General features: G+C 42.2%; 3 pseudogenes; 2 read left to right on the top strand and 1 right to left on the bottom strand.

The window, feature by feature from the left end:
* The first annotated feature begins 21015 nt into the window (after positions 1-21015).
* Positions 21016-21112, top strand: LOC130034814 (uncharacterized; annotated as a pseudogene).
* A 22664-nt stretch (positions 21113-43776) lies between these two features.
* Positions 43777-43873, top strand: LOC130034820 (uncharacterized; annotated as a pseudogene).
* Positions 43874-67673: 23800 nt separating this feature from the next.
* Positions 67674-67770, bottom strand: LOC130034829 (uncharacterized; annotated as a pseudogene).
* Positions 67771-72089: the final 4319 nt, after the last annotated feature.

Below are 72089 nucleotides of genomic sequence, written 5' to 3' on the forward strand. Positions count from 1 at the left end.
CAACAAAGCTGAACGGCTCCAATTCCAACAGGTACAGCCCGCCCCCAAGGGCCTGGGTTCCTCTCTGGGCACGCGCAGCTAGAAACAGCCCCGAGACAGCCGGTTTTCAACCCCTGAGCCGCGTGGGACGGGCACAGAGGCCCAGCTCTGGGCAACAAAGCTGAACGGCTCCAATTCCAACAGGTACAGCCCGCCCCCAAGGGCCTGGGTTCCTCTCTGGGCACGCGCAGCTAGAAACAGCCCCGAGACAGCCGGTTTTCAACCCCTGAGCCGCGTGGGACGGGCACAGAGGCCCAGCTCTGGGCAACAAAGCTGAACGGCTCCAATTCCAACAGGTACAGCCCGCCCCCAAGGGCCTGGGTTCCTCTCTGGGCACGCGCAGCTAGAAACAGCCCCGAGACAGCCGGTTTTCAACCCCTGAGCCGCGTGGGACGGGCACAGAGGCCCAGCTCTGGGCAACAAAGCTGAACGGCTCCAATTCCAACAGGTACAGCCCGCCCCCAAGGGCCTGGGTTCCTCTCTGGGCACGCGCAGCTAGAAACAGCCCCGAGACAGCCGGTTTTCAACCCCTGAGCCGCGTGGGACGGGCACAGAGGCCCAGCTCTGGGCAACAAAGCTGAACGGCTCCAATTCCAACAGGTACAGCCCGCCCCCAAGGGCCTGGGTTCCTCTCTGGGCACGCGCAGCTAGAAACAGCCCCGAGACAGCCGGTTTTCAACCCCTGAGCCGCGTGGGACGGGCACAGAGGCCCAGCTCTGGGCAACAAAGCTGAACGGCTCCAATTCCAACAGGTACAGCCCGCCCCCAAGGGCCTGGGTTCCTCTCTGGGCACGCGCAGCTAGAAACAGCCCCGAGACAGCCGGTTTTCAACCCCTGAGCCGCGTGGGACGGGCACAGAGGCCCAGCTCTGGGCAACAAAGCTGAACGGCTCCAATTCCAACAGGTACAGCCCGCCCCCAAGGGCCTGGGTTCCTCTCTGGGCACGCGCAGCTAGAAACAGCCCCGAGACAGCCGGTTTTCAACCCCTGAGCCGCGTGGGACGGGCACAGAGGCCCAGCTCTGGGCAACAAAGCTGAACGGCTCCAATTCCAACAGGTACAGCCCGCCCCCAAGGGCCTGGGTTCCTCTCTGGGCACGCGCAGCTAGAAACAGCCCCGAGACAGCCGGTTTTCAACCCCTGAGCCGCGTGGGACGGGCACAGAGGCCCAGCTCTGGGCAACAAAGCTGAACGGCTCCAATTCCAACAGGTACAGCCCGCCCCCAAGGGCCTGGGTTCCTCTCTGGGCACGCGCAGCTAGAAACAGCCCCGAGACAGCCGGTTTTCAACCCCTGAGCCGCGTGGGACGGGCACAGAGGCCCAGCTCTGGGCAACAAAGCTGAACGGCTCCAATTCCAACAGGTACAGCCCGCCCCCAAGGGCCTGGGTTCCTCTCTGGGCACGCGCAGCTAGAAACAGCCCCGAGACAGCCGGTTTTCAACCCCTGAGCCGCGTGGGACGGGCACAGAGGCCCAGCTCTGGGCAACAAAGCTGAACGGCTCCAATTCCAACAGGTACAGCCCGCCCCCAAGGGCCTGGGTTCCTCTCTGGGCACGCGCAGCTAGAAACAGCCCCGAGACAGCCGGTTTTCAACCCCTGAGCCGCGTGGGACGGGCACAGAGGCCCAGCTCTGGGCAACAAAGCTGAACGGCTCCAATTCCAACAGGTACAGCCCGCCCCCAAGGGCCTGGGTTCCTCTCTGGGCACGCGCAGCTAGAAACAGCCCCGAGACAGCCGGTTTTCAACCCCTGAGCCGCGTGGGACGGGCACAGAGGCCCAGCTCTGGGCAACAAAGCTGAACGGCTCCAATTCCAACAGGTACAGCCCGCCCCCAAGGGCCTGGGTTCCTCTCTGGGCACGCGCAGCTAGAAACAGCCCCGAGACAGCCGGTTTTCAACCCCTGAGCCGCGTGGGACGGGCACAGAGGCCCAGCTCTGGGCAACAAAGCTGAACGGCTCCAATTCCAACAGGTACAGCCCGCCCCCAAGGGCCTGGGTTCCTCTCTGGGCACGCGCAGCTAGAAACAGCCCCGAGACAGCCGGTTTTCAACCCCTGAGCCGCGTGGGACGGGCACAGAGGCCCAGCTCTGGGCAACAAAGCTGAACGGCTCCAATTCCAACAGGTACAGCCCGCCCCCAAGGGCCTGGGTTCCTCTCTGGGCACGCGCAGCTAGAAACAGCCCCGAGACAGCCGGTTTTCAACCCCTGAGCCGCGTGGGACGGGCACAGAGGCCCAGCTCTGGGCAACAAAGCTGAACGGCTCCAATTCCAACAGGTACAGCCCGCCCCCAAGGGCCTGGGTTCCTCTCTGGGCACGCGCAGCTAGAAACAGCCCCGAGACAGCCGGTTTTCAACCCCTGAGCCGCGTGGGACGGGCACAGAGGCCCAGCTCTGGGCAACAAAGCTGAACGGCTCCAATTCCAACAGGTACAGCCCGCCCCCAAGGGCCTGGGTTCCTCTCTGGGCACGCGCAGCTAGAAACAGCCCCGAGACAGCCGGTTTTCAACCCCTGAGCCGCGTGGGACGGGCACAGAGGCCCAGCTCTGGGCAACAAAGCTGAACGGCTCCAATTCCAACAGGTACAGCCCGCCCCCAAGGGCCTGGGTTCCTCTCTGGGCACGCGCAGCTAGAAACAGCCCCGAGACAGCCGGTTTTCAACCCCTGAGCCGCGTGGGACGGGCACAGAGGCCCAGCTCTGGGCAACAAAGCTGAACGGCTCCAATTCCAACAGGTACAGCCCGCCCCCAAGGGCCTGGGTTCCTCTCTGGGCACGCGCAGCTAGAAACAGCCCCGAGACAGCCGGTTTTCAACCCCTGAGCCGCGTGGGACGGGCACAGAGGCCCAGCTCTGGGCAACAAAGCTGAACGGCTCCAATTCCAACAGGTACAGCCCGCCCCCAAGGGCCTGGGTTCCTCTCTGGGCACGCGCAGCTAGAAACAGCCCCGAGACAGCCGGTTTTCAACCCCTGAGCCGCGTGGGACGGGCACAGAGGCCCAGCTCTGGGCAACAAAGCTGAACGGCTCCAATTCCAACAGGTACAGCCCGCCCCCAAGGGCCTGGGTTCCTCTCTGGGCACGCGCAGCTAGAAACAGCCCCGAGACAGCCGGTTTTCAACCCCTGAGCCGCGTGGGACGGGCACAGAGGCCCAGCTCTGGGCAACAAAGCTGAACGGCTCCAATTCCAACAGGTACAGCCCGCCCCCAAGGGCCTGGGTTCCTCTCTGGGCACGCGCAGCTAGAAACAGCCCCGAGACAGCCGGTTTTCAACCCCTGAGCCGCGTGGGACGGGCACAGAGGCCCAGCTCTGGGCAACAAAGCTGAACGGCTCCAATTCCAACAGGTACAGCCCGCCCCCAAGGGCCTGGGTTCCTCTCTGGGCACGCGCAGCTAGAAACAGCCCCGAGACAGCCGGTTTTCAACCCCTGAGCCGCGTGGGACGGGCACAGAGGCCCAGCTCTGGGCAACAAAGCTGAACGGCTCCAATTCCAACAGGTACAGCCCGCCCCCAAGGGCCTGGGTTCCTCTCTGGGCACGCGCAGCTAGAAACAGCCCCGAGACAGCCGGTTTTCAACCCCTGAGCCGCGTGGGACGGGCACAGAGGCCCAGCTCTGGGCAACAAAGCTGAACGGCTCCAATTCCAACAGGTACAGCCCGCCCCCAAGGGCCTGGGTTCCTCTCTGGGCACGCGCAGCTAGAAACAGCCCCGAGACAGCCGGTTTTCAACCCCTGAGCCGCGTGGGACGGGCACAGAGGCCCAGCTCTGGGCAACAAAGCTGAACGGCTCCAATTCCAACAGGTACAGCCCGCCCCCAAGGGCCTGGGTTCCTCTCTGGGCACGCGCAGCTAGAAACAGCCCCGAGACAGCCGGTTTTCAACCCCTGAGCCGCGTGGGACGGGCACAGAGGCCCAGCTCTGGGCAACAAAGCTGAACGGCTCCAATTCCAACAGGTACAGCCCGCCCCCAAGGGCCTGGGTTCCTCTCTGGGCACGCGCAGCTAGAAACAGCCCCGAGACAGCCGGTTTTCAACCCCTGAGCCGCGTGGGACGGGCACAGAGGCCCAGCTCTGGGCAACAAAGCTGAACGGCTCCAATTCCAACAGGTACAGCCCGCCCCCAAGGGCCTGGGTTCCTCTCTGGGCACGCGCAGCTAGAAACAGCCCCGAGACAGCCGGTTTTCAACCCCTGAGCCGCGTGGGACGGGCACAGAGGCCCAGCTCTGGGCAACAAAGCTGAACGGCTCCAATTCCAACAGGTACAGCCCGCCCCCAAGGGCCTGGGTTCCTCTCTGGGCACGCGCAGCTAGAAACAGCCCCGAGACAGCCGGTTTTCAACCCCTGAGCCGCGTGGGACGGGCACAGAGGCCCAGCTCTGGGCAACAAAGCTGAACGGCTCCAATTCCAACAGGTACAGCCCGCCCCCAAGGGCCTGGGTTCCTCTCTGGGCACGCGCAGCTAGAAACAGCCCCGAGACAGCCGGTTTTCAACCCCTGAGCCGCGTGGGACGGGCACAGAGGCCCAGCTCTGGGCAACAAAGCTGAACGGCTCCAATTCCAACAGGTACAGCCCGCCCCCAAGGGCCTGGGTTCCTCTCTGGGCACGCGCAGCTAGAAACAGCCCCGAGACAGCCGGTTTTCAACCCCTGAGCCGCGTGGGACGGGCACAGAGGCCCAGCTCTGGGCAACAAAGCTGAACGGCTCCAATTCCAACAGGTACAGCCCGCCCCCAAGGGCCTGGGTTCCTCTCTGGGCACGCGCAGCTAGAAACAGCCCCGAGACAGCCGGTTTTCAACCCCTGAGCCGCGTGGGACGGGCACAGAGGCCCAGCTCTGGGCAACAAAGCTGAACGGCTCCAATTCCAACAGGTACAGCCCGCCCCCAAGGGCCTGGGTTCCTCTCTGGGCACGCGCAGCTAGAAACAGCCCCGAGACAGCCGGTTTTCAACCCCTGAGCCGCGTGGGACGGGCACAGAGGCCCAGCTCTGGGCAACAAAGCTGAACGGCTCCAATTCCAACAGGTACAGCCCGCCCCCAAGGGCCTGGGTTCCTCTCTGGGCACGCGCAGCTAGAAACAGCCCCGAGACAGCCGGTTTTCAACCCCTGAGCCGCGTGGGACGGGCACAGAGGCCCAGCTCTGGGCAACAAAGCTGAACGGCTCCAATTCCAACAGGTACAGCCCGCCCCCAAGGGCCTGGGTTCCTCTCTGGGCACGCGCAGCTAGAAACAGCCCCGAGACAGCCGGTTTTCAACCCCTGAGCCGCGTGGGACGGGCACAGAGGCCCAGCTCTGGGCAACAAAGCTGAACGGCTCCAATTCCAACAGGTACAGCCCGCCCCCAAGGGCCTGGGTTCCTCTCTGGGCACGCGCAGCTAGAAACAGCCCCGAGACAGCCGGTTTTCAACCCCTGAGCCGCGTGGGACGGGCACAGAGGCCCAGCTCTGGGCAACAAAGCTGAACGGCTCCAATTCCAACAGGTACAGCCCGCCCCCAAGGGCCTGGGTTCCTCTCTGGGCACGCGCAGCTAGAAACAGCCCCGAGACAGCCGGTTTTCAACCCCTGAGCCGCGTGGGACGGGCACAGAGGCCCAGCTCTGGGCAACAAAGCTGAACGGCTCCAATTCCAACAGGTACAGCCCGCCCCCAAGGGCCTGGGTTCCTCTCTGGGCACGCGCAGCTAGAAACAGCCCCGAGACAGCCGGTTTTCAACCCCTGAGCCGCGTGGGACGGGCACAGAGGCCCAGCTCTGGGCAACAAAGCTGAACGGCTCCAATTCCAACAGGTACAGCCCGCCCCCAAGGGCCTGGGTTCCTCTCTGGGCACGCGCAGCTAGAAACAGCCCCGAGACAGCCGGTTTTCAACCCCTGAGCCGCGTGGGACGGGCACAGAGGCCCAGCTCTGGGCAACAAAGCTGAACGGCTCCAATTCCAACAGGTACAGCCCGCCCCCAAGGGCCTGGGTTCCTCTCTGGGCACGCGCAGCTAGAAACAGCCCCGAGACAGCCGGTTTTCAACCCCTGAGCCGCGTGGGACGGGCACAGAGGCCCAGCTCTGGGCAACAAAGCTGAACGGCTCCAATTCCAACAGGTACAGCCCGCCCCCAAGGGCCTGGGTTCCTCTCTGGGCACGCGCAGCTAGAAACAGCCCCGAGACAGCCGGTTTTCAACCCCTGAGCCGCGTGGGACGGGCACAGAGGCCCAGCTCTGGGCAACAAAGCTGAACGGCTCCAATTCCAACAGGTACAGCCCGCCCCCAAGGGCCTGGGTTCCTCTCTGGGCACGCGCAGCTAGAAACAGCCCCGAGACAGCCGGTTTTCAACCCCTGAGCCGCGTGGGACGGGCACAGAGGCCCAGCTCTGGGCAACAAAGCTGAACGGCTCCAATTCCAACAGGTACAGCCCGCCCCCAAGGGCCTGGGTTCCTCTCTGGGCACGCGCAGCTAGAAACAGCCCCGAGACAGCCGGTTTTCAACCCCTGAGCCGCGTGGGACGGGCACAGAGGCCCAGCTCTGGGCAACAAAGCTGAACGGCTCCAATTCCAACAGGTACAGCCCGCCCCCAAGGGCCTGGGTTCCTCTCTGGGCACGCGCAGCTAGAAACAGCCCCGAGACAGCCGGTTTTCAACCCCTGAGCCGCGTGGGACGGGCACAGAGGCCCAGCTCTGGGCAACAAAGCTGAACGGCTCCAATTCCAACAGGTACAGCCCGCCCCCAAGGGCCTGGGTTCCTCTCTGGGCACGCGCAGCTAGAAACAGCCCCGAGACAGCCGGTTTTCAACCCCTGAGCCGCGTGGGACGGGCACAGAGGCCCAGCTCTGGGCAACAAAGCTGAACGGCTCCAATTCCAACAGGTACAGCCCGCCCCCAAGGGCCTGGGTTCCTCTCTGGGCACGCGCAGCTAGAAACAGCCCCGAGACAGCCGGTTTTCAACCCCTGAGCCGCGTGGGACGGGCACAGAGGCCCAGCTCTGGGCAACAAAGCTGAACGGCTCCAATTCCAACAGGTACAGCCCGCCCCCAAGGGCCTGGGTTCCTCTCTGGGCACGCGCAGCTAGAAACAGCCCCGAGACAGCCGGTTTTCAACCCCTGAGCCGCGTGGGACGGGCACAGAGGCCCAGCTCTGGGCAACAAAGCTGAACGGCTCCAATTCCAACAGGTACAGCCCGCCCCCAAGGGCCTGGGTTCCTCTCTGGGCACGCGCAGCTAGAAACAGCCCCGAGACAGCCGGTTTTCAACCCCTGAGCCGCGTGGGACGGGCACAGAGGCCCAGCTCTGGGCAACAAAGCTGAACGGCTCCAATTCCAACAGGTACAGCCCGCCCCCAAGGGCCTGGGTTCCTCTCTGGGCACGCGCAGCTAGAAACAGCCCCGAGACAGCCGGTTTTCAACCCCTGAGCCGCGTGGGACGGGCACAGAGGCCCAGCTCTGGGCAACAAAGCTGAACGGCTCCAATTCCAACAGGTACAGCCCGCCCCCAAGGGCCTGGGTTCCTCTCTGGGCACGCGCAGCTAGAAACAGCCCCGAGACAGCCGGTTTTCAACCCCTGAGCCGCGTGGGACGGGCACAGAGGCCCAGCTCTGGGCAACAAAGCTGAACGGCTCCAATTCCAACAGGTACAGCCCGCCCCCAAGGGCCTGGGTTCCTCTCTGGGCACGCGCAGCTAGAAACAGCCCCGAGACAGCCGGTTTTCAACCCCTGAGCCGCGTGGGACGGGCACAGAGGCCCAGCTCTGGGCAACAAAGCTGAACGGCTCCAATTCCAACAGGTACAGCCCGCCCCCAAGGGCCTGGGTTCCTCTCTGGGCACGCGCAGCTAGAAACAGCCCCGAGACAGCCGGTTTTCAACCCCTGAGCCGCGTGGGACGGGCACAGAGGCCCAGCTCTGGGCAACAAAGCTGAACGGCTCCAATTCCAACAGGTACAGCCCGCCCCCAAGGGCCTGGGTTCCTCTCTGGGCACGCGCAGCTAGAAACAGCCCCGAGACAGCCGGTTTTCAACCCCTGAGCCGCGTGGGACGGGCACAGAGGCCCAGCTCTGGGCAACAAAGCTGAACGGCTCCAATTCCAACAGGTACAGCCCGCCCCCAAGGGCCTGGGTTCCTCTCTGGGCACGCGCAGCTAGAAACAGCCCCGAGACAGCCGGTTTTCAACCCCTGAGCCGCGTGGGACGGGCACAGAGGCCCAGCTCTGGGCAACAAAGCTGAACGGCTCCAATTCCAACAGGTACAGCCCGCCCCCAAGGGCCTGGGTTCCTCTCTGGGCACGCGCAGCTAGAAACAGCCCCGAGACAGCCGGTTTTCAACCCCTGAGCCGCGTGGGACGGGCACAGAGGCCCAGCTCTGGGCAACAAAGCTGAACGGCTCCAATTCCAAACAGGAGACATTCCCAACTCCTCGCCCAGTGCCAGGGTCTCTTTCCGGAGCCGCGGCCGCTAACGCGGCCGCGAAATATTTTCCCACTGCATATACCATAGGAACCATAAGCTAACTTCTTAGATGGAAACTTCTCTATTTTAGCTCAGCCACTAGAAATACAGTTGCCAATAACTCATAAGCCTATCTTAACTCACACTGCATATCAAGCAGAATAGTAACACTGAATGTGAAGGACTAAACCACACCTCTCACAATGGTAAAGCAACGCAAAAGCCCACCAAACATTCATATTGAAGAGTCTAGCCCAGATGACACCAACAGTACTGTAGTGTTAGACAACCTCTCTGACAAGGAATTCAGAAGGGAGCTACTTAGGATGCTTAGGGAATTAAAAGAAACAATGGAAAGCAATGCCAATAGAAGACAAGAGGATCTAAAGGCAGAAATGAGGAAAATGCAATCAGAAATGTCAGACCTGAAAAATCTCGTAGGCGAATTGAAAAGCTCAGTGGAAGGCCTCAGCAGCAGAGTAACAGCGGTTGAGAACAGAATCAGTGAGCTCGAAGATGAAGTTCAGAGACTCTCCCGAAAAGAGCAGAAAATGGAAAAGAGACTCACAATTCGGGAACAGATGGCAAGAGAAGATCGTGATGAAGCCAAGAGGGGAAACATAAGAATTATTGGAGTCCCAGAGGGACAGGAAGAAAACCTCGATGAAGAAGAAACTGTCAAAGACATCATTGCTACAACATTTCCAGAGCTGAAGAAAACTTGTGACCACATTCAGGAGGCCCGAAGGGTACCAGCTAGAAGAAATCCGAATAAAAATACCCCAAGACACATTCTGATCAAAATGACCAAAACCTTAGACAGAGACAAAATTCTGAAAGCAGCAAGATCGAAGAAAGAAATCTCTTACAAAGGAGCATCCTTAAAATTCACAGCTGATTTTTCTGATGAAACCCTCATGGCCCGAAAACAGTGGTGGGACATAGTAAAAAAACTCAATGAAATAAATGCCTCCCCCAAAATACTTTTCCCAGCAAGACTCTCATTCATAATAGAAGGAACAACACACAGTTTCACAGACAAACAACAGCTCAGGAACTTCATAGACTCAAAACCATGGTTACAAGAACAACTAAATGGGCTATTTTAAGGCAAGAAAGGCCCCTCAAATACACCCAATTTTAACATAACAATGGGACAAAATCCCATAACAATAATCTCTCTCAATGTCAATGGGCTAAACGCACCAATTAAAAGACATAGAGTGGCAGGATGGATTAGAAAATTGAACCCAACATTCTGCTGCCTGCAAGAAACGCATCTCAATAGTCAAAGCAAACACAGACTCAGAGTCAAAGGCTGGAAAACAATCCTACAGGCAAACAGCTCCCATAAAAAAGCTGGGGTAGCCATCCTTATATCAGACCACATTGATTTCAGAGTGAGGAAGGTCATAAGAGACAGTGAAGGCCATTACTTATTGATCAGAGGATCTGTACAACAGGAAGAACTTACAATAATAAATGTATATGCACCTAATGAGAGACCAGCAAAGTACTTAAAACAACTACTCATAGATTTGGAAAAAGACATCAATAGCAACACAATACTAGTGGGAGACTTCAACACTGCTTTGTCACCTCTTGATAGATCAACCAGACTCAAGCTTAGCAAGGACATACTTCATTTGAGGGAAACAATGGAAGAAAGGGACTTAGTAGATATATACAGGACACTTCATCCACAAAAAGCTGAATACACATTCTTCTCAAGCGTACATGGAACATTCTCCAAGATAGACCACATGCTGAGCCACAAAACATGCCTCCATAAAATTAAGAAGGTAGAGATTGTATCAACAATCTTCTCAGACCATAATGCGCTGAAATTAGAAGTAAATCACACACAAAAACAGAAAACTAAATCAAACACCTGGAAATTAAACAGTGCACTATTGAACAACGAGTGGATTAGGCAGGAAATCAAAGAGGAAATCAAAAGATTCCTAGAAACGAATGAAAATGAGAACACGAGTTACCAAAACTTATGGGACACAGCAAAGGCTGTGTTAAGAGGAAAGTTTATAGCTCTACAAGCATTCCTCAGGAAGGAGGAGCGAGCACACATAAGTAACCTAACCTCACAGCTTAAGAGCTTGGAGAAGGACCAAAAAAAGGAGCACAACCCGAACAGGAGAAAGGAAATAATAAAACTCAGAGCAGAGATTAACGAGATGGAAACCCAAAAAACAATCCGAAAGATCAATGAAACCAAGAGCTGGTTCTTTGAGAAAATTAACAAGATCGATAAGCCTCTAGCAAAACTCACAAAGAAAGGGAGAGAGAAAACCCTAATAAACCGAATCAGAAATGAAAAGGGGGTCATTACAACAGAAACCACAGAAATTCAGAGGATCCTCAGGGAGTACTTTGAGAAGCTTTATGCCACGGAACATCAAAACCTCGAGGAAATGGATAAATTCCTAGACTCCTACAGACTCCCAAGGCTGAACCAAGAAGACCTGGAATACCTGAACAGACCTATCACCATCAAGGAAATTGAAATGGTAATAAAAAGTCTCCCCAAACACAAAAGTCCTGGCCCGGATGGATTCACTAGTGAATTCTTCCAAATCTTTAAAGAGGACTTACTCCCAATACTCTTTAAGCTTTTCCACGAAATTGAAATATCAAAAACACTTCCAAACAGTTTCTACGAAGCAAATATCACACTGATACCAAAAGCAGACAGAGATACCACAAAGAAAGAGAATTACAGGCCGATATCCCTGATGAACACAGATGCAAAGATCCTCAACAAACTACTAGCAAATAGAATCCAACTACTCATCAAAAAGATCATACACCATGACCAAGTAGGATTCATCCCAGGGATGCAAGGATGGTTCAACATTCGGAAATCAATCAACATAATCCACCATATCAACAAAAGAAAAGATAAAAAGCATATGATCATATCAATAGATGCAGGGAAAGCATTTGATAAGATCCAGCACCCCTTTATGATGAAAACCCTAGCCAAAATGGGTATAGAGGGGACCTTCCTCAACATAATTAAAGCCATCTACCACAAGCCTACAGCAAGCATCATCCTCAATGGGGAAAAACTGAGAGCCTTCCCTCTAAGATCAGGGACGAGACAGGGATGCCCACTCTCTCCACTGCTGTTCAATATAGTACTGGAAGTACTTGCAATAGCGATTAGGCAGGAAAAAGATATTAAGGGCATTCAGGTAGGAAAGGAAGAAATCAAGCTCTCACTATTCGCAGATGATATGATACTCTACTTAGAGAACCCAATAACTTCCACCAAAAAACTCCTAGAAACAATAGACTCGGATAGTAAAGTTGCAGGTTATAAAATCAATACCCAAAAGTCCATGGCTTTCCTATACGCAAACAGTGAGAGAGAAGAAAGCAACATGAAAAAAACAATCCCATTCACAATTGTGCCCCAGAAAATCAAGTACCTAGGAATCAGCTTAACTAAGGAAGTAAAGGACCTGTACAAAGAAAACTACAAAACGCTACTTCAGGAAATAAAAGAGGACATGAGGAAATGGAAAGATATCCCCTGCTCATGGGTCGGGAGACTTAACATTGTCAAAATGGCAATACTACCGAAAGCATTGTATAAATTCAATGCAATCCCTATAAGGATACCCATGACATTCTTCAAAGAAATGGAGCAAACACTCTTGAAATTTATATGGAACAATAAGCCCCCACGAATAGCTAAAGCAATTCTTGGGAAAAAGAAAATGGGAGGAATCAACCTCCCGAACTTCAAACTGTACTACAAAGCAGTAATAATTAAAACAGCATGGTACTGGAACAAAGGCAGATCTGCAGACCAATGGAACAGGGTTGAATACACTGACATCTCTCCTCAATCATATGCTCATCTAATCTTTGATAAAGGTGCAAGTAATGTGAAGTGGAGTAAGGAAAGCCTCTTTAATAAATTGTGTTGGCATCACTGGACGGCTACATGCAAAAAAATAGGCTCAGAACTCTGCCTAACACCATGTACAAAAGTAAGATCAAAATGGATTAAAGCCCTCAACATCAGACCAGAAACCATAAGGTACATTGAAGATAAAGTTGGCAAAACCCTCCATGACATTGAAGCTAATGGTATCTTCAAAGATGCCACGCCACTGGCCGAGCAAGTGAAAAGAGAGATAGATAAATGGGACTATCTTAAACTAAGAAGCTTCTGCACCTCCAAAGAAACAGTGACCAAAATACAAAGACAGTCTACAGAATGGGAAAGGATATTCACCGAATACACATCTGACAAGGGGTTGATATCCAGGATATACAAAATACTGGTTAAACTCCACAAGAAGAAAACATCCAACCCCATCCAAAAATGGGGCAATGAAATGAACAGAAACTTTCTCAAAGAAGAAATCCGAATGGCAAAAAAGCACATGAGAAAAGGCTCTACATCATTAATCATCAGGGAGATGCAGATCAAAACCACAATGAGATACCATCTCACACCTCAGAGACTGGCCCAAATTCAAAAGAACAAAAGCAACCGATGCTGGCGTGGATGTGGCGAGAAAGGGACACTCCTTCACTGTTGGTGGGAATGTCCACTGGTTCAGCCCTTCTGGAAAACCGTATGGACGATTCTCAAAAAATTAGAAATTGAGCTCCCATTTGACCCAGCAATACCACTCCTGGGAATATATCCCAGAGAGGCAAAAATGTATAGTCGAAATGACATCTGCACTTGTTTGTTCATTGCAGCCCTCTTTACAATAGACAGAAACTGGAAGAAACCTGAATGCCCAAGAACAGATGACTGGTTAAAGAAACTTTGGTACATCTACACAATGGAGTACTATGTAGCTCTTAGAAAAGATGAAGTCATGAAATTTACATACAAGTGGTACAATATGGAAAGTATCATGCTAAGCGAAATGAGTCAGAAAGAGAGGGATAGACATAGAAAGATTGCATTCATCTGGGGGATATAAAGTAACAAAGTATGAGATTAATACCCAAGAATAGCTGATATCAGCACCAGGAGGATTACTCCATAACTTAGAGGCCAGCCGGGTATCCTAGAGGAAAGGGCTATTCAGATAGAGAAGGGAGCACCAAATAAAGGATGTTTGGAGGATCCTCCCAGGAGGGGAGATGCATGTCGAAAGTAGACTATGGACTGAACATGTTTGCCACTCAATGCCTCTTTTGCAGACCACAACACCCAAAAGGAGAGAGAGAACACAGGGGATTGCCCTGCCACAGAGACAGGGGGGATGGGGGGATGGGGGTGGGAGGGATATTATCCATGGTGGTGGAAAATGGGCACTGGTGGAGGGATGGGTATCTGATCATTGTATAATTGAAACCAAAGCACAAAAAATTGTAAATCTACAACTTTAAAAAAAATAAAAGGAAAAAAAAAAAAAAAAAAAAAAGAATAAGAGTATGAATGAAGCACTAATTCAGCATGATATTTGTGCTGAGGTACAGATTCTAGGTTTCATGATTTGAGTCAGAATCTCTGAACCACAAGTGTATTCAGAACCTTGCTGTTCATTTATGGAACGGAAAGTTAAAGTGGTACCATTACAATTAGAGTTCTGAAACTTCTTAAGAAAATAACAAAATACTACTTTAAGACATGTATTTTACTTTTACTGTGGTAATTCTTGAGGCCTGCTGACATAGAACAGTGAAAAATGTAGCATTTCCTGCCACAAAGGCTGAGTGGGATGGGGGGTATGGGTGGTGGGAGGAATACTGGGAACCGTGGTGCTGGGGAATGGGCACTGGTGAAGGGATAGGTACTCCATCATTGTATAAATGAAATTGAATCACAATAATTTGTAAGTCTACAACTGTCCCTCATGACGTTTAACTAATAAAAATTAAAAAAATAAAATAACAAGGGAAAAAATGTGGCATTCTTTTCTCTGCTCCTGACTTTTCATTATAAGAAACTTAGATGTCCATTATACTATCATAACTTCCAATCTCCATTAGGAGCTCTTATATTGAGTGTGAAAATAACATGCTGTAAAATGAGTGAGGGGAGTAAACATGAACTGAGTTTTTTTTTTAATTTAAAAATCTCAGTGTATACGAATACCACCTCTCTACGGACAGTTTTCCTCTTATTTGACCCCAATTTTTGAATTTTCTTTCTCTTCTCTCCGTTTTACTCACCTTGATAACTCGATTCTGTGATAGGTTGAGCAGACAGAAAGAAGTCGATTCCAGAGTAGGAGTCTGGTATTTGGTTATTTGCGGGCTGGACCTCCTTGAGAACCATAACCATTTCTCGCGATGAGTTGCTGTAAGCTTGGGAGCAGAGCCATTTAGCCCTGTGTATGAAATGGAGTCATAGAACTGCAGACCGGAAAAGAGAGTTCCCAGAGTGCCTGGATGATAGTAATACACCTGGCTTCCTTCCTGGTAGGGAAGTGACAGGCTTTGACTCTGATGTGGAACCAGAAATGGTGTTCTCTCCACAAGACTGGCAGAAAGTGATGGGTACACAGACACCGTGTTGTTGGTATCTAGGATTTTCTCATAGCGAGCTGCCATAGATATGGAAGAGACAGCGGTGTCTTGGTCAAGAATAGTCACAAAAAAGTCTCAAAAGGAAGACATCTCTTCAGCACTTCCTGCAATATCCCATTCCAAAACACTCGGGTAGGAAGCAGCTGAGGTGGATATATGACTCTGGTGAAACACACCAGACAGCATTGCTGTGCTGAAATGTTGGTAAAGATAGACACTACCCATCAGTGGTTGGAAAGAGGTGCCAGAGGCTGAGGGCAGGAGCCAAGCAGAACTACCAGCTGGAGCAGATACTCTGGAGTAGTTGCAGACACTTCCTGTTCGGGAAGCTGCATTGTTCACCACGGGAAGGGAAAGCTGCAGAGTATGTGCAGTTCTCAATACAGATGGATTTTGAAAATTTTCTGTAAGGAACAAGAGGGTGATAAAAAAATCTGTGAGACTAATAATCTCCTTCAACACTGAGAGGAACAATATGAACTTAAAATTTAAGCCATCCAGATGCTTCTAGTACCAACAGTCAACTGAGTTTCCAAAATTCCAACAATTTGGGGTGATTCAAAGCCTGGAACTTTTTGGCACTTTGTGCATTTGGTATCGTGCTCCCAAAGTGAACACAGAACTGTAGAAGAGCCAGGTGATCATGTCTGTACCTAGATTTCTTGCTTACAGATAGTTCTCCTTACCCTAGAAATTCCTGTAGCTTGCCTCCTACTGAGTCCTATGCTATTTCCTAGAATGGAAGCTTTTTCAAATTAGGAAGTCTAAGAGAAAGGAAAACATTAAGTGGACAAGAATAAACCTGAGGCCCAGAGATGGCAAAGATATTTCCTATATTCCAATAATATTTATTGGGCGGGTCGTGGGGTGGTGTAGAGTTTGGACCAATAACTGACAGTGATCTTGGGTTCTTCCTGGCTCTACACTCTGGAGTGACCCCTTAGAACATTCGGGAGAGTGTATGCCGTGACAGAGATTCAACTGGATTGGCTGTGTACAAGGCAAGTGCCTTATCCCCTCCAGTACTGTCTCTCTCTGTCCCTTATGAATTTCCAGGTGACACATCCTAAAGCATGTGGACTTTTGGCCAGGACCCTCTATGATCACTATAAGTCCAGAAAGAAGAAGGAAGATACCTTACATTAATTTAGGCATTTGGGGTCTTTACAACTATTACCATTGTAATCATCAGGTTTCCATTTGACTTGTGCCATGAGTACCTGTTACTGACTGTTCACAGAGGACTTACACTTGCGGATGCATTGAAGTTTACCCTCATTTTTGATCCACTTCAAAAATGACAACTTGATTTTTTTCAAAGAAATGTTTTTGGAAGGAAAACTTTATTTAAACTCTGTGTCTTAAATTGTTAATCTAAAATGTAGTTACTAATAATTCTAAGAATAATAATGCATACATGAATATAATTTTTCTATTTCATGTGATTTACATAGGAGGAAGGGTAAAGAAAACATCATGAAAAATATGTATCACATAACTGAAAATGAATATAGATATTAATGAAATCTGGGCTCTGTAGCAAGCAGCATAGTACAGTAAGTTATGGAGAGCAGACCCAAGGGTCGTCCTTGAATAACAGTGGATGTGATCCCAAACAAAACCAAATAAAACAGTACAATAAGTTTATTAATAAATTTTTCCACATATGCAATATGTAGACAGTATTCTATTTTACAAAAAACTGCTAGCCAAAAAATGGAATAGAAGGTGATTTTTGACTGCACACTTTACCAGTACATTAAAGAGAAAGCATTTACCAGTAACTACATAACAAAAAGAAAATAGGAGTAAGCGTGATTGTATTTCATTGAAAGGAAATGTTTTAAATGAGTAAAATACAGAAAAGAAATTTCGAAAGCACAAAAAATTATTCTCATCAGTACCTTTGAATATTAACCAGCAAACAACACGTGTTAAACATAGCATAGGATTTCTCTTGATCACACAAGACACAGAAAAGACCATTTAAAAAGTGATCACAAAACTTGCAAATTTACTTTCAACCCCTAGGCATTTAATCTAGATAGGAATTATATCTATCAACCAGGAAAACGTTCTTCTCAATGTTTAATAAATGAGCACCAAAATCCAATAAAATATCTTTAATGTAGGAAAAATCTTAATTCACAAATATGACAAAAATGTGCAATTTGACCTGTGAGAGTTGATTTTGTCTTTTTCCTCTTAGAATTTAAAACAGAAGTTGACTATTATCAAAATACTTTCATGTTAGGAAGAAAAAATCACATGAAATAATATTTGTAAAGATGAGAAGCCGCTTTAACCTGGAACCTACTTACCACACAAATGAATCAAATCTCCTTATTCAAGTTAGAATATACCAATTTTTAATTTTAACAGGCAGCGCGTACATGTACTTAAAACCATAACGTAATAAAAACATTGAAGATTATGTGTCTTCCACCGCCCTAGATAAGCACTATTAGCTATTTATGGGAAGCATCATTTCTGAAGCGTGTTTATACTCAAATTGTCAAGAACCAAGTACTGTGTTCTAAAAGATAATAAGGAAAAATGCCAGCAAGGATGGCTTTCTGATAATCTGCTTTTCCTACTGGTACATTTCTTTTTTGATTTTAAATCTTTGGTTCTCTTCAACATTCTGAACAAACGTTTTCGCCTTCCTTGATAATCGAAGTCCCTATCCTTTCTTTCTTTCTTTCTTTCTTTCTTTCTTTCTTTCTATCCTTCTTTCTTTCTTTCTTTCCTATTTTTTTCTCCCTCATATTGTCTTGGTGTCGATTGGTCAAAGTTTGATGAAAGTGATCCCAAACTTGCTTACCTTAGAGGGCTTGCCTCCCTAATGCTCAGCACTCCACACCTTCCCCATGCCCCATAATTTCTTATTACCTGGTTTAAATAGAAAACTCAAAGATCAATGATTATTACTTTGTAATATCACTATATTCAAAATATTGAAGTATAAATACAAGTGGAGAGACCATTACAGAGAACATATGCTAGTATATATTAACAATTTTTCACAGCATCTATATTTTCTGTTTCTGTAAAAATACTGTCTCTGATTTACATGTTTTCAGTGAATATCATGTAAAATTCACTATTAAAAGGCAAAAGAAACACAGAGAATCAACCCTCATATATATATATATATATATATATATATATACACATATATATGTGCGTGTGTGTGTATGTGTGTGTGTATTTGAGCTCCTAAGTATGTCTAAAATATAATGTAACCAATGAGGAAAAACACTTTGTATGTGAGAGAAAGTAAGCCAGTGTCTAAAATCACACAGCAAATGTCAAAGTCAAGTTAAAATGAGGCTTATAAAATTCTACTTGAATACTTTCTTTCATTACTACGTGCTGTTTTTACTTGACTGCTAAGTTTAGGAATGATAAATCTAATGACAAGCTTTGAAAAGTATTATTCCTTACCTGACATGGTCAGAGAAGAGGAAATACCGATGAAAGGTAGACGAGAAGAGGAGACTGTACGAGATTACGTCTGAACACTGAAGCGGCTTAAGACCGCAAGTGTTCAGTACAGACGACTGCTCACTGGTGATTGGTCATTGGTCACTCGTCACTTGCCATGATGGTTCAAATTTGTTTACAAACAACTACATGGGACCCCCAAGATTCTACCAGTTGGTGGTTGGTTTGGTGGGAGAATGATGTCATAAAGTAAGTAGTTGAAAGATAGAGGCTAGCCAATCAGGAGGTCAGAATCCCAAGAAGAGGACCGGATTGGATAGAGAGTGGGGTAGAATGAAGCAGGCTAGGGAGATGAAATTCTACAAGACGGTTATAACTGTTTCACCTTCGTCAGACTCTTGTGTTAGAAAAATACTCCCATGATACTCAAGAGCTTAGCTATTTCATTAACAAATCAAGAAAATTACTAAATAATTGTTTATATTGCACTGTTAATGAAACAACATTTGTTATTACTAGTATATTTTAGATAACGTTTACAGCACAGTGGGTTGGGCATTTGCCTTGCAGGAGGCCAACCCTGATTCCGATTCCTCTGCCCGGCAAGCTACCAAGAATAACTCGTCCACATAGCAAGAGCCTGGCAAGCTACCCATGACGTATTCGATAGGCCAAAGCCAGTGACAACAAATCTCACAATTTGTTGTAAGATGTTACTGGTTCCTGCTCGAGCAAATGGATGAACCGCGGGAGGACAGTGCTACAGTGCTATGATTGAAAAAATTGGTGGTTTCTTTCATTATGACAACACTTACTAGGATAAGTTGTAGATGAATCGGGATGTGTTAAAATGTAAATAAAATGAGAAGAAATAGTAAATGCACAGGTATCTTATTTGTACAAAAGAAACAGTTGTACTCCGTTTAAAACTGTAGAAGATAAAGGTAAGGCCCTCCCGTTGATCGTCGATTTGCTCGAGCAGGCCCAGTAACGTCTCCATTGGAGACTTTGTTGTTACTGTGTCTGGCATATCGAATACTCTCGGTAGCTTGCCGGGCTCTCCGAGAGGGGCGGAGGAATCGAACTCGGGTCGGCTATGTTGGCTGCCTGTAATGCGAACGCCCTACCCGCTCTGCTATTGCTCCCACCCTGTAGAAGATAAAGAAAAACATATACTTATTTGTGTCAAAATTTTTCAACCTGAAAGTAAAGGACCAAAATCAATTTAAGTAATCACAAAACAAGCAAAACCAACAAATACTGGCAATTAATATGATAGGCCAAGGATGAATGTTTTTAATAAATTAGTGCTGTGAAATAATTCAGTATTTAGCTATTATACTTCAATAGTAAAAATAAGCATAAACCATGATCATATATTCTGTATTGAAAGAAGTGTAAATGACTGGTAAACACAAGGGCAAGTTACTCGCAGATGCCTACCAGGTTCTCTCAGAGTGAGAACTGGACAATAATTGTTGTTGTCTTATCAAAAAAATCCAGTCTCTGTATCTTGGCCATTGATGGGATTACATGGCTCCAGGGGCAGTTCGTCGTTGTAACACTTAGCTACTAGGAGATGGGGGAACTGGTTGGAGTGGGCCCAGTCTTGATCTGAGCAGCCATGGAGATCTCATCCCCCGGTTGCGCACACCTGGGATCCTCTGTCAGATTCGTTCATGCATGAGGCTCCTTCAAGCTTGGGGAGAGTGGTTTAAAGCGTACCTATGGCTGGTTGCAGAGGTCTTCAGGTGCCAGAGCTCTGCTTGGCATGGTGAGGGAAACTCAACACACCCCCTCCAAGGGACCCCGGTGAAGAAAGCCAGGTGCGGGGTCAGGAGACTGTCATTTTAGACATATTTGGAATTAATTTTAGATCAAAAAGTACACATCATTCAAACTACGTATGTGCTTAATAATAAATTACTACACACTTGTTCAATCACCTAAGAAACCCCACTCTGCTCAGAGAACTAGATTTTTAATTATAGGTCTGTTTTGCCCGTGTGTCATGACTGAGAATCACTATCATTAGATATGAAACACACTCAAAGATGCACACAGGCTGCTTTGAGTCATCTGTGTTGTTAATGTGTGTTGGCCATTAAACTTCACTGAGACCATTTTTTCTGTCCTTTACAGGAGCCTCATGAGTCTCAACTTCCGTTCAAGTTGAACTTATAATAATGTGGAATGAAATCATTAATATGCTCCTTACCTCTTCCTTCAGGAGAAAAATCCTACTTACATTCAAGGTGGTCAAAGTGCAGACAACACCATCCACCTTTTCCTGGAGATGTACACGGGACTGAGGTGAGAACAGCAAAAGGCTCTAGTTTAATGGTCTTAATGAAGGTTTCAGGGAAGGGCATTAAACAGGACTCATATAACATCTTCCAAAAGAATTATTTTGTAAAACTGATGCCTTGATTATGGTAAAAGATAATATGGTAAAAACCATATTTTTCTTTCTGGGACATTAAAGTTCTAAATCTATCAAGCTGCTTTGAAATACTTTCCTTGATTCGGTACCACAGTCTGCCATAGGGTAAGTAAGGACAACACTCAAAGTAATCAGAAGAGAATAACTAACTCCTACTAGGTTTGGTTACACATATACTAAAATTGAAATGATACAGAGATTATCATGGTCCTTGCACAGAGATGACATGCAAACTTGTAAAGAGTTCCATATTTTTGTTGCAAGAAGAACTAACACGGCTACTTTAAGCTAAGGCAATCCCCACAAGTACAAAAATTCTACATAAAGATAGCACAAATCCCCATCACAACAATCTCTCTCAATGTCAATGGACTAAATGTGCCAATTCAGAGGCACAGAATAGGAAGATGAATTAGAAAACTGAACCCAACATTCTGATGCCTGCAAGAAACACATCTGAGCAATCAAAGCAACCATGGGCTAAAAGTAAAAGGCTGGAAAACAAGTCTTCAAGAAAAGAACACCTCCACAAAGCTGGAGTAGTCATACTAGTATCAGACCACATGGACTTCAGGCTAAAGGTTATAAGAGACAGTGAATGTCATTTCTTCATGATCATGGGATCTGTACATCAGAAAGAACTCACCCTCCTCAATGTAGATGCTCAATGACAGACCAGAAAAAACTTAAAAACAACTTCTAATAGACTTATAAAAAAACATTGATAGCAAAACAGTACTAGGTGGAGATTTCAACACTACTTTGTCACTTCTCAATAGATCAAACTGACTAAATCTCAGCAAGGAAATATTTTATTTAAGGGAAGTAATGAACAACCGTTGGCTTAGAGAAGAAATCAAAGAGGAAATAAAAAGGTTACAGAAACAAATGAGAATGAGGACGCGAGCTACCAGAACTTGTGGGACACAGCAAAAGCAGTGTTAAGAGGAAAGATTATAGCTCTGCCAGAATTCATCAGGAAGAAAGAAAGGGCCTACATGAATAAATTAGAGCTCAAGATTTTGGAAAATGACCAACAAAAGGAGTGCAAACTAGGCTGGAGCAAGGAAATAATAAAATTTGTAGTATAAATCAATGAGCTAGAAACCCAAAATACAATCCAGAAGACCAATAAAAGAAAAAGCTGGTTCTTAAAAGCTAATAAACAAGATAAGTAAACCTCTAGAAGCCTCTCAAAGAAGCACAAAGAATTCTAATAAATCGAATCAGAAATGCAAAGGGGATTATCCTAATAGAAAGTACAGAAATCCATAGGATCATCAGAGATTATATTGAGAATCTTTGTAGCAGGAAATGAGAGAATCTTGAATAAATTGATAAATTAATGGATTCCAATTACCTCCCAAGGCTGATCCAAGAAGATTTAGAATACTTGAACCTATCACTACCAAAGAAATTGAAATGATGGTCAAAAGTATCCCCCCAAACAGAATCCCTGGCCCAGATGGATTCAATTGCGAAATATTTCAAACCTTTAAAGAGGAAATGCTGCCAACATTTTTCAAGATTTTCCAGGAAATTGAAGAATCATAAATGCTCCCAAATAGTTTCTATGAAGCAAAGATCACCCTAATACTCAAATCAGACAGAGACACCACAAAAAAGAAAATTACAGACCTATTTCCTTGATGAATACAGATACACAGATTCTCAAGAAAATACCAGCAAAGAGAATCCAGAAACTCAACAAAAGATCACACACTATGACCAAGTAGATTTATCTTGGGATGCGAGGATGGCTTAACATTCTCTAGTCAATCAACAGAATACACCATCTCAATAAAATAAAGATAAAAGTCATATCATCATATCGATAGATGTAGATAAAGTATTTGATGAGATCCAGCACCCATTCATGATGAAAAACTCTCAAGAAAACGGGAGTTGAAAGTACTTTCTTCAATCTAGTCAAAGCAAACTACCACAAACCCACAGCAACCATTATTCCAAACGGGGAGAAAACTAAAGGCTTGGAGCAGAAATCAATGAGCTAGAATCCCAGAATACAATTAGGCACAAAACAAGTTACCCACTGTAACCACACCTATTCAACATAGTACTTGAAGTACTTGCCATAGGATTTCGGTAAAAAGAAAGGATATCAAGGGTATCCATATAAAAAAGTAAGAACTCAAGCTTTTACTATTTGGAGATAACATGATACTATATTTGAAAAATCCCAAAGAATCTACAAAAAAGCTCCTGGGAACAATAGATTTGTTTAGTAAAGTAGCATATTACAAAATCAATATCCGGTAGTCCATGGCTTTCCCATATATTTCAAATGAAAGAGAAAAAAAGAGATAGAGAAAAACAATCCCATTCACAATAATACCTCAGAAAATCGAGTATATTAGAATCAACTAAAATGTTAAGGAACTATACTTTGGTACTATTGCGGCAACATGGGAAGATGCCATTGTTGACAACATTGACGAGGAATACGATCCACTGGTTCAGCACCTCCATGAATGTGCGAGGAACGCCAAGAGAGATAGCCACAAAAAATCGCCTATCTTCGAAAACTCTCGAGCTAATTTGGCAGCGTGGTTTGGCACATGCCTCAGGTAACCGCAAGCTAACGTCCGAGCTCGCAAAGCAGTGCAGAGATGCAATCAAGGAAGACCTCAAAGAGAGAAGAGCAGAAGTACTGGTAGATGCGGCAGAAGCCAGGAAAAGTATTCGTAACGCCTGCCTGTCCTTCGCCAACTATAAGACCAAGATGACTGCCCTCCGACGTCCTGATGGATCCATCACATCCTCCAGAACGGCAATGGAGAAGATTACCATGACTTCTACTCAAATCTCTTCGATAACCATGTCCATTTGCCGACATACCAAATTCCACAGGATGAATATGTTGTTCCCAACGTTCTCCCTTCTGAAATCCGACACACCATTTCGTTGGTAAAGGAACAAACAGCACCCAGCCCAGACAAGGTCAGACCTGAACACCTGAAGAACCTGCAGTCAGTACTCATCAACACACTGGCTCGACTCTTCACTCGCTACCTGTCTGAATGCAAGTTTCCATCCCAATGGAAAACCAGCAGGACCGTACTACTGTTCAAGAAGGGAGACATCCATGACATTGGCAACTATCGCCCGATCTGCCGATTGTCTGTCATCTACAAGTTGTTCACTCCAGTCATCCTAAATAGGATTGGCAGAACACTAGATGAAGGACAACCATGCGAGCAAGCAGGGTTCCGCAAAGGATTCAGCAACATCGACCTTATCCACACGATAACCAAGCTCATTGAGGTTTCTCGGGAGTTCAAGATGCTGCTGTTTAACGTTCATTGATTCAAAGAAGGTCTTTGATACTGTTGAGATGGAAGTGGTCACTGAAGCCCTAGCCAATCAGGGCATTCAAGCCCAGAACATCAGGATCCTCCGTGAGCTGTATTACAGATTCACTAGCAGGATCTCACCATTCTACAAAGAAGTGATCGTTGATGTCAAGAGTGGGGTGCGGCAGGGTGATACCCTTTCACCGAAACTCTTCAGTGCCACCCTCGAGAACATCATGCGACGACTGGAATGGGAAGGAATGGGAGTGAAGATAGATGGTCGGCAACTACACCACCTCCGCTTTGCTGATGACATTGTTTTAATAACACCAAACATCAGCCAAGCAGCACAAATGCTGGCCGACTTTGACCGTGAGTGTGGAAAGGTAGGACTACAGCTGTATCTTACGAAGACAATGTTTATACGAAACAGCCTTGTTCCTGATGCCCCATTCGCTCTCAATGGAATGAGTATCTCCGAATGCAACAGCTATGTGTACCTAGGTTGAGAGGTCAACATGACAAATGACCTGGCACCCGAGCTGTGCAGGAGGAAGAGAGCGGCTTGGAATGCCTTCAAGTAAGTCGAATAAATAGCTAAGAGGAAGAAGAACCTCTGGCTCCGGGCACATCTCTTTGATTCCACTGTTCTTCCTGCATTAACATATGCCTCAGAGACCTGGGCCCTACGCAACCAAGATGAGAACAGTATTCAGGTCTCCCAAAGAAGAATAGAAAGAGCTATGCTTGGAATATCACGTTTCACTCAAATGAGAGAGATAATCCGGAGTTCTGACATCCGTCGCTGATCAAGAATCAGGGACGCTGTCTCTTATGCCAAGGTGTCGAAAATCAGATGGGCTGGTCACGTAATGAGATTTAGAGACGACCGCAGGACTAGAGCTGTTACCGACTGGATTCCACGGGATGTCAAAAGACTGCGTGGCCGCCCACCTTCCAGATGGTCAGACTTCTTCGTCAACATCATGAACGATCGGTTTGAGGCCCTTCATCTTCCCGGATCGAACAGGTGCCATTGGGCTACACTAGCACGCGACAGGGACAAATGGAGATGTTACTGGCGCCCACTCGAGCAAATCGACGACTAAGGGGAAGTTAAGTGATAAATGATAAAATGTTAAGGAACTATACAAAAAAAAACCCTACAAACTCTACTTCACGAAATAAGAGAGTATATGAGGAAATGGAATCACATCCCATGCTCATGGATTGAGAGGATTAACACTGTGAAAAAGGCAATACACCCCAAAGCTCTATAAAGATTTACTGCACTTCCTATAAGGAAACCCATAACATTTTTCAAAGAAACAGATTAAACACTCTTGAAACTCATACACAAGAATAAACTCCCATGAAGAGCTAAAGCAATCTTTGGTAAAAAGAAGAATGGAACAGCTTCCCCAACTTGCAACCCTACTACAAAGTCGTAGTAATCAAAATATCATGATATTCAGATAAAGACAGGGCTCACATCAATGGAATATAGTCAAATATCCTGACGCTGGCCCTCAGATTATTATTACCTAATCTTTCATAAAAGCTCAAGAAATATGAAGTTGAGCAAGGAAGTCTCTTCAACAAGTGGTGCTGGGAAACCTGGACAGCAACATGCAAAAAAAAAAAAAAATTGAACTCAGACCTCTTTATAGTGCCAGGCACAAAGTCAGATCAAATGTATTAAAAACCTCAATATCATACCTGAATTCTTAAGATATATGGAGAAAAATGTGGGACGATCCCTCCATGACATTAAAGCTAAGGGAAATTTCTAGAATGAAACACCACTAACCAAGGAAGAGGAAATGAAGATAAACAAATGAGACTACATTAAACTAAGACGTTTCTACAACTTAGAAAAACTGGTGACCATCATAAAAAGACAGCGCACATAATGGGGAAAAATTATTTATGCACTACCCATAAAATTAACCTCAAAATTCTGACTGCTGTATCATTAAGTATACTAAATAGTTCCCGTGAATTTTATTCTTCTTCACATATATTTACTCTAAAATATTTTAGATTTCATTTTAAACCCCATGTAAAAAATAAAAATTATAATTTTTTTTAAAATTAAAAATAACCCCTATGCATAGCCAGGTGCGACCCAAAAAAAAAAACAAGAAAAACAAGCAAGCAAATAAGCAAGAAAGAAAGAAATTAAAAATTAAAAAATAATGCTGTTTGCAATGCTAAAGATCAATCCCAGATCATCATACAATGGAAGGCAAATGCTCTATCCCTGAGTTATATCCCTGTTCTTAAATATTTAAAAAGGTCTTTTTTGATGTCTCATTGCATTTTATTTTTTAAAAAATGCTTTTCTTAGTATACCTGGTCGCCATCATACCGCCTACTTCTTGACCTTTTCTTCACTTGTATATTTTACCTCTAAGATTCAGTTGTCATCTTATCCTTCCTATAGTCATGCTTTCCTTTGACAGACTTTCCAAGATCATGTCTGTCTTGCTTTAACATGGCATAAAATGGAAACGTTATTTTCTCTATGCTCTCACGCCAGAGGTGATGTTGTTTTCGACCCAGGAGAACTCTTTTCTGGTGAGCTTCCTGGCTGTTTCTACTTGACTTCAAAATATCTAAAGGTATTCATCATCTTTTTTTTTTTTTTGCGTTTTTGGGTCACACCTGACGATGCACAGGGGTTACTCCTGGCTCTGCAGTCAGGAATTACTCCTCACGGTGCTTGGGGGGACCATACAGGATGCTGGGAATCTAACCTGGGTAGGCCGTGTGCAAGGCAAATGCGCTCCCTGCTGTACTATAGCTCCAGCTCCACCCCCCTCCCCATAATTCATCATCTTGAGGGCCTCAGATTTTTACCTTTGATTTAGAAACTTCATCTTTACATTGACACAGTAAATTGAAATCACAGAATCATTGAATGGCATGTTATAATGGTAGCAGCCATGAGCAAATATTGATAACCCATAAGTTGGCATGAATGAATTCTGTCTCAGAGGCTTCACTTCTGAGGATACCTGTCACTACCTCCTTTCTGTTACATATCCCAGGATCAGAATCTACATCAGGCCAGCAGTAGAAATTGTCCACTCAAAAGCTAGCCTTCCACTGGGATCAGAATCCTTGATCCATGTAACTTGTAATTTTTCAGTCATGATTTGTTGACCTTGTTTCAGGCAGAGGCATCCAGAGCATAAACTCAGCTTTCCAGTAGTTTACACAGGAAATCCAAATACCTAAGAATGTTATCATTTCTGACGCCACTGTGAAAGATTTTTTTGGAATCCCACGGTAAGATACTATCATTAATGTTATAATATTACTGTTCTCCATAGTCCAGATCTCCCCAAAGAACTCTCTACCCTCCTCACTCCAAGTATAGACTCCAGTTTTTCATTCTCCTGAACGTACTTCTATTTGTTTCACTCAGGTTCTCCCCTAAAGTGTACAAGTTAAGTTCATACCACTCCAAGTTCTTATTCCTAAACTACCAGAGTGGGCTTGGTCCTCAAGTCTTCCTTAAAGAAATACCGTGCTTCCTTTCTGTATGTCATTCTTTGCTTGCTTTGTAAAATGAGTGTTCTCTCTTGAACATATATTCCATTCCACCCTATGCCTGTTTCACAAGTTTCTAAGTGTTGTTCAATAAAATCTATTTTTCTTCACAGCGGTAGGTCGTTCGCCTTACAAGCGGCCAACATGACCGACCCGAGTTCGATTCCTCTGCCACTCTCGGAGAGCCCGGCAAGCTACCGAGAGTATTCGATATGCCAAACACAGTAACAACAAAGTCTCCAATGGAGACGTTACTGGGCCCGCTCGAGCAAATCGACGATCAACGGGAGGGCCTTTACCTTTTCTTCACTGAACTAAAAATTTTCAAACACCAGAGCATTGTTAAAATCAATATTTGTATTTTTTAAACCCCAAATTTTGAAAATGAAAGGGTATAAAGCAATGGAATCCTACTCAGTTGTATGAAGTGAAATCTTCTTATTATTTGTATAAAAAAGCATAACATGAGGATATTATGTTTAGTGACATAAGCCAGGCAGAGAAAGATAGGCATCATGCAAGTTCATGCATATGTGGCATATGGAGAAAACAAATTAAAAGAATAAAATGAGACAGACAAACATCTAAAACCATATTAATATTCTATGATTTATAATTCAATTAACAATGGTTACTCATACACAATATTCCAACATGACACTCTCATTCTCTCAAAAAATAAACCCTCCCTCTCCTCGAAACCCCCAGAATCCCTCAGTCCCAATCCCCTGACTCAATTGTGTGGATCAGTTCTCCCCTTACATTGCCCTTGAACCTTTGTTGCTACCTTGCTGTTTGTCTTTACATCCCACATATGAGAAAAATCTCTCTGTATCTGTTCCTTTCCTTAAGGCTAACTTTACATGCATTATATCCTTTAGTTTCATCCAGTGTTAAAACAGCATGGTACTGGAACAAAGGGAGAATTGCAGACCAGTGGAACAGGGTTGAATACAATGACATTTCCCCTCAATCATATGATCATCTAATCTTTGGTAAAGGTGCAAGTAATGTGAAATGAAGTAAGGAAAGTCTCTTTAACAAATTGTGCTGGCATCACTGGATGGCTACGTGCAAAAAAGAGGGCTCAGAACTCTGCCTAACACCATGTACAAAAGTAAGATCAAAATGGATTAAAGACCTCAACATCAGACCAGATACCCTAAGGTGCATTGAAGACAAAGTTGGCAAAACCCTCCATGACATTGAAGCTAATGATATCTTCAAAGATGCCACGTGACTCGCCGAGCAAGTGAAAACAGAGATAGATAAATGGGATTATCTTAAAATACGATGCTTCTGCACCTCAAAAGAAACAGTGACCAAAATATTAAGACAGTCTACAGAATTGGAAAGGATATTCGCCCATCACACATCTGACAAGGGGTTGATATCAAGGATATATAAAATACTGGTTGAACTCTACAAGAAGAAAACATACAACCCCATCAACAAATGGGGCAATGAAATGAACAGAAACTTTCTCAAAGAAGAAATCCAAATGGCAAAAAAGCACATGAGAAAATGTTCTACATCATTAATTATCAAGGAGATGCAGATAAAAACCACAATGAGATACCATCTCACACCTCAGAGACTGGCCCACATTCAAAACAACAAAGAAACTGATGCTGGCGCGGATGTGGCGAGAAAGGGACACTCCTTCACTGTTGGTGGGAATGTCGACTCGTTCAGCCTTTCTGGAAAACAGTATGGACGATTCTCAAAAAATTAGAAATTGAGCTCCCATTTGACCCAGCAATACCACTCCTGGATATATATCCCAGAGAGGCAAAAATGTATAGTCGAAATGATATCTGCAGTTGTTTGTTCATTGCAGCACTCTTTACAATAGCCAGAACCTGGAAGAAACCTGAATGCCCAAGAACAGATGACTGGTTAAAGAAACTTTGGTAAATCTACACAATGGAGTACTATGTAGCTGTTAGAAAAGATGCACTCATGAAATTTATATACAAGTGGTACAACATGGAAAGTATCATGCTAAGCGAAATGAGTCAGAAAGAGAGGGATAGACATACAAAGATTGCATTCATCTGGGGAATATAAAGAAACAAAATTTGAGATTAATACCCATGAATAGCTGAGATCAACACCAGAGGGTTACTCCATAGCTTAGAGGCCAGCCAGGCATTCTAGGGGAATGGGCAGCTCAGATAGAGAAGGGAGCACCAAATAAAGTGTGTTTGGAGGATCCTCCCAGGAGGGGATGTGCATGTTGAAAGTAGAGTATGGACTGAACATGTTTGCCACTCAAAGCCTCTTTTGCACACCACAACACTCAAAAGGAGAGAGAGAACAGAAGGGATTGCCCTGCAACAGAGGCAGGGTGAGATGGGAGGGATGGGTGTGGGAGGATTGTTATCCATGGTGGTGGAAAATGGGCACTGGTGGAGGGATGGGTATTTGATCATTGTATAATCGAAACCCAAGCACAAAAAATTATAAATCTACAACTGTACCTCATGCTGTTTCACTAAAATTTTAAAAAAATAAATAATAAAAAACTCTTCCATATGTGACTACTCTGTGAGAAATATTTCATCATTAAAAAAAAGCATAGTAAACAGGAAAAAAATGACATGTTATTAAAACATTTTAATTAATTTTTTAAAAACATTTTTAACAAAACATTTAATTAGTTTAATGCAGGGAAATAGTGTTTTAATCATTAAAGTAAATTTAAAAATTAGAATAATACTTGGCAAAGCATAAATACGCAGCAAAAATTAGATGGTATATATCTTATTTCGAAATTTGTAACTGTAACAGATTGTCATTTTCCATTTCGAGGATGAGAAGAATCCATAGATTAGATTTGTTCACTCACAATGCTATATTCTCTCCTGGATGCTTATTTAAAAATACTTGCCAATGTTCCTCTTTCTAAACTTTTTGAGTACTACAGTCCTCTTTGCTATTGATAGATATTTCTCTTGTTTTATTTTGTTTTGTTTTGTTTTTTGTTTTATTTTGTTTTATTAGTTAAACACCATGAGTTACAGTTGTGGACTTACAAGTTGTGTGCTTGTGTTTCAGTGATACAATGATCGAGTACCCACCCCAACACCAGTGCCCATTTGCCACCCCTACCACTCCCAGTATCCCTCACAACCCCCCATCCCCCATCCTGCACTGCCTTTGTGGCAGCGCAGTCCCTTTTCGTCTATCTCTCCTTTTCGGTGTTGTGATCTGCAGGAGAGACTTTGGGTGGCAATCATGTTCTGTCTATAGACTGCTGTCAGCATGCATCTCTCATTCTGGGTGGATCTTCTCAGAACCCTTTATTTGGTGCTCCCTTCTCTATCTGAGCTGCCTTTACCCCTAGAGTGTGCGGATGGCCTCTAAGCCATGGAGTGAACAACCTGATATTTATCACAGCTATCCTTGGTGTTATTCTCTTGGTTTGCTACTTTTTGTTACCCAGTTGAATGCAGTCTTTCTATGTCTGTCCCTCTCTTTCTGACTCATTTCGCTTAGCATAATATTTTCCACACAGTAGCACTTGTAAGTAAATTTCATGACTTCATTTTTTTCGAACTGCTACATAGTACTCCATTGTGTAGATGTACCAACGTTTCTGTAACCAGTCATTTGTTCTCAGGCAATCGGTTTTTTTCCATATTCTACCTGTTGTAAATAGTACTCCAATGAACAAATAAGTGCAGGTGTCACTTCGACTCTACTTTTTTGCTTCTCCGAGGTATATTACCAGGAGTGGTATTGCTGGGTCAAATGGGAGCTCAATTTCTAATTTTTTGAGAATCATCCATACTGTTTTCCGAAAGGGTTGAGCCAGTCGGCATTACCATCAGCAGTGAAGGAGGGTCCTTTTGTCAACACATCGTGTCAACACAGGTTGCTTTTGTTTTTTTGAATGTTGGCCAGTGTCTGTGGTGTGAAATGATATCTCATTGTTGTTTTGATCCGCATCTCCCTGATGATTAATGATGTAGAGCATATTTTCATGTGTCTTTTGCCATTCGGATTTCTTCTTTGAGAAAGTCTGTTCATTTTGTTGCCCCACGTTTTGATGGGGTTGGATGTATTCTTCTTGTGGAGTTCAACCAGTACTTTGTATATACGTGATATCACCCCCTTTTTCAGATGTGTGTTTGGAGAATATCCTGTCCCATTCTGTAGACTCTCTCTGTATTTTAGTCATTGTTTCTTTTAAGGTGCAGAAGCTTCTTAGTTTAAATATTCCCATTCGTCTATCTCTGTTTTCACTTGCTTGGCCAATGACATGACATCCTTGAAGATACCATTAGCTTCAATGTCATGGAGCGTTTTGCCAACTTTGTCTTCAATGTACCTTATGGGTTCCGGTATGATATTTAGGTCTTTGATCCATTTTGATCTTACTTTTTACATTGTTTTAGGCAGGGATCGAAGCCCAGTAGTTTGCATGTAGTCGTCCAGTTTGGAAAGCACCATTTGTTAAAAAGACTTTCCGTACTCCACTTCACATTTCTTGCCCCTTTCTCAAAGATTAGATGATCATATGTTTGAGGGGAGATGTCAGTATATTCAACCCTGTTCCATAGGTCTGCAGCTCTGCCTTTGTTCCAGTATCATGCTGTTTTAATTATTACTACTTGTAGTAGAGTTTGAGGTTCGGGAGGTTAATTCCTCCCATTTTCTTTTTCCCTAGAATTGCTTTAACTATTCCTGGGGGCTTATTGTTCCATATAAATTTCAGGAGTGTTTGCTCCAATTCTTTGAAGAATGTCATGGGTATCCTAATAAGGATCACATTGAATTTGTACAGTGCTTGGGGATGTATTACCATTTTGACAATATTAATTCTCCTCATCCATGAATAGGTGATATTTTTCCATTTCCTCGCGTCCTCTTTTATTTTAAAGAAGTAGTGTTTTGTAGTTTTCTTTATATAGTTCCTTTACTTCCTTAGTTAAACTAATTCCTAGGTAGTTGATTTTCTGGCATACAATTGTAATGGGATTGTTTTCATCTTGTCATTTTCTTCTCTTTCACTATTTGTGCATAATAAAGCCATGGACTTTTGGGTATTTATTTTATACCTGTAAATTTACTATCGAGTTTATCATTTCTAGGAGTTTCTTGGTAGAGTTTTTAGGGTACTCTAAGTATAGTATCATATCACTTGCAAATAGTGAGAACTTGATTTCTTCCTTTCCTATTTGGATGGACTTAATCTTTTTTTCTTGCCTACTTGCTATTGCTAGTATTTCCAGTATTATGTTGAACAGCAGTTGAGAGAGTGGGAATACCGTTCCTGATCTTAGGGGGAATGCTCTCAGTTTTTCCCCATTGAGAATTATGCTTGCTGTATGCTTGTGGTAGCTGGCTTTAACTATATTGGGGAAAATTCCCTCTATCCCCAATTTGGCGAGGGTTTTCAACAAAAACAGATGCTGGATCTTGTCAATTTCTTTCTCTACATCTATTGATATGATCATATGATTTTTATCTTTTGTTTTGTTGATATGATGGATTATGTTGATTTATTTCCAATTGTTAAACCATCCTTGCATCCCCGGGATGAATCCCACTTCGTCATGGTGTATGATCTTTTTGATGAGTTGTTGAATTCTATTTGCTAGTATTTTGTTCAGAATCTTCTCATCCGTGTTCATCAGTGATATCGGCCTGTAGTTTTCTTTTCTCGTGGTGTCTTTGTTTCCCTTTGGTATTAGAGAGATATGGGCTTCATAGAAACTGTTTGGGAGAGTTTCTCTTTTTTCAATTTCCTGGAAAAGTTTGAGAAGGACTGGCTGTAGATCCTCTTTAGATGTTTGGAAAAATTTGGTAATGAATCCATCTGGACCTTGGGATTTGTTTTTGGGAAGAATTTTAATTATAGTTTCTATTTCCTTGATGTGACTAGGTGTATTCAGGTATTCTATATCTTCTTAACTCAGCTTTGGGAGATGATAGGAATCCAGGAATTTATCCATTTCTTCTAACTTCTCTTTTTTCTTGGCAAACAGACTTTCAAAGTAGACTCTGATGATCTTTTGAATTTCTTTGGTTTCCGTTGTGATATCGCCATTTTTATTTCTGCTTCGGTTTATTAGTGTTCTCTCTCTCTGTTTCTTTGTGAGTGTTGCTAGTGGTTTATCTATCTTGTTTATTTTCTCGAAGAGCCAGCTCTTGGTTTCATTGTTCTTTCAGATTGTTTCTTAGGTTTCCATGTATTGATTTCTGCTCTAAGTTTTATGATCTCTGTCCTTCTGCCCGATTTAGGCTCCTACTCTTGATCCTTTTCTAATATCTTGAGCTATAAAGTCTAGTTGCTTATGTGCATCCTTTCTCCCGTCCTTAGATATGCTTACAGAGCTTTAAATTTTCCCCTTAATAGGGCTTTAGCTGCATCCCATAAGTTCTGGTAGTTCGTGTCTTCATTCTCATTTGTTTCTAGGTATCTTTTGATTTCTTCCTAGACGTGCTTCCTGACCCACTCATTGTTCAGCAGTGACTTGTTTAGTTTTCAGGTGTTCGTGTCTGTGTGTGATTCACATCTATCCTCAGTGCATCATTGTCTGAAAAGATTGTTGATACTCTTTCTATCTTCCTGATTCTATTGAGGTATGTTTTGTGGCCTAGCACATAGTATATTTTGGAAAATGTTCCATGGGCACTGGAAAGAATGTGTATTCTCTTTTTGGGGGATGTAAAGCCCTGTATAGGTCTATAAGTCCTTTCTCTTCTATTTCTTCATTCAAAGCCAATTTTTCCTTGCTGAGTTTTGTTCTATTTGATCTATCCAGAGGTGATAAGGCGATGTTGAAGTCTCCATCTACTATTGTGTTGCTAGCACTGTCCTCTTTAAATTTTGTTAGCAGTTGTTTTAAATATCTAGCTGTTCCTTCATTAGGTACGTATACATTTAAGAGTATGATTTCTTCCTGTTGTATGTATCCCTTGATGAAGAGAAAGTGGCCTTCGCTGTCCCTTCTAATCTTTTTCAGCCTGAAATTAATGTTGTCGGATACTAGTGTGGCCACCCCAGCTTTTGTGAGGAAACTGTTTGTTTGCAGGATTGTTTTCCATCCCTTTCACTTTGAGTCTGTGTTTGCTCTGATTGTTCAGATGAGTTTCTTGTAGACAGCAGAATGTTGGTTTCTGTTTCTGAATCCATTTTGCCACTCTGTGTCTCTTGGTTGTTGCATTTAGATCATTGACATTAAGGGAGATTATTGTCATGGGGTTTTGTGCCATCTTCCTGTAGGAGTTGATTGTGTTTACACGTGTTTTACTTATCTTACAGGAGCCCTTTTAGTCCTACTTTTAGATTTGGTTTGGAGTGTATGAAGTTCCTGAGCTTGTGTTTATCTAAAAAGTGGTGTATTGTTCCATCGAATTTGAGTAAGAGTTTAGTTGGATAGAGCATTCTCGGTGAGGCGTTCATTTCATTGAATTTTTTCACTATATCCCACCATTGCCTTCGGGCTTAGAGTGTTTCCACTGATAGGTCAGCTGTGAATCTAATGGGTGCTCCTTTGTATTTAATTTCCTTCTTTGACCTTGCTGCTTGTAATATTGTGTCTCAGCATCCATCATTCTGACTATGATATGCCTTGGAGTGTTTTTTCTGGGGTCTCCTTTAGCTGGTACCCTTCTGGCTCCTTTGATCTGGATGTCTGCTTTCCTTAACTCCTGGGACTTTTCAGCAATGATTTCTTTGAATCTAGCTTTTTTCATTGGGGTTTTCTCCCTGTCCTTCTGGTACTCCAATGATTCTAATGTTGTTCCTCTTGGCGTCATCCCCTAGGTCTTTGATTCTCCTTAGAGTCATTTTGAGGTCTTTACCTATTGCTTGTTGTTCCCGATGGGATTTCTGTTGCTCTTCTTCAAGCTTGCTGATCCTCTCTTCAGCTGCACTTGTCCTATTGTTAAGGTCACTTACTGTCTTTTTAATTTCATCCACTGAATCCTTTATATGTGACTCTCCTTTTTGTAGCTTTTATAAAATTCTGTTCTCTTTTCTTCCTGTATTTTCTTGACTATCTGTTCCATTGTTTCTTTCATTTCTTCTTTTAGTCTTTGGATATCTCTTCCATTGATTCTTTGAGTAGATCCTTGAACACCCTCCGCATTTTATACTGGAATTCCTTATCAAAGAGAGCGCAATTGTGGACAACCTCGTTTGAGGATTCGGGATTCTTTTCTTCATATTCTCCTTGTGGTGGAGATTTGCGCTGTTTCTTCATGTTGTTATGGTAACCTAGAGGTAGACCCCTGAAATCACAGGTACTGTTCCCTCTTATCATGGGAAAGGATTTTGGATAAGGTTTGTCGATGGTAGCCAACCTTCTCCCTTTCTACATTCCGACCTTCTTCTCAATCAGGTCTTATTCTTTGTTTTAAAACTGACATTGAGTGAAGCTTTGGAGGAGGTACTTTTTACATTTGTGCTTGTACATCACATTTCATACTGGTCTTTTATTAGAAATGGAGTAGGCTAGTGGGATGTTGTTGTATTCTAGTAGAGGTGGTCAGACATTCTTAGCCAGTATTAGGCGTCAAAGTGAGGGATGAAAGTCCTGAGTGCCCAGATTGGGAAATAAAACTGTGGCTGCCCACCCAGGAGGTGGCCACACCCACTTCTGGGAGGCCACTCCCCCTACATGGCGGGCACGCCCCTGTCTGATCGCAGGGTCACTCCCACCCAGGATCCTGGAATGTAGGAGGGGCGATGGAAAATCCCATGGGGCTGCTGCAGGTGTCCCCTGATGGAGGGTGTCCAGTTCTGCAGGAAAATGCGCAGGGCTGGGCGTGAGGAGCAGTGAAGCTGGCTTATGCTCCCCCTACCCACCTGGAGGGGAGGGGCTGATTAGGTGATGGACAGTCCCATGGAGCTGCTCTAGGTGTCTGGCCTAGGTGTCCCCCTGTGGAGGGTGTCGAGTTCAGGGGGAAAAGATGCGGGGCTTGGTCAATAGCAGACTATACATTAAATTTGGGGCTTTCAAAAATTATATAGGAATTAGCACCCTTAACGTCTATGTTACTCAAGAATCAGTTATATGTTTTCCTTTTCTTCCTTTTTTTTGGGAAGGGAGCGCACCGTGTGAGTACCGGGCTCACTTCTGTCTTTCTATCCAGAGATTACTTCTGGCAGGCTCAGGGGTCAGGGGATTTAACTCAAATTAGCTGCATACAAAGTAAACACCCTCTGCATACTGCACTACCTCTTTGGCCCATATATTTCTTTTTTAAATAACATTTTAGTAAAACATTTTTAATATATTTTTAAAAAACATTTTTAATAAAATATTTCATTAAAAGTTTAATGTTGGCAAATACTGTTTTAATCATTAAAGTAAATATAAAATTAGAATAATACTTGGTAAAGCATAGGAACACAGCAGAAATAGATGTATATATCTTATTTGTAAATTTTTAACTGTAATACATTGTCCTTTTCCATTTCACGGATGAGATGTATCCATAGAGTAGATTGGTTCACTCACAATACTATATTCTCTCCTGGATGCTTTTTAAAACTACTTGCCATGTGCCTGTTTCTAAACTTTTTGAGTACTAAAACCCTCTTTACTGTTGTTCGATCTTTCTCTTGTTTTATTTTTATTTTATGTAAAAGGGAGGACCTCAGAATGCTGACATCAATCTAATAACCAGGGCCGCAGGAGATAGTGTAGTGCTTATGGAACTTGTCTCACATGCACTCAATTTGACTCCCAGCACCACCTGATTGCCAGAGTATCAAAGGCCTATAGCCTCGGAGGATCCCAAACACCATGGCCACGTTTTCTGAGAATTGCCTGTGGGGCCCCCACACCTCCTGAGCATTGCTTTAGAGACTCTCCCAGCAACCAAAAATATATAATTCCCCAGAAATATGTATTTGTTTTAAATAGGGACCCTCACTTGAGGTGAGGTTCACAAGGAAATATTGCATGAAAACATAAATAAAAGAGCAGGGGAGACAGTGTAAATCATGTGAGTACAGATCATATATTTGGTGAAATGTGTTAAGATTCAGATGCCCAAGTCTTTGCACCAGGGATATTCCTTCAAAAATACCCCCAATATACTGGAAAGGTTCTAGAACATTAGATGACTAAAACTCAATTATTAGCAACTTTGTAATTGTGTATCTCTTGGTAATTCTAATCGTTAAAGTAAATTTTAAATACACCCATCAAAGTTACCTTTTTAGTACTAAATGGGAAAGATACTTTCTAATACTTATCCTCACCAAAAGCTCAACAGAGTGTGACACTTGCCAGGAAATGTCCTCCCTTGCTTTTTTGTCATGATACTTAGTTAGTACTTTAGTACTTCACTCTTCTGTTTCTTCCCTCTTCTCATGCCAAATCTTTCTGTCTCCCTTGAAAGCTCCTCAAACATTATCCATTCAACATTGATTCTCTTTGCCACTTGCTCCTCTTGATTTCTTGTGCATGTACTGATTCTAAAACATAACATACCTGCAATTACAGTATTCTTGCCAAAGACAGTCATTGATATATCTTTGGATTTAGCATTCTTCAAGCTATTGGCACACAGGTGAGTAAGTGTTTTTTTACTACTGAGAAAACAAAAATAGATATGCTGGGTTTTAAAGTTCTACCAGTAGTCTGAGATACCAATGAAGGATATATATTTTTAAATTTTTATTGAATATCTGTGAGATTGACCATTGCAAAGCTATTCATAATTTGCTTCCAGTCATACAACGATCCAACATGCTTCCCTCCACTAGTGTACATTTCCAACCACCAATGTCCCTGGTTCCCTACAACATCCCCCAACACCCTATCCCCACTCCCAGCCTGTCTCTATGGCAGGCTCTTTAATTCTTTCTCTCTGTCTCCTTTTCATTTTGTGCATTATGGTTCTCATACAGTTACTAAGAGTTCATCATGTTCAAGGAATTCAGTATTTTTATTGGGGGGTCACATCCGGCAATGCTCAGGACTTACTCCTGGCTCTGCACTCAGGAATTACTCCTGGTGGACCTCAGGGGACCATATTGGATGCTGGGATTCCAACCCGGGTCGGCCGCATGTAAGGTAAACACCCTACCCACTGTGCTATCGCTTCAGTCCTGGAATTTAGTATTTTTATCAGGAAGTTAAGGCTGGAGCCGCTTTGAGCCTCACTTATGCTGAGGCTTCCATAAGTACAGGGCAGTGAGAGTGGGCTGCCCACCCTGACTCAGAGAAAGCCTGGAGATTTCAGTCACAAAACCCGCATATCCGAATTTTCAGCTGTTATATTTCAGTCTTTGGCATATCGAATACTCTCGATAGCTTAATGGGCTCTCCGAGAGGGGCGGAGGAATCGAACTCGGGTTGGCCACGTTGGCCGCTTGTAAGGCGAACGCCCTACCGCTGTGCTATCGCTCCAGCCCACAGTAACAACAAAAGTCTCCAATGGAGACGTTACTGGGCCCGCTTGAGCAAATCGACGATCAATGGGAGGGCCTTTACCTTTACCTATATTTCAGTGAAATCCATCCTGAGATGGATTTATTTATGGGTCTCTGAAGCAAGACCAATACATTAGCTTGTTTAGCTGAGCCAGGGGTGGTTTGTGAACATGGCTCCCACATATCTTTTCGGAGTTTAATTTCTCGGGAAACTTACTCCTGAGGTGTTGGGATCCAGCCAGAGGCACAGTGGAAATCTGGGGTTATCAGGCAGCATGAAGGCACCATCAGACTGTAGATGTACTAACCTTGAGGGTTCATGTTGACTTCTTGGAGGCACTGAACCCCCAGACTAACAAATATTCATTGAATTAATGAATAATAAACATTTTCAAAATGTGTCACTTTATTGCATTTTAGAAGGGTAACTTCTAACAGGGAAATAATATTCATGGTATAATTAAGACCTCTCATTCATTCTTAATATATTTAATAAAAGCTACACATTTTAGAAATTAATACAAAGAAATTCTTTATATTATCTGTCTTCATAGTTTACTTTTAAATTACTCAGTTATCACCGTTTATACCACTGTTCTTAGCATAGAAATTTACAGATAGAAAGTGTTAAGTAAAAATTCATTTTTGGGGCTGGAGCAATAGCACAGGGGATAGGGCGTTTGCCTTGCACGCAGCCAACCTTGGTTCGATTCCCAGCATCCCATATGGTCCCTCGAGTACTGCCAGGAGAAATTCCAGAGTGCATGAACCAGGAGTAACTTCTGAGCATCGCTGGGTGAAACCCAAAAAGAAAAATATTCATTTGGGCACTTCTGTGAATATAGTACTGGAAGTACTTGCAATAGCAGTCAGATAAAAAAAAATATTAAAGGCATTCATGTAGGAAATGTAGAAATCAGGCTCTCACTTTTCACAGAAGATGTGATATTATATTTAGAGAATTCTAAAACCTCTACCAAAAAACTCCTAGAAACAATAGACTTATATAGTAAAGTTGCAGGCTATAAAATCATTACCCAGAAGTCTATGGCTTTTCTATATGCAAATAACGAGAGAGAAGTAAGTGACATGAAGAAAGCAATCCCATTCACAATCATGCCTCAGAAAATCAAATATCTCGGCATCAGCTTAACTAAGGTGGGAAAGGACCTATACAACAGGAAATAAGAGGAAACGAGGAAATGAAAACACCTCCTGCTCATGGATTGGGAGAATTAACATTGTCAAAATGGCAATACTCCCCAAAGCATTGTACAAATTCAATGTGATCCCTATAAAGTTACACATAACATTCGTCAAAGAAATTGATCAAGCGCTCCTGAAATTCATATGTAACAATAAACGCCCTCGAATAGCTAAAGCATTTCTTGGGAAAACGACGATGGGAGGCCTCACCTTCCCCAACCTCAAACTCTACTACAAAGCGATAATAGTTAAAACAGCATGGTACTGGAACAAAGGCAGAGCCACCTACCAATGGAACAGGATTGGATATACTGACACACACCTTCAAATATATGTTCAAATAATCTTTGATAAGGGAGCAGGAAATGTGAAGTGGAGCAAGAAATGCCTCTTTAGCAAATGGTGCTGGAAAAACTGGACAGCTACGTGCAAAAAAATGGGCTCAGACCTCTACCTAACAGCATGCACAAAAGTCATATGAAAATGGGTCAAAGACCTCAACATCAGAACAGAATTCATCAGGTACATTGAAGACAAGGTCAGCAAAACCGTCCACAACATTGAAGCTAAAGGTATCTTCAAATATAACACACCACTGCCAAAAAATTGGAAACACAGATAAACAAAGGGGACTATCTTAAATTAAGAAGCTTCTGCACCTCAAAAGAAACAGTGACCAGAATACAAAGACAATCTACAGAATGGGAAAGTATATTCACCCAATACCTATGTAATAAGGTGTTCATATCAAATATATACAAGGCACTGGTTGAACTGTACAAGAAGAAATCGACCAACGCCATCAGAAAATGGGGTGATGAAATTAACAGAAACTTTCTCAAAGAAGATACCGAATGGCCAAAAGGCACATGAAAAATGCTCATCATCACAAATCATCAGGGAAATGCAGGTCAAAACTACAATGAGATTATCACCTCACACCACGGAAACTGGCCCACATCCAAAAGAACAAAAGATACTGGTGTTGCCATGCATGTGGGGAAAAAGGGACTCTCCTGCACTGCTGGTGCGAATGCGGACAGGTTCAGCCGTTTTGGAAAACAGTATGAATGGTTCTCCAAAAACTAGAAATTGAGCTCCCATTTGACCCAGCAATATCACTCCTGGGAAGATAGCCTGGAGAGGCAAAAAAGTACAGCCGAAATGACATCTGCACTTGTATGTTCATTGCTGCACTGTTCACAAAAACCATAATCTGGGGGAAAAAAATCCCTAGTGTCCAAGAACAGATGACTGGTTAATGATAGTTTATTTATCTACACAGTGGCATACTATGAAGCTTTTAGAAAAAAAGAAGTCATAAAATTTGAATGAAAGTGGATCAACATAGAAAGTGAAATGAGTCAGAAAGAGCGGGACAGACATAGAAGATTGTACTCATCGTGGAATATAAAGTAACAGAATGGGAGATTAATACCCAAGAATAGAGTGATAAGGACTAGGAGGTTTGCTCTAGGCCTTGGAAGCCGGCATCACATGCTTGGGTTAAAGGCAGCTCAGACAGAGAACAGAATACCAAGTAAAGGGTGTTTGGAGGACCCAGTCAGGTTGGGAGATTCATGCAAGAGTAGACCATAGACGCATTCTTTCTCCCCCACCGAGTCCACAATTTGACCCCCACAAGTGGCTCTCCAGAACCACCAAGGCCCCAGAGGCAGATGGACCCAATTCGGAACCCAGCGGCTTTTGGCCGAAATGTGACTGAACTATGCATTAAGCTATGTCAACATTCTACACCAGGTGGGAAAGGGTGTTTGTCCCTTCTGCCTTTATCCCCCCTGGCAGCACAATGTCAATCACCTCAGAGACTATTGGATAGCCAGGTATGAGCTAGCGGTGACAGGGCTACTACAGCCTCGTGGGATAGGGGGTGGGGTAGAAACATCCCATTCTTCCTGCCCCGCCAAGACCATGAGTTGCCCACCATGCGCAGCTCTCTGGCTTGTCCATGGCCCCAGAGAACCAAAGAGAATGCCCTGCCACAGAAGCAGGGTGGGGGGCATGTTGGGAGGAATACTGGGTTCATTGGTGGTAGAGAATGATTTCCATGAGCAGGCACCAGTAACATCTCCATTCATCCTAGCCCTGAGATTTTAGCAAGTGCCACATTGGAGGCTCTTTCATGGTCAGGGAAATGAGATCCATTATTGTTAGTGGGTTTTGGCATGTAGAATTCACCACGGGGAGCTTGCCAGACTCTGCCATGTGGGCAAGATACTCTCGGTAACCTGCCAGGTTCTCCGAGAAAGAGAACTGGACAAAAAGAGTTGTTGAATTATCAACAAGATCCAGTCTCTGGATCTTGGCCATTCATGGAACTACATGTCTCCAAGGGCAGTTCGTAGGTGTAACACTTAGCTACTGGAAGATGAGGGATCTGGATGAGGAGTCCCAGTCTTGATCCGAGCAGCTTTGGATGTCTCCGCCCCGGGTCCCGCACACCTGGGATCCTCTGCCAGTTCCTTCATGCATGAGGCTCCTTCAAGCTTGGGGAGTGTGGTCTAAAGCATACCTATGGCTGGTTGCAGAGGTCTGCACCTGCCGGAGCTCTGCTTGGGGTGGTGAGGGAACCTCACCACCAAGGGCCAAGGGCCCTCAGTGAGGAAAGCCAGATGCGGGGTCAGGAGACTGTCATTTTAGACATATTTGGAATTAATTTTAGATCAAAAAGTACACATCATTCAAACTGCTGTATGTGCTTAGCAATAAATTATTACACACTTCTTCAATGACCTAAGAAAACCCCCTCTGCTCAGAGAACTCGATTTTTAATTACAGGTGTGCTTTGCCCATGTGGAATGACTGAGAATCACTATGAGTAGATAAAAAACTCACTATACACACGAAGATGCTCACAGGTTACTTTGAGACATCTGTTTTGTTAATGTTTGTTGGCCATTAAACTTCACTGAGACCCTTTTTTCTGTCCTTTGCAGGAGCCTCATGAATCTCACCTTCTGTTCAAGTTGAACTTGTAATAAGGTGGAATTAAATCATCAATATGCTTCTCACCTCTTCCTTCAGGAGAAAAATCCTACTTACATTCAAGATGGTCAAAGTGCAGACAACGCCATCCACCTTTTTCTGGAGATGTACACGGGACCGAGGTGAGAATAGCAAAAGGCTCTATTTTAATGGTCTTAATGAAGGTTTCAGGGAAGGGCATTAAACAAGACTGATTCACCTTATTCCAAAAGAAATAATTTGCAAAGCTGATGCCCTGGGTATGGAAAAAGAGAATATGGTAAAAACCATACTTTTTCTTCTGGGACATTAAGGTTCTAAATCTATAGCTTCAAGCTGCTTTGAAATACCTACCTTGATTAGGAATCACCGTCTGCCATAGGAGTGAGTAAGGACAACACTCAAAGAAATCAGAAGAGAAAAATAGGGAAAAAAATACAACTCTTATACTCAGTTTGGCAACACATGTACTAAAATTGAAATGATACAGAGATTAGCATGGTCCTTGAACAGAGATGACATGCAAACTTGTAAAGTGTTCCACATTTTTGTTGCAAGAAGAATTAACAGGGCTACATTAATCTAAGACAAGCCCCACAAGTACTCCAAATTTCGACATAAAGTTAGCACAAATCCCCATCACAATGATCTCTCTCAATGTCAATGGACTAAATGCAGCAATTCAGAGGCAGAGGATGGCAGGATGAATTAGAAAACTGAACCCAACATTCTGCTGCCTGCAAGAAACACATCTGAATAATCAAAGAAAACATGGGCTCAAATTCAAAGGCTGGGAAACAATTCTTCGAGAAAAGAACACCTCCAAACATCTGGAGTGGCCATACTAGTATCAGACCACATGGACTTCAGGATAAAGGTTGTAAGAGACAGTGTAGGTCATTTCTTAATGATCATGGTTTCTGTACATCAGAAAAAACTCACCCTCCTCAATTTATATGCTCCTAATGACAGACCAGCAAAACATGTAAAAACAAGTTCTAATAGACTTAAAGAAAAACATTGATAGCAACACAATACTAGATGGAGATTTGAAAGTACTTTCTCACTTCTCAATATATTAGACAGACAAAAAATCAGCAAGAAAATATTTTATTTGAGGGAAGTAGTGAACAACCATTGGCTTAGAATAGTAATCAAAGAGGAAATAAAAAGATTCCAGAAACAAATGAGAATGAGGAGCTACCAGAACTTGTGGGACACAGCAAAAGCAGTGTTAAGAGGAACGTTTTTAGCTCTGCGAAATTCATCATGAAGAAAGAAAGGGCCTACAAAAATACCTTACAGTTCAAGATTTTGGAAAATGACCAATTAAAGGAGTCCAAGCTAGGCAGGAAGAAGGAAATAATAAACCCTGGAGCAAAAATCAATGAGCTAGAATCCCAAAATACAATTCAGAAGACCAACATAAAGCAAGACATGGTTCTTTGAGAAAATAAATAAGATCAATAAACCATAAGCAAGACTCACAAATAAACAAAGAGAACGAATCCTAATAAACGAATCAGAAATGCAAAGGGGGACATCATAATAGAAACTACAGAAATCCAGAGGATCATCAGTGATTATTTTGAGAATCTTTACAGCAGGAAATGAGAGAATCTTGAATAAATGGATAAATTACTGGATTCCAATTACCTCCCAAGGCTGAACCAAGAAGATTTCAAATACGATAGCATAGCGGTAGGGTGTTTGCCTTGCACGCAGCCAACATGACTGACCCGAGTTCGATTCCTCCGCCCCTCTCGGAGAGCCCGGGAAGCTACCGAGAGAGTATCTCTCCCACAAGGCAGAGCCTGGCAAGCTCCCCGTGACGTATTTGATATGCCAAACTCAGTAACAACAAAGTCTCCAATGGAGACGTTACTGGACCCGCTCGAGCAAATCGATGAACAAAGGGAGGGCCTTTACCTTTTACCTTTATCACTACCAAGCAAATTGAAATGATAATAAAAAGCATCCCCTAAAACAGGAGCCCAGGCCCAAATGGATTCACTAATGAAATATTTCAAACCTTTAAAGAGGACCTGATGCCAACATTTTTTAAGATTTTCCAGGAAATTGAAGAAACAAAAATACTACCAAACAGTTTCTATGAGGCAAAGTTCATCCTGATACTCAGATCAGACAGAGAAACCACAAAAAAAGATAATTACAGATGTTTCCTTGATAAATACAGATGCAAAGATCTTTAAGAAAATAACAGCAAAGAAAATCCAGAAACTCAACAAATGATCACACACTAAGACCAAGTAGGTTTATCTTGGGGATGCAAGGATGGCTTAACATTCTCAAGTCAATCAACAGAATACACCATCTCAATAAAATAAAGATAAAAGTCATATGATCATATCAATAGATGTAGATAAAGCATTTGATGAGATCCAGCACCCATTCATGATGAAAAACTCTCAACAAAATGGGAGTTGAAATTACTTTCCTCAATATAGTCAAAGCAAACTATCACAAACCCATAGCAAGCATTATTCTCAACGGGGAACAACTAAAGGCTTGGGCCAGAAATCAATGAGCTAGAATCCCAGAATACAATCAGGCACAAACCAAGTTACCCACTCTCACTACTCCTATTCAACATAGTACTTGAAGTACTTGCCATATGATTTGGTAAGAAAAAGATATCAAGGGCATCCAGATAAAAAAGGAAAAACTCAAGCTTTTACTATTTGGAGATGACATGATACTATACTTAGAAAATCTCAAAGAATCTACAAAAAAGCTCCTGGGAACAATATATTTGTTTAGTAAAGTAGCATATTGCTAAATCAATATCCATTAGTCCATGGCTTTCCGGTATACTAATAATGAAAGAGAAAAAAGAGATAGGAGAAGAACAATCCCATTCACAATAATACATCAGAAAATCAAGTATATTAGAAACAGCTAAGTAGGTTAAGGATCTATACCAAAAAAAAAAAACCCTACAAAACACCACTTCAAGAAATAAAAGAGGTATGAGGAAATGGAATCACATCCCATGCTCATGGATTGAGAGGATTAACACTGTCAAAATAGCAATACACCCCAAAGCGCTATTAAGATTCAATGCACTTCATATAAGTATACCAATAACATTTTTCAAAGAAACAGATTAAAAATTCTTGAAATTCATAAACAATAATAAACTCCCATGAATAGCTAAACCAATATTTGGAAAAAGAAGATGGGATCACCTTCCCCAACTTCAAATCCTAGGACAAAGTCGTAGTAATCAAAAAAGCATGGTATTCAGATAAAGACAGGGCTCAGATCAATGGAATGTCGTCAAATATCCTGACGCTGACCCTCAGATTATTATTACCTAATCATTCATAAAGGCTCAAGAACTATGAAGTTGAGCAAGGAAGTCTCTTCAGCAACTGGTGCTGGGCAAACTGGACAGTAACGTGCAAAAAAGATGAAGTCAGACCTATTTATAGTGCCAGGAACAAAGTCAGATCAAATGAATTAAAGACCTCAATATCATACCTGAATTCTTAAGATATATGGAGAAAAATGTGGGAAGATCCCTCCATGACGTTAAAGCTAAGGGAAACTTCTAGAATGAAACACCATTAACCAAGGAAGAGGAAGTGAAGACAAACAAATGATACTACATTAAACTAAGAAATTTCTGCAACTCAGAAAAACTGGTGACCATGATAAAAAGACAGCCCACATAATGGAGAAAAATTATTTATGCAATATCCATAAAATTAACCTCAAAATTCTGACTGCTGTATCATTAAGTATACTAAATAATTCCTGTGACTTTTATTCTTCTTCACATATATTTACTCTAAAATATTTTAGATTTCCTTTTAAACCACAGGTAAAAATGTAAAATTATATCTTTTCTTAAAAGCTAAAAATAACCCCTATACTTTGCCAGGTGAGACCCAAAAAACAAAACAGCAAACAAGCAAGCAAGAAAGAAAGAAATTAAAAATTAAAAATAATGCTCTTTGCAGTGCTAAGGATCAAACGCAGATCATTATACAATGGAAGGCAAATGTTCTATCACTGAGTTATATCCCTGTTCTTAAACATTTCAAAAGGTCTTATTTGATGTTTCATTGCATTTTCTTTTTTAAAAAATGCTTTTCTTAGTAGACCTGGTCGCCACTGTACCTCCTACTTGTTGACCTTTGTATATTTTACCTCTAAGATTCAGCTGGGACCTTAGTCTTCCTATATCCATGGTCTCATTTGACAAACTTTCCAAGATCATGTCTGACTTGCTTTAACTTGGCATAAAATGGACACCTTATTTTCTGTATGCTCTCACGCTACAGGTGATGATGTTTTCGACCCTGGAGAAGTCTTTTCTGGGCTCTGGGCTCACGTTACACATCTGGTGGGTCTCTGGGGACCCTAAAGGATTGCAAGAATTGAATTGGGTCCTTCTTGCTTGCAGAGCAAATGCCCTGTCAGCTACACTCTTCCTCTGACCCTACCCCACTCTTCATCAGGCCCATGCAATTTCTCCTCTGATGTGCTTTAGAACTCTGGACCAAGTTTCTCTTTCTCAGAGTTTTGTCTATTCCCCCTTTGTCCTCTCTATAACTTCCCATTCTTGCCAATGGTGGGCTTTTCTTCTGCCTTGACCTTGTTCCCTGGATGCTTACACTGCTTAGCTTTCTTAGAGTTTACTCTGGTGTTTTCTATCTTCTCCTGCCCGTGGCTCTTTGTCTTGCTGATCCTGCTGGATGCAGCTTTCTGTGGTTTGCTGTTAGTTTTGGCCATGGTCACAGGACACCTATCACTGACTGCAGCATTACGAATAATCCCCGCTCCCCCTAGCAAGCATTCTTGGACTTTTGGCTGGATTTTGGCCTTGGGTTCTCCCTCAAGAGGTTCAGAAGCCTCATTTTTGTTCTTTCGTGTTGGATGGGAGGTCCCCTTAGCGCCACTTGAATTTTCATGCACCTGCTTCAGAGTGATGGTGTCAGTGGTGTTCATTACCTGCAGATCTTTGCATTGTTCTAGGTCTACTGGGATCTGGTAGGTCTTCAGACATTTTGAGAGCCCCGTTTTCATCTGGTCAAAATTCTTAACTTTTTGTTCCTGAGTTGGAGTTGAGGTCAGCGCCAGGTTACTTTGGGCTGCAGATATCATGGGAACTTCCCGAAGCTCAGGTGGTGGATTACTCTCAAGTCTTTGAATCCTGCTACTGCATGATGGGGGCATTTCTGAAATTTGTGTCAGACCCAATATAGGACGTGAAACTTGCAATGGCAGGGAAGTCTCCAACCGCAGGAAATTCATCACTAAGATGGAACCAAGGAAGAAATCAGTCCCTGGGAAATGAGATATTCCCTCCACACAAGTAGTGGTGCAACAACAGTGCACCTACCAGTCATACGCAAGGCATTGTTACTGGCTATTCTAAGCATAATGGACAAGGCCCTGTGCTACAAGTGGAGGTAAATGTTGCAGTTCTTACTGTTTGTCATGTGGTGCAGCTGTTTTTAGTTCTATTTGTATTTGAAAGAGTTTCAGTGTAAACTGCACTTAAAAATAAGAGACTTGGAACAGAAGGATAGTCCATTTGGTAAGGCACTGGCCCTGCACACTGCTGACCTCAGTTTGATCTTTAGTATCACGTATGATCTCCTAAGCACCTTCAGGAGTGATCCCTAGCACAGACCCAGGAGTAATCCCTGAGCGGTACAGGCTATGACCCAGATTCAACCTGCTCCAAAGTAAAGCTTTTTTTAAAAAAAAATAAAATAAAAATAGATATTCTTAAACCACTAAGTTCCATACAGAGCTTAGCATTGTAAAGTAGTCTAGTCTCAATGTATTCGATTTCTTGAAAAAATAATAGGACGTTCAAATCATGGAATAGGAGTATGAATGATATAATCTCGGTGTATTTCACTTCAATACCACCTGTCTATGGAGAGTTTTCCTCTATTTTGACCCCAATTTGTGAATTTTGTTTCCCTTCTCTTAGTTTTACTCACCTTGAAAACTCGATTCTGTGATGGTTTGAGCAGACAGAGAGAAGTCGATTCCAGAGGAGGTGGCTGGTGGTTGGTTATTTGGGGGCTGGACCCCCTTGAGAACCATAGCCATTTCTCGCGATGAGTTGCTGTAAGTTTGGGGGGCAGAGCCCTTTTGCCCTCTGTATGTCATGGAGTCATAGGACTGCAGGCCGGAAAGAAGTGTTCCCAGAGTGCCTTGATGATAGTAATTCACCTGGCTTCCTTCCTGGTAGGGAAGTGACAGGCTTTGACTCTGATGCGGAACCAGAGATGGTGTTCTCTCAACAAGACTGGCAGAAAGTGATGGGTACACAGACACCGTGTTGTTGATATCTAGGATTTTCTCATAGCGAGCTGCCATAGACATGGAAGAGACAGTGGTGTCTTGTTCAAGGACAGTCACAGAAAAGTCTCCCATGAAAGACTTCTCTTCAGCACTTCCTGCAATATCCCATTCCAAAACACTCGGGTAGGAAGCAGCTGAGGTGGATATATGACTCTGGTGAAACACTCCAGACAGCATTGCTGTGCTGAAATGTTGGTAAAGATAGGGACTACCCATCAGTGGTTGGAAAGAGGTGCCAGAGGCTGAGGGCAGGAGCCAAGCAGAACTACCAGCTGGAGCAGATACTCTGGAGTAGTTGCAGACACTTCCTGTTCGGGAAGCTGCATTGTTCACCACGGGAAGGGAAAGCTGCAGAGTATGTGCAGTTCCCAATACAGATGGATTTTGAAAATTTTCTGTAAGGAACAAGAGGGTGATGAAAGAAATCTGTGAGACTAATAATCTCCTTCAACGCTGAAAGGAACAATATGAACTTAAAATTTAAGCCATCGAGATGCTTCTAGTACCAACAGTCAACTGAGTTTCCAAAATTCCAGCAACTTGGTGTGATTCAAAGCCTGGAACCTTTTGGCACTTTGTGTGTTTTGTATCGTGCTCCCAAAGTGAACCAAGAACTGTAGAAGAACCAGGTGATCGAGTCTGTACCTGGATTTCTTGCTTACAGATAGTTTCTCCTTAGCTTGCTCTCCTATTGACTCCTATGCTATTTCCTAGAATGGAAGCTTTTTCAAACTAGGAAGTCTAAGAGAATGGGAAACATTCTCGGGACAAGAAGAAACCTGAGGCCCTCAGATGGCAAAGAGATTTCCTATATTCCAATAAATTTTGTTCAGCGGGACGTAGGTGGTATAGAGTTTGGACCAAAAACTGACAGTGAACTTGGGTTCTTCCTGGCTCTGCAGTCTGGAGTGACCCCTTAGAACATTCGGGAGAGTGTATGCCGTGACAGAGATTCAACTGGATTGGCTGTGTACAAGGCAAGTGCCTTATCCCCTCCAGTACTGTCTCTCTCTGTCCCTTATGAATTTCCAGGTTACACAACCTAAAGCATGTGGACTTTTGGCCGGGACCCTGCCTGATCAATACAAGGCCAGAAACCGGAAGGAAGGTACCTTACGTTAAGATAGGCATTTGGGGTCTTTGCAACTATTACCATTGTAATCATCAGGTTTCCATTTGACTTGTGCCATGAGTACCTGTTACTTACGGTTCACATACGACTTAATCTTGTTGATGCATTGAAGGTTACCCTCATTTTTGATCCACTTCAAAAATGACTGCTTGAGTCTTTCCCAAGAAATGTTTTTGGAAGGAAAACTTTATTGAAAATCTGTGTCTTAAGTTGTTTATCTACAATGTAGTTACTAATAATTCTAAGAATAATAATGCATACATGAATATAATTTTCCTATTTCATGTGATTTACATAGGAGGAAGGGTAAAGAAAACATCATGAAAAATATATATCACAGAACTGAAAAAGAACTATATAGATATTAATGAAATCTGGGCTCTGCAGCAAGCAGCATAGTGCAGTAAGTTATGGAGAGCAGACCCAAGAGTAGGCCCTGAATGACAGTGAATGTGCTTCCAAATAAAACCAAATAAAACAGTACAATAAGGGTATTAATAAATTGTTCCACATATACAATATGAAGAGAGTATTCTATTTTAGAAAAAAACTGCTAGCCAAAAAATGGAATAGAAGGTGATTTTTGAGTGCACACTTAACCAGTCCATTAAAGAGAAAGGATTTATCAGTAATTACATAATAAAAAGAAAATAGGAATAAACGTGATTGTATTTCATAGACAAGAAAGGTTTTAAATAAGTACAATACAGAAAGAAACTTTGAAAGTACAAAAAAATTATTCTCATCAGTACCTTTGAATACTAACCAGCAAACAACACGTGTTAAACATAGCAGAGGATTTCACTTGATCACACAAGAAACAGAAAAGACCATTTAAAAAATGATGACAAAATATTGCAAATTTACTTTCAACCCCTAGATTAGAATTGGCTTTATCAACCAGGAAAACGTTCTTCTCAATGTTTAATAAATGAGCACCAAAATCCAATAAAATATCTTTAATGTAGGAAAACTCATAATTCACAAATATGACAAAAACGTGTAATTAGACATGTGAGACTTGATTTTTCTATTTCCTCTTAGGATCTAAAAACAGAAGTTGACTATTATCAAAATGCTCTCATGTTAGGAAGAAAAAAATCACATGAAATAATATTTGTGAAGATGACAAGCAGCTTTAACCTCGAACCTACTTACCACACAAATGAATCAAATCTCCTGATTCAAGTTAGAATATACCATTTATTTTTATTTTAACAGCGCGTACATGTACTTAAAACCCAGAACGTAATTAAAACATTGAAGAATCTGTGTCTTCCACCGCCCTAGATAAGCACTATTAGCTATTTATGGGAAGCATCATTTCTGAAGCGTGTTTCTACTCCAAATTTTCTAGTACCAAGTACCGTGTTCTAAGAGATAATCAGGAAAAAAGCCAGCAAGGATGGCTTTCTGATAAACTGCTTTTCCTACTGGAACCCTATTCAAGGCATAGTATCCTTTCTAGTCCTGGCATTTATTGAAGTAAATTGCTTTGACTTGCTCTCAGTATATTTATCTGAGCATTTTTAATATATATTCTTTCTTTTTTGATTTTGAACCTTTGGTTCTCTTCAACATTCTGTCCAAACGTTTTCCCCTTCCTTGATAATCGACGTCCCTATTCTTTCTTTCTTTCCTTTCTTTCGTTCGTTCGTTCTTTCTTTCCTATTTATTTCTCCCTCATATCATCTTGGTTTCAATCGGTCAATGTTTGATGAAAGTGATCCCAAACTTTCTTACCTTTGAGGGCTTGGTAAGCCCTCCCTACCGCTCAGCAATGCACACCTTCCTCATGCCCCATATTTTCTTATTACCTGGTTTAAATAGAAATCTCAAAGATCAATGAATATTACTTTGTAATATCACTATATTTAAAATACTGAAGTATACATACAAGTGGAGAGACCATTAGAGTGAACACATACTAGTATATAATAAAAGTTTTCCACAGCATCTATATTTTCTGTTTCTGTAAAAATACTGTCTTTGATTTATTTGTTTTCAATGGATATCATGTAAAATTCACTATTAAAAGGAAAAAAGAAACACAGAGAATCAACACTCATATATATATATATATATATATATATATATGTGTGTGTGTGTGTGTGTATGTATTTGAGCTCCTAAGTATGCCTAAATATAATCTAATCAATGAGGAAAAACACTTTCTATGTGAGAGAAAGTAAGCCAATGTCTGAAATCACACAGCAAATGTCAAGGTCAAGCTAAAATGAGGCTTATAAAATTCTACTTGAACACTTTCTTTCATTACTACGTGCTGTTTTTACTTGACTGCTAAGTTCAGGGATGATAAATCTACTGAAAAGCTTTGAAAAGTATTAATCCTTACCTGACATGGTCAGAGAAGAGGAAATACCGATGAAAGGTAGACAAGAAGAGGGGACGGTACGAGAGTACGTCTGAACACTGAAGCGGCTGAAGACCGCAAGTGTTCAGTACAGACGACTGCTCACTGGTGATTGGTCATTGGTCACTCGTCACTTGCCATGATGATTCAAATTTGTTTACAAACAACTACATGGGACCCCCAAGATTCTACCAGTTGGTGGTTGGTTTGGTGGGAGAATGATGTCATAAAGTAGGCAGTTGAAAGGTAGAGGCTAGCCAATCAGGAGGTCAGAATCCCAAGAAGAGGACCGGATTGGATAGAGAGCGGGGTAGAATGAAGCAGGCTAGGGACATGGAATCCTACAAGACGGTTATAGCAGTTTCACCTTCGTCAGACTCTTGTGTTAGAAAAATACTCCCATGATACTCAAGAGCTTAGCTATTTCATTAACACATCAAGAAAATTATGAAATAATCGTTTATATTGCACTGTTAAAGAAACAACATTTGGTATTACTAGTATATTTTAGATAACGTTTACAGCACAGCGGGTATGGCATTTGCCTTGCAGGAGGCCAACCCTGATTCCGATTCCTCTGCCCGGCAAGCTACCCAGAGTATCTCGTCCACATAGCAAGAGCCTGGCAAGATACCCATGACGTATTCGATAGGCCAAAGCCAGTGACAACAAGTCTCACAATTTGTTGTAAGATGTTAATGGTTCCCGCTCGAGCAAATGGATGAACCGCAGGAGGCAGTGCTACAGTGCTATGATTGAAAAAATTGGTGGTTTCTTTCAATATGACAACACTTGCTAGGATAAGTTTTAGATGAATCGGGATGTGTTAAAACGTAAATAAAATGAGAAGAAATAGTAAATGCACAGGTATCTTATTTGTACAAAACAAACAGTTGTTCTCAGTTTAAAACTGTAGAAGATAAAGAAAAACATATACTCATTTGTGTCAAAATTTTACAATCTGTAAGAAAAGGACAAAAACCAAAGTAAGTCATCAAAAACAAGCAAAACCAACAAATACTGGCAATTAATATGATAGGCCAAGGATGAATGGTTTTAAAAAATTAGTGCTGTGAAATAAATCAGTATTGAGCTATTACACTTGAATTGAAATAAATCAGTATTGAGCTATTACACTTGAATAGAAAAAATAAGCATAAACCATGATCACATAGTCTCTATTGAAAGAAGTGTAAATGACTAGTAAACACAAGAGCAATTTTCTTTTTTTTAATTTTTGTTCTGCTTCGTTTTAGTAGTGAAACACCATGAGGTACAGTTGTAGACTTACAGGTTGTTGCGCTTGGGTTTCAGTTATACAGTGATGGAGTGCCCATCCCACCACCAGCCCCATCCCCCATCCCACCCTGCCTCTTTGGTAGGGCACTCCCTTTTGTTCTATCTCTCCTTTTGGGTGCTGTGTTCTGCAGAAGAGACATTGGGTGGCAATCCTGTTCGGTCCATAGACTACTTTCAGCAGGCATCTCCCATCCTGGGCAGATCTTCCCAGCACCCTTTATTGGGTGCTCCCTTCTCTATCTGCGCTGCCTTTACCCCTAGACAGTGCAGCTGGCCTCTAAGCCATGGAGTGAACAACCTGGTATTTAACACAGCTGTTCTTGGGTGCTAGTCTCTTGTTTTGTTACTTTATGTTACCCAGATGCATGCGGTCTTTCTATGTCTGTCCCTCTCTTTCTGACTCATTTCCCATAGCATAATATTTTCCATGTAGTACCATACAAGAGCAATTTTCAAGCTCACTAGTAGACAAAGAGCACAAATTAAAATGAGAAATTAAAATTTCCTCCCAAATTACCAATATTGAAAAATCAGGTGCTATCTTTCCCTAGCAGAGGTGCTAGAAATAAGACCTTTTCAAGCTCTTTGATTGAGAATTAAATCCTTTTAATAGTTAGGCAGTATATAGCTTAAAGCAGTTGAATGTTCATTAAGTCACGTTCACTGTCACTGTCCTCCCGTTGTTCATCGATTTTCTTGAGCGGGCCCAGTTAGGTCTCCAGTGTGAGACTTTGTTGTAAGTTAGCTTTTGTGTGTGTAGATGGAAATTCAGGGATCAAACCCAGAATCTCAGAAATGTGAGGCAAATATTTTACCACCGAGGCATATTTCCAACCACAGTTAATGGTTTTGCTTTTGTTTCTATAGTGCGAAGAACAGAAACCAAAGTTTCATACACGTAGGCCAAGTTCTTTTGTCCTGAGCTACATATCCGGTCACAAGTAAGTTAGTTGTTAAGAATTGATCTTATGTAAACCATTAGAAAAGTAGACAAAGAGATATAAATGTTCATATCAATGTCATCTTAGCAGTAAAACATTAAAATTATAAAATCTCAATAAACATTTGATAGTAATTGAAATTGATTATTTAAAATTCATACTTGTATAGAGACTAACATAAATGCATAATTGAAAGACTCCAACGAAATGTACCTGCATTTTACTTGCATGTTTACTGTGTTTCTACTTTCTTCTTAATATAGTTATCCATTGAACAATACAAATTTGGACTTCTATATGATATTTTTCAATAATTGTATTTTGAAAATTTTTGGACATTGGTAGGGATGTGAAATAATTAAAGATGATCAATATATCCTAGGAATATAGAAAAATCTAAGGAAAAGTATGCCATGCATGTATAAAATATATGCAGATAATTGATTTGGTTGGACCCCAGACTTTGTATAGGGGTTCAAGCACTTACCATGCATACTGTCAACCCAAATTAATGGCTGGCACCACCAGGAATGACCCTTGAGCACAGAGTCTGAAGTCCCAAGCACCACATACTACGGCCCAAATACCCCACAAAAATAGATATAAAAATTATCACTTACTGCCTTAAAATGCAAATGTATTATAAAGTCTATTATAAAATCCAAAAAAGTTTTTAAATGTATCAAAATTTACAGATTGACAGGCCACACATAACACTAATTGCAGACAATGGAATTAAATACTATTAGAAAACCAACTTCTTGGTCAAGAGCAGACTATCTATTAAATTTGGGGGTTTTCAAAAGTTATAGAGGAGTTAGCACCCTTACCGTCTATGTTACTCAAGAATCAGTTATATGTTTTTCTTTTCTTTTCTTCCTTGTATGTGTGGAGGGGACCGCACCCAGATGTGCTCCGGGCTCACTTCAGACTCGATATCCAGAGATCACCCCTGGCAGGCTCAGGGTTCTGGGGATTGAACTCAGGTTAGCTGCATACAAGGTAAACACCCTCTACATGCTGCACTACCTCTTTATCCTATATGTTTCTTTTAGAAAATGACATGTGAATAAAACATTCTTAATCATTAAAAATCATTTCTAATAAAACATTTAATTAAAAAGTTTAATGCAGGCAAATACTGTTTTAATCCTTAAAGTAAATTTAAAAATCAGGATAATACTGGGTAAAGCATAGAAACATAGCAAAAAATAGATGGTATATATCTTATTTGCAAATTGGTAACTGTAAAGGTAAAAGGCCCTCCCGTTGATCGTCGAATTGCTCGAGCGGGCACAGTAACGTCTCCATTGGAGACTTTGTTGTTGCTGTGTCTGGCATATCCAATACTCTCGGTAGCTTGCCGGGCTCTCCGAGACGGGCGGAGGAATCGAACTTGGGTCGGCCAACATGGCCGCTTGTAAGGCGAACGCCCTACCCGCTGTGCTATCGCTCCAGGTAACTGTAAAGTCTATTATAAAATCCATAAAAGTTTTTAAATGTATCAAAATTTACAGATTGACAGGCCACACATAGCACTAATTGCAGACAATGGAATTAAATAGTATTAGAAAACCATCTTCTTGGTCAAGAGCAGACTATCTATTAAATTTGGGGGTTTTCAAAAGTTATAGAGGAGTTAGCACCCTTACCGTCTGTGTTACTCAAGAATCAATTATATGTTTTTCTTTTCTTTTCTTCCGTGTATGTGTGTAGGGGTGCGCACCCAGATGTGCGCTCCCCTCCTTAAAGTAAATTTAAAAATCAGGATAATACTGAGTAAAGCATAGAATTGTCCTTTTCCATTTCAAGGATGAGATGAATCCATAGAGTAGATTTGTTCACGAACAATGCTATATTCTCTCCTGGATGCGTATTTAAAAATACTTTCCAATGTGTCTGTTTCACAAAGTTTTGAGTACTAAAGGACTCTTTGCTATTGTTAGATCTTTCTCTTGTTGTATTTTTACTTTATGTTCCAATTTTTTTATTTTTAATTTTTAAATTTTTATTAGTGAGACACCATGAGGTACGGTTGTAGACATATGAATTTTTGTGCGTGGGACTGGAGCGATAGCACAGTGGGTAGGGCGTTCGCCTTACAAGCGGCCAACATGGCCGACCCAAGTTCGATTCCTCCGCCCCTCTCGGAGAGCCTGGCAAGCTACTGAGAGTATTCGATATGCCAGACACAGTAACAACAAAGTCTCCAATGGAGACGTTACTGGGCCCGCTCGAGCAAATCAACGATCAACGGGAGGGCCTTTACCTTTACCTTTGTTTCGCTTATCATTTACGAAAAAAATATTAACGTAATTAAAAAACATCCACAAACTCTCCCATGATGATCACCAGCTGTCCAGTTTTCTACCCTTCCCGGTTTCCCTGCCATCCATCCATCACCCCATTAACTCTCCTAGGACCATTTCTTTCCGCCACCACATTCCAGGCTCAAGGTCAAGCGGTACCGACCACTTTGGGAGTGGTGACCTAGTGCGCATGTCTTAGTCCGGGACATCCCACAACGCAGCCCCAACGACACTGATAACGTTGGTTCTTGGGTGAGCTGCAGTTAACAGCGATGTTTAGAGAAGGCTACAGGCACCCGGGACCATGGAAGACCACAGAGCAGCCCCCCAAGGTAATATAATTTGAGCTCCCCCCGACAGAAATGTCCAGATGTCGTTGCCTGAAATCAGGCTTGGCCACTGTGGGTAGTTTACAAATCCAAAGACTTACAGAGGCAATGGACCTCATTGTTGAAACTAGCTAGCAAAGGGTCACCATGATAGCGACTCTGAATATTGTTGGGAATAAGGGAAATGGTGCAGCTAGGGGTGCTGAACAGAGGGCCCGAGGACATGGTGACTTATCTCTGCATCTCCCAGGAGCTCATCTTCAGGCTTCATGCTGCAACTGTTCTCTTGGCTTGGTCCCTGTTAAGAGTCATACTTGAATGACTCTGAGGGCGCTGACCACTCCTCTGGAAGGTTCATTCCCCAGTCTATGTGGTCGCATCCCCCAGCCATCATTTATGGATAGACCACCCAAACCTTTTAGAGATGTGACTCAAATTTGGTTATTTTCCAAAGGTGGCCATGAGGCATAGAGGCAGCCTCCATGAAAGTAATTTAACTTTTCTTCTGGTCACCTTAGACTCATTTGCCTTCTTTAGCCTATTCCAAATTTATTCTTTTAATCCAAACCCCCAGACCGTGTCATTTCTCCCATTTTTTTTTTTTTGGAGGACACCAGGGATGGGGCATACTTGACTGTGCTCTGGTCTTTCTCCTGGCTCTGGGCTCAAGTTTCACATCTGGTGGGTCTCTGGGGACCCTAAAGGATTGCAAGAATTGAATTGGGTCCTTCTTGCTTGCAGAGCAAATGCCCTGTCAGCTATACTCTTCCTCTGATCCTACCCCACTCTTCATCAGGCCCATGAAATTTCTCCTCTGATGGGCTTTAGAACCCTGGACCAAGTTTCTCTTTCTAAGAGTCTTGTCTATTCCCCCTTTGTCCTCTCTATAACTTCCCATTCTTTCCCATGCCATCCTTCAACCCCCAGCCCCTCCCAAAAACAACCACACTTGACAGCATCTCAGACTTCAGACCTTTTATTAACAACCAATTAACTACGATGCATCTCTTCAATTTGTTAAAAAATGTATTAGAATAAACAAACTGTGTATGGCATTTCTGTGTTTGTCTAAGGCAACCATCAGGTACCTCAACTGGAACCTACCATTCCAGCTACTCACATTACGTAGCCATAGTGGAGAGAGATGTCCATCTCTTTTTCTCTCTCAATAAAGAACTGCACTTTCCCCAAAGAGGTGTGTTTGGCAGCGATCTCACGCTCCTGCTGAGCCTTCCTTTTCATAGCTTCTCGCTCTGGTCTCTGCTCTTTGGTGATGGGCTTTGACACGACTGGCTCGGGAACATTGGGCTTTCTCCATGGAATCGGTTGGAAACGGAAGTCTTGGAGGAGAAACTGACTCTGACATTTGGAAATATGCTGGGAAGGACAACTGGATGTTCCTTTCCTCACACTGACCTGGAAGACTCTTGCTGATTCTCAGCCACATCAACTATTTCATTTGTTGCCTGATATCACCTCCTGTCCTTTATTTTTTTTAAAAAAATATTTGATTTGTTTCGGGAATATAAAGAAAAAATTAAATGGACTAATAGAACAAAAGCAAAATCAAACCTTTACACACTGACATCAAAATCGTCCTAATAGCAGGGGAAGTAAATGACTGAAATGCTTAGGGGAGTGTTGTTCGTTGGTTGTGGACAGTAGCTGGATATTTGACAGTGCATAGAGTATGAATACACAGTTCCAGAGATGAGGAACTCTGTACTTGAAGCGAATACAGTTTGTAAACTAGTCATCACAATTATATGTCCATATGAAATTTATCTACATATGCTTTGTGCCTTCCTTGCATGTATGTGTTATGCATTCTTTATCATGGCCTCAGAAATGCATCTGAGGGCACTCGGAAAATTAGTTGAGCCCCAAGTATGGGGAGAGAAGTAGTAAATAATTGGAGGAGAAAGAAATATGAGTTGGAGCTTAAGAGCCATGTAAGAGGAATATGTAGATAAATATGTGTGTGTAAATGCACATATATATGTATAAATATATATATGGGCTGGAGACATAGCACAGTGGGTAAGATGTTTGCCTTGCACGCGACCAACCTGGGTTCGATTGCTGTCATCCTCTCAGAGAGCCCGGCAAGATACTGAGAGTAACCCTCCCTCATGGCAAAGCCGGGCAAGCTACCTGTGATGTACTCAACATGCCACGAACAGTAACAACAAGTCTCACCATATGGACGTTTCTGGTGCCCGCTCGAGCAAATCAGTGAACAATGAGAGGACAGTGCTACAGTGCTATGGTTAATTCAAACGTTGTTTATGCAAAATATGAAAGAATCAAATAAATATTCTATAAAGCTGATTATACCTATTAAATAGCGTTTAGTAATGAAGTTGAAGAATTTTAAGGCTATAAAAAGATATTGACAATATATCAAGAAACACATGGATATTTGAGGAGCAAGAACACGTACCTGTTGTCCTTTCTTAAGGTTATTTTTTTTTGGCTTTTATAGAATATGTTCTCCCTGAGTTTTTGTTAATCGCTTCCGTGTTTTAGAAAGCATCATAATAAATTATATTTTTTAAAAAAGTAAATAAAGTTGTGTTTGTGAGTGGATTATGTATGTTTGGAACATGGGAAGTATTTTCCTATGTAAGTTACATTAAACATGATATTTATAACAGAAATACCATCTGCAGTACTATTCACAATAGCCAGAAGAAACTATGGTATACCTACACAATTGAATACCACGCAGATGGCAGGAACCTTACATCATGAAATTTGCTTATAAAGGGGTGTACAGGGAAGAATATCATGCTCAATGAAATCAGTCAGAAGGAAAGGGGTATACTGATTGGACTACCCCATTTTTTGGATATAAAAAAACAGAATATGAGACTAATACCCAAGGATAGCAGAAACACAGGCCAGGAGAATTGGTCAATGGTTGGACGCTTGCCACAAGTGCTGAAGGCGCGCATTTGGAATAAAGAAGGGACCACTATGACAATGATAGTTGGAAGTGATTACTCTGGGTGAGAACTGAGTCCTGAAAGTAGGTAAAGGAATAAACGTGAGAACCTCTCACTCTCGGTATTACAATCCATAATGCCCAAAGGATGAGAGAAAGAGAGAGAGAGAGAGAGAGAGAGAGAGAGAGAGAGAGAGAGAGAGAGGTACCTGCCATAGTGTAGAGAAAGCAGGCTGTCAGGTGGGGTTTGGGGTTGGGAGAGGGAGTGGTGGGAGAGAAACTGGGGACATTAGCAATGGAACTGTATACTAGTGGAGGATAGGTGTTAAAATATCCTATGATTGAAACTGAATCATGAAAAGGTTTGGAATATGTGTCTCCTGCAGATTCAATACAAAAATATGATATTTAGTTTCTACCACCATGACTAGCCTATGAATTTGCTGAAATTTATTTTTATCACCTTGGCTGGGTTCATTACATGGATGTCTGTGTGGTAAAACTTTTTCATGGACTGAAGAGACAAAAATAATAGTGTTGGGAATTCTGGTGGAAGGAGAGAAGAGCACAAAATACCCTGTTGATCACACCTCAGCAGGGTCACCTAACTTGCGTAATGACAGACCTCCTTCACTGATTTCTTCTTTTGTAATGTGGAAAAATGAAAAGACTTTGCAGGCTGACATGGGGTTGTCCCCTCCAGTAAACACTATTTTCTTTTCGATCAGAATTGTTTAAAGATTATTTGAAAAATTTGGAGCTTAATGATTTCTTCTCATATATTTCCCATACATAGTGTCAGTGAGCATTGATCCAGGAAGGCCAGCATGTAAAAGTTGAGGTGTATGTCTTAACCACCAATGCCAACACTACTGTATGTATGGAACCCAAAGTACAATAGTAAAACTTCAAAATGTGTTTGTCAAGGAAATCGGTGGGAATGCAGGGAGAAATGGGTAATCTGTTGGTGGAAGGATGCAGACACTGGTGGTGTGATTAGATTTGGAATATTGTATGACAAATCTCCATTATATATGACTTTGAAAATCAAAATTGGCTAAATTTAAAAAAAAGAGAAGTCAACTTACGTCTATATTTCAAGAAAGCTTGTCTTAGCAAATTTTGGCAGGGAGACCATACTTAGTAGAGAGAGGGAGAAAGAAAGGGAGATTTGACAGTTGGGAAGAGAAGCCTGAATATCATGGAAGAGATGAAAGCTGATCTTAGAAGATTTGGAGCCATCAGAGTTTAGTGAGTTAAATGGTGAGAACATTGCAGTTTAGATACTTAAATAGTGTGATTGGTTTCAGTCATCAGCACTGTATACATAGAAAGAGTTCAAAGACCTCACAGATATTCAGGCTATAATAACTAACAAGGGAAGCGGTTTTTCCTGAAGCACTATGTAAGGATAATATGTTGCCTGGAAAATGATAAAAAGTTGGTTGTCTTTTTCACAGATTAATACATTAGAGATGAAAACTTTTATACAAAGGAATCTATCATCTTGTCCTGTTGCTCTGTTTTCTTGTCATCATTCCATGCTCCACCATGACCCTACCTAATCAGGGCTCGCCACATTTCTCAGCAGTATCACCACATAGCCTAAGAGCATGTGTTAACTGCCGGTAGCTCACAGCTCTCATGTTTGCCCCCCATCCAAGTCAGAGCCATCCTTCTGAAACCATGGATATTTGCTGAAGGCCCGTTCTTCCTTGAACTGGCAGTCATGGTTTACCTCTTCTTAATCATTGTGTTTACAAATTTTAGATGAATGTCACTATACTAGTGACAGGGATTTTACAAACTATGGTAAGCATAAACATTTCACTTTACCCCACGAATTTTGGGCTAGTTATTTTCTATCCACTGCTAATAATTTGCGATAATGAGGAAACAGAACTGAAGTAAAAACAGGGACATTTGTCAATTTGGTGCCATGACTAATCAGTCTTAGTATAAGTATATATTTCTAGAAAAAAAAGCAGAAGAAAAGGAGTTGGTTTCTAGCAAGGAATGCTAAACCTCTGCCAAGAAATCCTTTGAAAATAAAAATTCTGACTATGTACTGAACATGATTGACACTCAATGCCTCTTTTGCAAACCACAACACCTGAAAGGAGAGAGAGAACAAAAGGGAATGCCCTGCCACAGAGGCAGGGTGGGATGGGGGGTATTGGTGTGGGAGGGATACTGGAATCCATGGTGGTGAAAAATGGGCACTGGGAACAGATACAGAGAGATTTTTCTCATATGTGGGATGTAAAGACACACAGCAAGGTAGAAACAAAGGTTCAAGAGCAATGTAAGGGGAGAACTTATCCACACAATTGAGTCAGGGGATTGAGAGTGAGGGATTATGGGGGATTGGGGGAGACGGAGGGTTTATTCTTTGAGAGAATGAGGAGTGTCATGTTGGAATTATGTGTATGAGAAACGATTGTTAATTGAATTATAAATCATAGAATATAAATAATGTTTTAGACGTTTGTCTGTCTCATTTTATTCTTTTAATTTGTTTTCTCCATATGCCACATATGCATGAACTTGTAGGATGCCTATCTTTCTCTGCCTGGTTTATGTCACTAAACATAATTTCCTCATGTTATCCATTTTATATACAAATAATAAGAAGATTTCACTTCATACAACTGAGTAGAATTCCATTGATTTACCACCTTTCATTTTCAAAATTTGTGGTTTAAAAGATACAAATATTGGTTTTAACAATGCTCTGGTGTTTTAAAATTTTTAGTTTAGTGAAGCTAAATAGATTTTACTGAAAAACACTCAGAAACTTGTGAAACAGATGTAGGGTGGAATGGAATATTTGTTCAAGCGAAACAGTCATTTAACAAAGCAAGCAAAGAGAGACATAGAGAAAGGAAGCACGGTATTTCTTCTTATGAGAACAAAAGCTTGAGGACCAAGCCCACTCTAGTAGTTTAGGAATAAGAACTTGGAGTGCTATGAACTTAACTTGTGCACTTTAGGGGAGAACCTGAGTGACACTATTAGAAGTGCTTTCAGGAGCATGATAAACTGGAGTCTGCACTTGGAGTGAGGTGGGTAGAGAGTTCTTTGGGGAGATCCGAACTATGGAGAACAGTAATATTATAACATTAATGATCGTATCTTACCGTGGGATTCCAAAAAAGTCTGTAACAGTGGGTAAGAAATGATAACATTCTTAGGTATTTGGATTTCCAGTGGAAACAACGGGAAAGCTGAGTTTATGCTCTGGATGCCTCCACGTGAAACAAGGTCAACAAATCATGAATGAAAAACTACAATTTACATGGATCAAGGATTCTGATCCCAGTGGAAGGCTAACTTTCGGGTGGACAATTTCTACTGATGGCCTGATGTAGATTCTGATCCTGGGATATGTAACAGAAAGGAGGTAGTGACAGGTATCCTCAGAAGTGAAGCCTCTGAGACAGAATTCATTCATGACAACTTATGGGTTATCAATGTTTGCTCATGGCTGCTACCATTATAACATGCCATTCAATGGTTCTGTGGTTTCAATTTACTGTGTCAATGTAATGATGAAGTTTCTAAATGGAAGGTAAAAATCTGAGGCCCTCAAGATGATGAATTATGGGGAGGGGGGGAGCTGGAGCGATAGTACAGCAGGTAGGGCATTTGCCTTGCACACGGCATACCCAGGTTAGATTCCCAGCATCCTGTATGGTCCGCCCAAGCACCGTGAGGAGTAATTCCTGAGTGCAGAGCCAGGAGTAACCACTGTGCTTCGCCACGTGTGACCCAAAAACGCAAGAAAATGATGATCTGGGATTGATCCTTAGCATTGCAAACAGCATTATTTTTTAATTTTTAATTTTTTTCTTTCTTTCTTTCTTGCTTGCTTGCTTTTATGTTTCCCTTAGCTTTAATGTCATGAAGGGATCTTCCCACATTTTTCTCCATATATCTTAAGAATTCAGGTATGATAGTGAGGTCTTTAATACATTTGATCTGACTTTGTGCCTGGCACTATAAAGAGGTCTGAGTTCATTTTTTTTGCATGTTGCTGTCCAGTTTTCCCAGCACCAGTTGCTGAAGAGACTTCCTAGCTCAACCTCATATTTCTTGAGCATTTATGAAAGATTAGGTAATAATAATCTGAGGGCCAGCGTCAGGATATTTGACTATATTCCATTGATCTAGGCCTGTTTTTATCTGAATATCATGGTATTTGGATGACTACAACTTTGTAGTAGGGATTGAAGTTGGGGAAGGTGTTCCGTTCTTCTTTTTACCAAAGATTGCTTTAGCTCTTCATGGGAGTTTATGGTTGTGTATGAGTTTCAAGAGTGTTTAATCGATTTATTTGAAAAATATTATGGGTATCCTTATAGAAAGTGCATTAAATCTTTATAGAGCTTTGGGGTGTATTGCCATTTTGACAGTGTTAAATCTCTCAATCCATGAGCATGGGATGGGATTCCATTTCCTCATATACTCTCTTATTTCGTGAAGTAGTGTTTTGTAGGTTTTTTTTTTTTGGTATAATTCCTTAACCTTTTTAGTTGATTCCAATATACTCGATTTTCTGAGGTATTATTGTGAATGGGATTGTTTTTCTCTATCTCTTTTTTCTCTTTCATTATTAATATATGGGAAAGCCATGGCGTACCAGATATTGATTTTGTAATATGCTACTTTACTAAACAAATCTATTGTTCCCAGGAGCTTTTTTGGAGATTCTTTGGGATTTTCTAAGTATAGTATCATGTTATCTCCAAATAGTAAAAGCTTGAGTTCTTCCTTTTTTATATGGATGCCCTTGATATCTTTTTTTTTTTACCAAAATTATATGGCAAGTACTTCAAGTACTATGAAGAATAGGAGTGTTGAGAGTGGGTAACTTGTTTTGTGCCTGATTGTATTCTGGAATTCTATTTCATTGATTTCTGCTCCAATATTTTGGTTTTTCCCCGTTGAGAATAATACTTGCTGTGGGTTTGTGGTAATTTGCTTTGACTATATTGAGGAAAGTACTTTCAACTCCCTTTTTGTTGAGAGTTTTTCATCATGAATGGGTGCTGGATCTCATCAAATGCTTTATCTACATCTATTGATATGATCATATGACTTTTATCTTTATTTTATTGAGATGGTGTATTCTGTTGATTGACTAGAGAATGTTAAGCCATCCTTGCATCCCCAAGCTAAACCTACTTAGTCATAGTGTGTGATCTTTTATTGAGTTTCTAGAATCTCTTTGCTGGTATTTCCTTAAAAATTTTTGTATCTGTATTCACAAAGGAAATAGGTCTGCAATTTTCATTTTTTGTGGTGTCTCTGTCGATTTGAGTATTAGGGTGATCTTTGCCTCATAGAAACTATTTGGGAGCATTTCTGTTTCTTCAATTTCCTGGAAAATCTTAAAAATGTTGGAAGCAGTTCCTCTTTAAAGGTTTGAAATATTTCACTATTGAATCCATCTGGGCCCTGGATTCTGTTTGGGGGTATAATTTTGACCATCATTTCAATTTCCTTGGTAGTGATAGGTTCAAGTATTCCAAATCTTCTTGGTTCAGTCTTGGGAGGTAATTGGAATCCAATAATTTATCAATTTTTTCAAGATTCCCTCATTTCCTGCTGCAAAGATTCTCAAAATAATCTATGATGATCCTATGGATTTCTGTACTTTCTATTAGGATACCCCCCTTTGCATTTCTGATTCGATTTATTAGAATTCTTTCTCTTTGTTTCTTTGAGAGGCTTCTCATGGTTTATTGATCTTATTTATTTTCTCAAAGAACCAGTTTTTGTTCTTATTGGTCTTCTGGATTGTATTTTGGGATTCTAGCTCATTGATATTTGGTACAAGTTTTATTTTTTCCTTCCTCCAGCCTAGTTTGGACTACTTTTGTTGGTTATTTTCCAAAATCTTGAGCTCTAATTTATTCAGGTAGGCCCTTTCTTTCCTCCTGATGAATTCTGGCAGAGCTATAATCTTTCCTTTTAACACTGCTTTTGATGTGTCCCACAAGTTCTGGTAGCTAGTGTCCTCATTCTCATTTGTTTCTGGAACCTTTTTATTTTCTCTTTGAATTCTTCTCTAAGCCAACGGCTGTTCATTACTTCCCTTAAAGAAAATATTTCCTTGCTGAGCTTCAGTCTGTTTGATCTATCGAGAAGTGACAAAGAAGTGTTGAAATCTCCTACTAGTATTGTGTTGCTATCAATGTTTTTCTATAAGTCTATTAGAAGTTTTTTTAAAGTATTTTGCTGGTCTGTCATTAGGATCATATACATTGAGGAGGGTGAGTTCTTTCTGATGTACATATCCCATGATCATTACGAAATGACCTTCACTGTCTCTGATAACCTTTAGCCTGAAGTCCATGTGGTCTGATACTAGTATGGCCATTCCAGCTTTGTGGAGGTGATATTTTCTTGAAAACTTGTTTCCCAGCCTTTTACTTTTAGCCCATGGGTGCTTTGATTGTTCAGACATGTTTCTTGCAGGCAGCAGAATGTTGGGTTCAGTTTTCTAATTCATCCTCCTATTCTGTGCCTCTGAATTGGCACATTTAGTCCATAGACGTTGAGAGAGATTGTTGTTTTGGGGTTTTGTGCTCTCTTTATATATAATTTTTGTACTTGTGGGGATTGTCTTAGCTTAAAGTAGACCTGTTCATTCTTCTTGCAACAAAAATATGGAATGCTTTACAAGTTTGCATGTTATCTCTGTGCAAGGACCATGCTCATCATTGTATCATTTCAATTTTAGTATATGTGTTATCAAACCTAGTAGGAGTTAATTTTTCCATATTTTTCGCTTCTTATTACTTTGAATGTTGTCCTTCCTCACTCCTACGGCAGACAATGATTCCTAATCAAGAAATGTATTTCAAAGCAGCATGAATAAATAGATTTAGAACTTTAATGTCCCAGAAATAAAAATATGGTTTTTACTATATTATCGTTTACCATACCCTAGGCATCAGTTTTACAAAATAATTCTTTTGGAAGATGGTATATGAGTTTGTTTAATGTTGTTCCCTGAATCCTTCATTAAGAACATTAAAATAGAGCCTTTTGCTTTTCTCACCTCAGTCCTGTGTACATCTCCAGGAAAAGGTGGATGGTGTTGTCTGCACTTTGACCACCTTGAATGTATGTAGGATTTTTCTCCTGAAGGATGAGGTGAGGATCATATTGATGATTTCATTCCACCTTATTACAAGTTCAACTTGAACGGAAGGTGAGACTCATGAGGCTCCTATAAAGGACAGAACAAAGGGTCTCAGTGAAGTTTAATGGCCAACTCACATTAACAACATAGATGACTCAAAGTAACCTGTGTGCATCTTTGTGTGTAGTGAGTTTCATATCTACTGATAGTGATTGTCAGTCATGACACATGGGCAAAACAGACCTGTAATTAAAAATCTAGTTCTCTGAGCAGAGTGGGGTCTCTGAGGTGATTGAACAAGTGTGTAGTAATTTATTACTAAGCACATAAGTATTTTGAATGATGTGTACTTTTCGATCTAAAATTAATTCCAAATATGTCTAAAACGACAGTCTCCTGACCTCGCACCTGGCTTTCCTCACCGAGGCCCCTTGGAGGTGCCGGGGTGAGTTTCCCTCACTGCCCTGAATAGAGCCCCGGCAGCTGAAGACCTCTGCAACCAGCCATAGGTACGCTTAAGACCACCCTTCCCAAGCTTGACGGAGCCTCATGCATGAAGGTACTGGAAGAGGAACCCAGATGTGCGGGACCGGGGGATGAGATCTCCATGGCTGCTCAGATCAAGACTCTGCCCCCTCCGTCCAGATCCCCCATCTTCTAATAATTAAGTGCTACAACCACGAACTGCCCCTGGATCCATGTAATGCCATCAATGGCCAACATCCAGAGACTGGATCTTATTTAGAAGACAGCAACTCTGATTGTCCAGTTCTCACTCTCAGAGAACCTGGTAGGCTTCTGCGAGTATCTTGCCCGCATGGCGGAGTCTTTGTTTCTGCTCACTGTTTCTTTTGAGGTACATAAGCTGCTTAATTTGAGATAGTCCCCTTTGTTTATCTCTGTTTCCAGTTGCTTGGCAAGTGGCGTGTTATATTTGAAGATACCTTTAGCTTCAATGTCGTTGAGGGATTTGCCGACCTTGTCATCAATGAACCTGAGGGATTCTGGTCTGATGTTGAGGCCTTTGACCCAATTTTTATCTGACTTTTGTGCATGGTGTTAGGTAGAGGTCTGAGCCATTTTTTTTTTGCATGTAGCTGTCCAGTTTTTTCTGCACCGTTTGTTAAGGAGGACTCTCTTGATCCACTTCACATTTCTTGCTCCCTTATCAAAGATTAGATGATTATATATTTGAGGGTGTGTGTCAGTATATTCAATCCTTTTCCATTGGTCTGCAGCTCTGCCTTTGTTTCAGTACCATGCTGTTCTCATTATTATCGTTTGTAGTAGAGTTTGAGGTTGGGGAAGGTGATGCTTCCATTGTCTTTTCCCCAAGAATTGCTTTAGCTATTCGTGTGCGTTTGTTGTTCCATGTGAATTTCAGGAGTGCTTGATCAATTTCTTTGAAGAATGTCATGGGTATGTTTATAGGGATCAAGTTGAATTTTTACAATGCTTCGTGGAGAATTGCCATTTTGACAATGTTAAATCTCCCATTCCATATGCAGTATATATGTTTCCATTTCCTCGTGTCCTTTTTAATTTCCTGAGGTATAGGTCCTTTACCTCTTTAGTTAAGCTGATTCCAAGGTTCTTGATTTTCTGAGGCACGATTGTGAATGGGATTGCTTTTTCATGTCACTTTCTTCTTTCTCATTGCTTGCATATAAAAAAGCCATAGACTTTTGGGTATTGAGTTTATAGCCTGCAATTTTACTATAAATGTCTATTGTCTCTGGGAGTTTTTCGTAGAAATTTTAGTATTCTCTGAATATAGTATGATATCTTCTGTGAATAGTGAGAGATTATTTCTAACTTTCATACATGAAAAACCCTTAATATCTTTTTCTTATCTATTTTCTATTCCAAGTACTTCCAGTACTACATTGAACAGAAGTGCCAAAATGAATTTTTACTTAGCACATTCTGTCTGTAAATTTCTATGCTAAGAACGGTGGAATAAACAGTGATATCTTAGTAATTTACAAGTAAATTATGAAGACAGATAATTTAAAAGAATTTCTTTGTATAAATTTCCAAAATGTGTAGCTTTTATTAAATATATTAAGAATAAATCGTAGGTCTTGATTATACCATGAAGATTATTTTCCTGTTAGAAGTTACCCTTCTAAAATGCAAGAAAGAAACACATTTTGAAAATGTTGATTATTCATTCATTAATTCAATGAATATTTGTTAGTCTGGTGGTGCTGTGTCTGCAGGAAGTCAACCTGTACCCTCAGGTGAGTACATCAACAGTCTGATGGTGTCTTCATGCTTCCTGATAACCTCAAATCACCACTGTGCCTCTGGCTGGCTCCCAACAACTCAGGACTACGTTTCCCGAGAAATTAAACTCCCGAAAGATATGTGGGAGCCATGTTCACAAACCACCCCTGGCTCAGCTATACAAGCTAATGGATTGGTCTTGTGACAGAGACCCATAGACAAATCTGGAACATATCAACAGCCACAGTTAACCTTGGACCTGCAAAAGGCTGAACACACTAGGGTAAATCGGAGGGAGGCAGGTTAGTTTGGTGCCCAACCAACCAGAACCCAGGGCAGCCACTTGCTCCCACAATCCAAAATCGCCACCATGCTCTCCTCTGGTTTCCATCGTCTCAGGATGGCTCTCACTGAAATATAATAGCTGAAAATTTGGATATGCGGGTTTTGTGACTGAAATCTCCAGGTTTTCTCTGGGCAGGATGGGCATCCCACCCCCACTGCCCTGTACTTATGGAAGCCTCAGCAGTCATTTCCATACCTCAAAGCTACTCCAGGCTTACCTTCCTGATAAAAATGCTAAATTCCTTGAACAAACATGATGACCTCTTAGTACCTGTACGAGACCCTTAATGCACAAAATAAAAAGGAGACAGAGAGAAAGAATTAAAGAGCCTGCCATAGAGACACACTGGGGGTGGGGTAGGCTGTTGGGGGATGGTTTTAGGGAACCAGGAATATTGGTTTTGGGAAATGTACACTAGAGGAGGGACGGATGTTGGATCGTTGTATGACTGGAAGAAAATTATGAATAGATTTGCAATGGTCTATCTCACAGATATTGGATAAAACATTAAAAAATATATATCCTTCATTTGTACCTCAGAATACTGATGGAACTTTAAAACCCAGCATATCTATTTTTGTGTTCTCTGTAGGAAAAAAAAATGTAACTCACCTGTGTGCCAATAGCTTGTAGAAAGCTAAACGCAAAGATATATCAATGACTGTCTTTGGCATGAATACTGTAATTGCAGCTATGCTATGTTTTAGAATCAGTTCATGGACATGACGTCAAGAGGAGCAGTGGCAAAGTGCATCAATGTTGAATGGATAATGTTTCAGGAGCTTGCAACGAGATGGGAAGATTTGGCATGTGTAAAGGGAAGAAACAGAAGAGTGAAGTACTAATATGTATCATGAGAAAAATGCAAGTGAGGACATTTCCTGGCAAGTGTCACACTCTGTAGAGCTTTTGGTGAGGATAAGTATTAGAAAGTATCTTTCCCATTTAGTGGTAAAAAGGTAACTTTGATGGGTGTATTTAAAATTTACTTTAACGATTAGAAATACCAAGAGATACAAAGTTACAAAGTTGCTCATAATTGAGTTTCAGTCATCTAATATTCCAGAACCTTTCCAGTATATTGGGGCATTTTTGAAGGAATATCCCTGGTGCCAAGACTAAGGCATCTGAATCTTAAGACATTTCACCAAATATATGATCTGTACTCACATGATTTACACTGTCTCCCCTGCTCTTTGATTTATTTTTTCATGCAATATTTCCTTGTGAACCTCACCTCAATTGAGGCTCCCTATTTAAGACAAGTACATGTTTCTGGGGCACTACATATTTTTTGGTTGCTGGGAGAGTCTGTAAAGCAATGCTCAGGAGGTGTGGGGGCCCTACAGAGAATTC

The sequence above is a fragment of the Sorex fumeus genome, unplaced genomic scaffold (assembly GCF_029834395.1).
Source record: "Sorex fumeus unplaced genomic scaffold, SorFum_2.1 ptg000061l, whole genome shotgun sequence".
NCBI classification, from domain to species: Eukaryota; Metazoa; Chordata; class Mammalia; order Eulipotyphla; family Soricidae; genus Sorex; species Sorex fumeus.